This window comes from Bombina bombina, chromosome 3, assembly GCF_027579735.1.
Source record: "Bombina bombina isolate aBomBom1 chromosome 3, aBomBom1.pri, whole genome shotgun sequence".
Classification (NCBI taxonomy): Eukaryota; Metazoa; Chordata; class Amphibia; order Anura; family Bombinatoridae; genus Bombina; species Bombina bombina.
In genome coordinates this window covers 81,784,591-81,856,679 of record NC_069501.1, presented here as the reverse complement: position 1 = coordinate 81,856,679, position 72,089 = coordinate 81,784,591, and the positions used below count along the sequence as shown (strand labels likewise).

At 37.0% G+C, this 72,089-nt stretch overlaps 1 protein-coding gene across 1 annotated transcript; it reads right to left on the bottom strand.

Moving 5' to 3' along the window:
* Nucleotides 1–32,575: 32,575 nt before the first annotated feature.
* Nucleotides 32,576–67,159, bottom strand: LOC128652221 (integumentary mucin C.1-like). Its single transcript, XM_053705156.1, has 7 exons — nucleotides 67,024–67,159; nucleotides 64,959–65,114; nucleotides 55,422–55,577; nucleotides 49,820–49,981; nucleotides 49,155–49,298; nucleotides 35,744–35,881; nucleotides 32,576–32,690 (listed from the first exon to the last, which is right to left on the bottom strand). The coding sequence occupies exons 1-6, from the start codon at nucleotides 67,157–67,159 to the stop codon at nucleotides 35,748–35,750; spliced, it is 888 nt and encodes a 295-aa protein (XP_053561131.1). The 3' UTR covers nucleotides 32,576–32,690; nucleotides 35,744–35,747.
* Between the last annotated feature and the right edge of the window lie 4,930 nt (nucleotides 67,160–72,089).

The following is a 72,089-nucleotide window of genomic DNA, read 5'->3' as shown; positions in this document are numbered from 1 at the left end:
TGTGGAAGTAGCGATACGAGGCCTTTTATGCGACCATATGAAGCAGTTTATTTGTTTTTGTAAGGAAAATAGTAGGCGATCGGGGAGGGGGACTGGGAGGGTTTGTAGGTAGTACAGGATTTTGGGCAAGATAGTCATTTTGATCGCGTTGATTTTACCTAGCCAAGAGAGGGGCTTACATTTCCATGAGTTGAGGGTTGCTTGGGTTGTTGAGTTAAGAGTTTTGTAGTTTAGGGAGACTATGGTTTCTATAGATGGTGAGATAAATACCCCCAAATATTTTATTGCTTTAGGTTGTATACGAAAATGGTAGTTTTGTTGTATTTTTTCTGTTACCTCGGGGCGTAGGTGTAAAGCCATTAGTTCGGATTTTGAGATATTGTTTTTAAAGTTGGAGTGTGATCCGTACGCTTGTAGTGTTCGTAACAGGGGGGGTAGTGATTTTTCAGGGTCTGTTAGCGTTAAAAATATATCATCTGCATAAAGGGTTATTTTATATGTAGTAGATCCAATCTTCATTCCAAGAATGTTGGTATCATGTCTGATGTGGATGGCAAGTACTTCCATCGCCAGTATAAATAAAAGCGGGGAGAGTGGGCAGCCCTGTCTGGTTCCGTTTTTAATGATGAAAGGGGGGTAAATAGAGTCATTTAGTTTAATTTTGGCTTGTGGGTTATTATAAAGTGCAAATATTTTCCCTATAATTTGTTGTGGGAAGCCGAATATGTGCATGGTTTGTTTTAGAAAAGACCAATCTAGCCTGTCAAAGGCTTTTTCTGCATCCATAGCCAAGAATGCCGAGGGGATCTTTTGGATAGCGGCATATTCCATAAGGTTCAATATTTTGTTGGTATTATCCCTTGCCTCTCTAGAAGGTGTGAAGCCTGCTTGGTTGATATGGATGATTGAGGGTAGGATTGAATTCATTCTAGTAGCTATGATTTTTGCGAACAGTTTTATATCAAAATTCAGGAGGGAAATTGGGCGGAAATTCATAGGTGTATCTGGAGGTTTGCCTGGTTTCGGGAGCACAACGACCTGTGCCTCTAACATTGTGGATGGGAAGGGGTTATTGTTTGCTACTTCGTTGAAAATCATAGTAAGGTGGGGTGTCAGTGTGTCCGAGAAGGTTTTATAATATTTAGCCGTAAAGCCATCAGGCCCTGGGCTTTTCCCATTTTTAAGGGACTTGATAGCTGTTTGGACTTCTTGAGGGGTTATTGGGTTGTTGAGTAGATTTTTTTGATCTTCTGTCAGTGTGGGTGTCGGGTATTTTGTGATATATTCGGTGAGTTTGGTGGAATTGTCTACTGTAGGGTTTTCATTTTGAAGATTATATAATGATGTGTAGTATGCATGGAAGGCCTGTAGGATGTCTGGGGTAGTCTGGAGCGGGTTCCCTTTGGGGTTTTGTATTTCATAGATATGGGATTTAAGTCTCTTTTTTTTTAACGCTCTGGCTAAAAGTTTACCTGATCTATTGCTTTCGAAATAAAACAAACTATTAGTTTTCTTGCGTTAAAGCTGGTATTCTATATCTAAGAAGTTATCTAATTTTGTTCGAGTGGTTTGGAGTTCGGTCAGGATACTAGTGTTTTCTGGGGATCTTTTATGTGCGTGTTCTAGCTGTGCATATCTTGTTGCTAGGTCTTGGTAGAGCTTACGATGGGTTTGTGTGTGGTGGGCTTTTATTTTGATCAGTTCTCCACGGAGTACACATTTATGTGCTTCCCAAATTGCGAAGTTATTTGATATCGATTGGGAGTTAATGGTAAAATATTCCTCTATAGACTTAGCATGTTTAGGAACCATGTCTGGGTGATCTAAGAGATTGTCATCCAATTTCCATTGGTACGGGGTAAGAGGGGTATTGGGCCAGGTAAATTTGAGCTGAACAGACGAATGGTCTGACCAGAAGGTTGGTGTTATGTCGCACTTATTTATGTAGGAGAGCCCGCTCTGGTTTGTGAGGATGTAATCTAACCTACTATAGGATTTATTGGGGTGGGAAAAGAAAGTATAGTCTCTTTTCTCTCTGTGTAGAAATCTCCAAGTATCGTAGAGCTTCATGTCTCTCATTCCCTGCCAGATGGTTTTGGAAAGTTTTCTGGGGATTTGTATGTTCACATTGGTACTATCAATTGTGGGCTGTAACGGTACGTTGAAGTCTCCAGACAGGAAGATGGGGCCTTTAGCAAAATCCACTATTTTAGTGAAAATAGTGCGGAAAAAGGGCAGCTGATGGGTGTTGGGGGCGTAAATGTTTATGAGCGTTATAGGTCTTCCATATAGTAGACCTGTCAGGCCCAGATAACGGCCTTCTTTGTCCGCCATCTTTTGGATGATGGTAAATGGGACAGATTTATGTAACAGGATGCTCACCCCGTTTTTCTTATGTGGGCCTGTACTATGAAAGTGTGTGGTGAAGTGCTTCCCAAAGTACTTTGGTATGTGGTGTGATTTAAAATGTGTTTCCTGGAGGAAGAGGATATCTATGCGTCGTTTTGATAGATCGGATAAGGCCTTAGATCTCTTAATTGGCGAGTTGAAGACTTTGACATTTTGGGTCAGAAGGGTCAGTTGAGGTGGGGTATTAGAGGTCATTATTAATTATGTGGAGTTGTATACTGTTGTGATATGGTTGAGTGTTGAGGCATATCTTGGTATAAGGCTCGAGAATAAGACAAATGTTTTTAAGCATTGCAACAAATGATAAAAATGCATTGAACTGGGCACATAACAAGTAACAATATGTCCAACTAGACAAAACATACAAAAAAAACATTTCAAACAGAATAAACAGAAAAAACAGAAAAAAGGCTCTCTGCCTAACATAGGTAATTTCTGAGAGCGCTCGTAGAGGGGAAAACTGTTGGCTGGCCCTTTAGGTGTACATAGAAAAAAGCTGTTATCCCTTGGATTAGAAGTGATCGGAGCCTCTATCGGTTTAGAGAAGTAGAGAAATATTACCTTTGGCCGAGCACATATACTCTTAATGTCGCTTAGCCAAACTTTTCATAGTGTAAAATTGCTTTTAGCATCGGTTATGAGCCTATAAGTGGCAATTTAATCTTTTGGACATAACCTTTTGTTTGACCTGACTGTTATATGCATGAGCTGTACGTCCATTTAAGGGGTACACTGTATAAGTGCCAGAAGTATGATATGCATCTGCTCCTAGCAGCGACAGCCATGCACGTATTTCTGTCTAGTGTTTTTACAGAACGTGAGGGTCAATGATGCCCCCCCACATTTTATTCCGTACATGGCCACCACCGCTCCTCACAGACACACCCCACAGGACCGGCTGGGCCCAACCAAAAACATAAATTCTTTCATCACAACAGGTACTCAGTCAGGCTAAGGCATACTTATCGTGTCCATGGGTTGAGAGAAAAAAGAAAGGAAGTCTCTTTCAAGTTCATTGTGTTGAGTCCTTGTAGGTCTCATGATGTTGCGATGAAGCAGGTGGTGAATCCGGGTTCAGGCGGGAGGACTGTACCTGGCTGGAGTTTTGATTCCGTTTGCCAGTAGCCATCTGATCAGATGTAGACCTGTCTCTATTGTTTCCTGGAGTTGAGGGCCCAGGCTTGTGTTGGGCCATGGAGTCAGATGGAGGGTCTATCCCCAGTCATTTGCAAAAGGTGATTATTTCTTCAGGAGATCTGCATGTCAATCTGGTGTTATTTCTGAGTACCCAGACCTGGGTTGGAAAGCCCCATCTGTATGGAATTTTCTTGTTGCGCAAGAGTGTTGTCAAGGTGGTGAACTCTTTCCTGCGCTGTAGAGTTTGTGAAGCCAGGTCTTGGTAAAATTGGAGAACATTGCCCCTATATCTGATTGGTTGTAGCTTTCTTGATTGGTTCAGGAGCATTTCCTTTTCGAGGAAGTTTTTAAAGCGAATGATGATGTCCCTTGGAGGCGCAGTGTCCGGGGGCTTTGGTCTGAGAGATCTGTGGGCTCGCACCCATTGAATGTCTGTGGTACATGCAGATTCTTTTATTTGTTGAAACAAAGACTGGAGATATACTGGAAAGTCGCGGGGGAGAACACTTTCAGGGACTGCTCTGAGTCTGATGTTTTTCCGGCAACTCCTGTTCTCAAGGTCTTCCAGTTTTTCCTGGAGCGAGGAGATGGTTTCTTGGTGTGCAGCTACCTGGTCCGTGAGGGCTTGGACGTCCTCTTTTATCTCATCTTGGTTGGTTTCCAGAGAATCCACCTGTAGCCCTATGGTGTGGATGTCTTGTTTCATGCCTGTTAGTTCCTCTCTGATGCACATGCGGACAATATCCGCTATGTCTTGCTTGGATGGCAGGCCTTGAAGGATGTTTGAAGTAAGATTAGCATCTTCATCCTGTGGGATAGATAGATTTGAGCATTGACGTTCTGTAGAAAGTCTCTTTTCCTTTGGCTCTGTTACGTCCGAGGTTTGCATATAAGAAGCAATAGTGGCTGTTTTAATTGCTGACAATTTTATGGGTTTATCTTTTTGGAGTCTTCTGGATTTCATTTTGATTGGTCTAGGGGGGAGGTGGACTAATGAAGTCTCTTTAGGAGTGATCTCAGGGTTTTGCTGTTTATCTCAGGTATTCAGTGGTATCACCTAAAAAAGGCACTATGAAGTCGCTCAGGGTGGGATTATGTAATGTTGACTCTGATGTCAAGGTGTTTCCCAGAATTCCCCGTGGGGATATTGGGCACAAGAGTAGCTTTATGGTTCAGCACGCTGCAATTATCCTTATCAGATATAGTAAGGCAGGGATAGCTGTATAGCCAGTGTGCACTGCCGTGTTTTCACTTCTGCAGCACCCACCAATAGTGAAGTATATAATTGCAGTGACAGCACACTGAGAGTGTTATGAGTTATAGGTCTGTAGTGTGTTATAGGAGCTGTAAGAGGGTATTTTGTTGTGCCTTTTATCCCCTTAATTAAAAGTTCATCTCCCCCAGATGCAGTAGGGGTTTCCTTGAATAAACAGGTTCCGCAGTTTGATAGTATGTTTTAACAGTTATATGTATCTTATCTGGCGGCCTGTGTGATATTGCTCAATCTCCCTGACAAACCCAAAATGATTATGCCTATGACCCTTGTCTCCCGGTCTGTGCGATATCCTAGGGACTCAGGGCTAAAATGGTGGCTGGCGTGTTTCGGGGGAGACACTTAATACTGTAGGTCAGGTTCAAGGCTTTTTCTCGCCCTTCTAGATGTCCCCAGATGGGTAGAGATGTATGTTAGTGTTAGGTGGGGTGGGCATATGCTGGACAGATGTTGCCACAGCACCTTTCTTTATTTCCGGACTTGCGGCTTTCGCGGCACTTGCAGTGTTCTGGAAAGTTTCAGTGATGGCGGCCGAGTCACTTCCAGTGCGGTCCGTGTATTCTCAGTGGCGGCTTTGCTGTAGAGGGGATTGAGACGCAATCTTGGGCAGCAGGTATGGTCTTGTAGTCCCCAAAGTCGCCTTTTGTCCTCCGGTCTTGTTAGATTTGCATCTATTAGGCTGTACCACTCCAGGTCGGACACAGCATTGTGTAGATGGCGGCGCTTCTTCTATTTCTCTACCGCATAGCTGTTGGATTTAATTTAGGTGCAGCGGGCTTCTCTAGGATATGCATAATTGTTGTGGCTGCATTTAGCTTAGATAGTGTAATGATAGACTGGGATATTTTTATTTTTAAGGGCTGCCAGCACGGAGCTCCGGAATTACGCTGCTCTCATGGCAGCAGCCGGCTCCGCCCCCCCATTTAGTAAAGGTTTTAGGAAGCTTTCTGTACCGTTTTTTCCTCTCCTCTTCCTCCTTTTTTGATGCATCTTTCTTTGAATCCTCAGGTATCTCAAAAGATTGGTCAAGCGGTAACAGAGAAAATAACTCAATAAATTCTCTCTTCCATATCTTTTCCCTTAACTCAACCGTCAAATGCATACCTAAAGGCCTGATAGAACACAAACAAGACCTAGCCAAAGCCGTATCAGCAATTTTAAGTTCAGGGCCCCCCGACCCTTTATTCTCAACAGTAACCACTTTTGACTGGGGCAATCCAACTGTTTGAACCTGAATTGCTGAACCTTTGCCTTTAGTTCCCTCAACACAACTCCCAACTGACACATTTTGCAATGAAGATCCATTAGAAACCCAAGAATTGGCGACTCCTCCTGGAACTTTAGCACCTTCTAACTTAGCTAACAACTCCCTTAAACCCGCTACAACAGTTACTGATATAGGATCAACATTCACCCCAACTTTTTCAACCCCAACATTCAATTCCACAGCACTAGATCCCCCATTACCTGTTCCAAGATCCTGAGCCGCAGGAGACTGATCCACTTGAGATGCAGCCGTGACCTTCTCCCTACTTTGAAACCCAGAAGCCCTAGGTTCCGTAATAGCCATCCCTTGTTGACTTCTTTCAGCCTGTAAAACAGAAACATGTGACAAACCCCCCGATGGTGCCCAAACACCAATACCCCTACTAGCCGTAGACATACCCAACCTGCTATCAACCAAAACCCCTCTACCCTTCTTAGGAGCTGTAACCTCAGACACTTCCACCCTTGAGTCCCCATACCTCTTGTGCTGTCTACCTCTACATTGTATTCTCCCATTCCCAGACCTGTTTGGACGTTGAACAGAATTAACCGAACTATTAAATGTATTGCTATGACCCCTTCTCAAATTCCCCTGATGGCCAAAATTGTTGGCCTTACTCACCCCTGCTTCTTCTCCCCTCGAATTAGAACGTCCCGCCATCGAAATGCCGTCCTCTATATCAAGCCTGATATTATCCGTACAGGATTCCTGTAGGCCATAAGCTTCCCCACTCAGGCCGTCATTTCCCACCACCAGAAAACCAGGAGGATTCACAGGCCGTGACCCAATCTCATTCCCTTCTGAAAGATAAACATTATTAGAAACAGGCAAATTTTCAACCACATCAACATTCCCACCCCTCAAATTTCTTAACTCACCCCTTAAAATTAAATCTCTAGATGCCCTAACTGCTGGCTTAAACTGGCAAAGAGGACCAACAGTGAGAGGAGAAGAAGGTACAAAATCCTCCTCAGAGGAATCTAAATATAAGGTTAATTCCTCATCACCAGTACAAGCTTCCGCATCAGGCTGATTCTCACTTACTTCAACCCCCTTAACTCTTTCATCTAATACTCGATAAGTCTGCCCCACAAAACTGCTACTAGGCCTCAAAACCTGGGCCGTCCTTGAAACTTTATGTACCTGTGCCTCTACCACCTGAGATAAAACGGACGAGCCTGGAACCCCTGCCTCCCTTCTATCCTCGACACTCTGTCTTTCTAATCCACCTACTGACCTAACACTACAAACTTGCTCGTTACCAACACCCGCTAAGCTAGACCTCAACAAGCCGTCACCTTTATTAACTTGCCTCCTTCCTTTACTAGCCTCTTTCTGGCCTACAATGGCCGTCTTACCCTTAGGCAAAGAATCACCCTCCTTTTCAGACCCTCTCACTTGCTCCGGTACAGAAACACTGCTGCTGGATGGTATAGCAGGATGCCTGTTCTCCGCTTCAACCTGCCGACTCCCAGAACCAGAACCTGTTCTCTTCTTCATGGTCGCCTTTAACCCCGGACTGGGGCTGGATCTCCTGCGGCCACCGGTACTTCCTTCAGAATCCAGATCCAGATGAACCGGAGGCCTAGAACGCCTTACCGGTGTAGGAGAAGCAGCCTCTTTATCCGCACTCTCTCCGGTATCCGGAACCAACAGCGGACGTAACTTTTCTTCGAGCCAGGTAGGGCCCCTTTTAACAGCTTCCTCCTTAAGCTGCTCTAATAGAGCATCAAACTGCGCCATAGCGATAATGAAAAAAACGACAAGCTTTTTTCCACACAGATTTTTCTAACAAGCTGATGACAGATTCTCCCGCTCTTTTCTTAAGTACGCAGTAGCGCGTGCTAACCCCGCCCATTACCCCTTAATACCCAATCAGAACAAACCAGGACTATTCCTCCAACGGTCAGGGCCCCTTCCCGTTACTTCGCACTCCCAGGGGCTCCTAGAACTTTCTAAGTTCATAAGAATTTCTTCATCTTCTTTGATATCACCATCAGTATGTTTTATAAGTTCTTCTCTGTAATCTATAATGATATTCATAAGTGTTTTGGATGTATGTATAAGGGCATCATCCCATATCTTGGAGAATGTAGCATAAGATATAGGAAATGCACATTCTTTGGTCACCTAAATGTATCTATTTTAATAATTTAGTATGTCACTTTTAATACCTAGTTTCTTGTCTACAGCCACTGTATATAACAAGACTGTACGCTCACTACACGGATTTCATCATTTTTTGCTACCTTGAATATGGAAAGCTGGTATTATAATCTATCTAGCTCTCTAATATATATCCCTTTTTTGGAGGCTAACTCCAAGTGACCAATTAAGAAGTGACCATATTCTGGCTGTCTTGTTTTGTTTTGTTTTGTTTTTGTTCATGATTATGCCTCTGTTAAAGAGGTAATGTAAGAATTGGTTTTGTTATAACCAAGAATAGTGTGAATATTGGTCTTAAGTGATTTATGTATAAACTTATATGAAGGAGTAGTGGCTCCTCTAGTGATTTGTATATTTTGTATAATTTGTGTATTTTTTATATTTAGCAGTCTGTGTATCTAATGGTTAACTCCAGATTTAGCATTGAATACCCTGAGTTATTTATGGAATATGCTATCCCCCCGGCTCCACCTTATGATACTGTGGAACCAGAAGTTTGGATATACTCCCACAAGCAGAGAGTTCATTAAGTTTGCCAGGCCAATCTTCTGCTAAAATAGAACCGGAAGTGAGGACATCCTTCCAGAAATTTAGAGCCTCTAGACATTAAGTCATTATTGAAGAATGTCAGACATTTTTACATATATTTTTATTTTGTATTACATGTAGCTACACCATTAATAAATGTAACAAGGACCACTGGATTTCCCCATATCTCTATATTTGTAAAATGTTTTGCGTCGCGGAAACCGGAAGTGATGTCATTTCCGGTTTCACGATATTGAAAAATGGCTAACATTATGAATACATTTACGCAATGGATCTAGTCAATTGTAGTTTCACCAACTTGACAACAATTTTTTGCTTATACTTGTCCCATACAGCTATACCGCTGGATTTCCCCATATCTCTATATTTATAAAGCCCACGGATCGCCGAAACCGGAAGTGAAGTCATATATCCACTTCCGGTTTCGCCACATTAGCAAACGGTCAACAATATTAAGTTATTCCTGCATAGGATATAATCAACCATAACCTACCAATGTAGTAAGTTTGATTACCAAAAAGATACATTGTCTCCTTATATAAGAATATTTGTATATCTCACTCTTATAGAAACAGGAAATAGCATTCAGCCGAAACCGGAAGTGAAACCTATGATCTAGACATGAGATTTTATTATGTCTAAAAAGTCAAATATACATATTACTACCAATATGAATATCTAATTGACACTAGTCACTCTGAGTATTATTATTAAGATAATCCTATAGTCTATAACTTTTTTAGGTATGTATGAAAAACTTTTTATTAAAATTGTACCCATGATGCATCTGAACAGGAAGTGGGTGGCCCAAAGAGTAATTTTGGTGCCCAAACATATTACAGCTTACCCTATATAAGGCCACTTATTGCCACAACCTTTTTTGTCTTGAAAAAGGCCTTTGCATAGGCCGAAACGCGTTGACATTGGTAAGCATATTTTTAATAGGGTTATATCCTTTATGTACATCTACACTAAGTTTTGTTTATTTTTTTCTAGGAATTTTTACTATTTTTTGGTTTCTTTTTTATATTTTTTGGATTTTTATTAATTATATATTTTTGGATTTCCTGGACTCTACTGTTTCATTCTACTAAGAAGACGGAGCACCACAGGACCACACTGGAGGATCTTTTTTCATACTTGCTTTCATATATTTTTATTTTTTCACTTTTCTATATGTTTGTACACAAGGTTAAAATATATATATATACCTCTGATGAAGTAACCCACTGGTTACGAAACGTGTTAGGCTCCGCCCCCCGCCATACGCCAGTGTACTACACAAGAGAGCAAACGGAGCTGCATAAGGACTCAGCTGCTGCACAATTTATCGTAGTGTGGCAGTCTGGAGAATATCCTTTAGTGCTCCTTAGTTTAAACACTGCAGCATAGAGCGAATTAGCTGACCGTGGTATAGTGATCTATATTGTGGATTTTACAACCGGTCTGACTACAGCTCTTTTTTAAGTATAATTGTTGTATGTTAACTGTCTATTGAAGCCCTCAAACGGGCAGTTTATGTAAACTTTTAAAGCACTATTAAATTTTTGGTTATTTAATCACTGTGTTAGTGGTGTTTATATGAAATATATACATATATAAGCATACAGGTCTTTCCCCATATCCCTATATCCCTCTACACGGAGCTGCAATACAGAAAATGACTCCGGCTGCCAGAAGCAGCTTGTGGACATCTGAGGATCCGTGGAGGAACAGAGGATTGAAAAGAGGAAGACTACACTAACACTAAGGCATTATATATACCTCATACTGTGAGGATATACCAGGTGAGCGTGGATATTTCACCTTTTTATTTATCTCTATAGCTTGAACGTATTACACGAAGTGGGCCTTTGTGCGCCTGTCTTGTCCTATACTTTTCATATATATATATATATATATATATATATATATATATATATATATATATATATATATATATATTAAAAGGTGGATACAGCGCCTATATGTCCAATATACTGTTGAGGTATGTGAGGATTAAATGTTGTGACAAAAAGAAAAAATACACTAATAAAAGATACAATGATAAAAGAAAATTAAAAAATAATAAACAATAAATAATAATGTTAAAAAATAAAATAAATTAAATAATAGTCCAGCTAAAAATAGCATATGAAATATATGAACTTAGAAGTAGTGTTCATACGAGTCCTAAAAATGGTATAATTCGTAATGAGTCTCCAGACGTAGTGGTTATACAGTTATAGTTGGTATATAATACCCTTACCAGATATTACCTCAATCGAATGAGGTAAGTATGCCGCACTGGGGGTATATATAGATGATTAGATTTCCCCCTTGTATCCTGCTGTGCCTCTTTGTGGTATTCGTTACCCTCTTGGAGTATGCAGGGATATGTTTCTGATGATGAATTACTCCCTTACACTTCCTGTGGGTTAATGGTTCGCCTCTTGGAGTGCTCTTTCTGTTCTGGTATTAACTTTTCTACAGCGTGAAGATACCCAGGGAGACACAAAAAGAATATATAGTGTAATACCGTTTATTTTCTAGATAAGCATTAAAATACAATTTATATAGCACTCACATTTGACATCCTCAAACAATATGAGGTATGTATATGGCACATATATTTTTAAAAAGGATCCTTCCACAGGTTAGAATGGGATGCGAGATCTCCAGTCTTAATTACAAACTTCTTGAAGAAGTTGCATGCAGCTGTGGTGTATTCCAAGGTGAATAATACAGTACAGTACAAATTGCACACAAAGCGTCGCTAGTAAACTAGCTACAAGGAGGAGCAAGATAGTATAATATAAGAGACAATAAATAAAGCGTAAATTAAAATGTGTTTACACAGAATTAAATTCCCTGACGCGTTTCAAAGGTTAAAATCCTTCTTCTTCAGAGGGTAGAATGAAGTGCTGAGCCATTATCGTTTGTTTTATACGCTTCGGGCGGCGGCACGCCCTCAGCGTATGATTGGTCAAGAAGGCCCGCGTGACGTGACGTTAGTTTCACGTTTGTTTAGGTATATTAAGTATATTACATTGTATAGTGATTGGTTGCTTATCGGTACACGTGATTGAACAGAAGTGTGTACTGATAGGTTGAATACAACCGAGATCTGTGGGATATGTAGTTTTTAAATTACTTCGTATTTTCCCTTATTATTTTCGATCACATTCTTTACAATATATTAATATAATGTGATATACATTCTGCAGGAGTAAGGTCGTATTATGATGTAAGTGTGAGGTAGATGTTCACATAAACACTTATTCACATTTTGTATTTCATAGGTTTTAAGTGTTGTATATATACCTTCAATATTTTTATATGATTATTATTTTATTTTACGGAGCATATATATATTACTTGCTTTTTTAGAAACCCATGTGTTATTCGGTTCTGCTTATTCTGGGGTGTATATTATATGCTCCGTACGTTAGGAATACAGTATGTATACGTGGCATTTCAATATAGCGATTTACCTAAGGTTCTAGAGTTTTATATAGCCCCTTTGGAAGGCTATTATTTGGTTTATAATAGGAATATATCTTTTGTGTGTATTTGAGTCATATTACTATGTATAGGGTACATGCTATATATAGTATCAAGATATCTATGACTTCATACATCATAATTCTAAGGTCCAATATTAGACTAATCTCATTGGCTAGTTAGGATCTATGTATGTATAGTTTCTATTATTTATATCACTCAGGTTATTTGGTCTCAGGGTAGTTTAGTATGTCGTGATATATACGTATCTATATAACATATTATGTTATTATTGGTATACGTTATGAAATAAATAGTACTATAGTGTAGTTATTAGTTCTTAGTCTTGTAAGAGATAGATAGATATGGATAACACTTGTATGTCGTTACAGAGGATACTGCATACTCCGAAATTTTAGAATTATGTGGCTTACTGAATAAGGAAAGCTGCTATATCTATGTCTTTATTGAGGCCTTTGGGGGTCATGGAATCTAGTTTGTGTATCCATTGTGTTTCCCTCCGTCTTAGATGGAGTTCTCTGCTTATACCCTCTGGGGGGTCCCTGATGTGTTCAAGTATGGTGCCTCTTAGACATGCTGGATTAGAATTGTGTATTAGGCGAAAATGGTTTGACACACTATGGCCTAGATTTAGAGTTCGGCGGTAGCCGTCAAAACCAGCGTTAGAGGCTCCTAACGCTGGTTTTGGCCGCCCGCTGGTATTTGGAGTCAGTGATTAAAGGGTCTAACGCTCACTTTACAGCCGCGACTTTTCCATACCGCAGATCCCCCTACGCCATTTGCGTAGCCTATCTTTTCAATGGGATCTTTCTAACGCTGGTATTTAGAGTCGTTTCTGCAGTGAGCGTTAGAGCTCTAACGACAAGATTCCAGCCGCCTGAAAAAAGCAGGAGTTAAGAGCTTTCTGGCTAACGCCGGTTTATAAAGCTGTTAACTACTGTACCCTAAAGTACACTAACACCCATAAACTACCTATGTACCCCTAAACCGAGCTCCCCCCACATCGCCGCCACTCGATTAAAAATTTTAACCCCTAATCTGCCGACCGCCACCTACGTTATACTTATGTACCCCTAATCTGCTGCCCCTAACCCCGCCGACCCCTGTATTACATTTATTAACCCCTAACTTGCCCCCCACAACGTCGCCGCAAGCTACTTAAAATAATTAACCCCTAATCTGCCGACCGCCACCTACGTTATACTTATGTACCCCTAATCTGCTGCCCCTAACCCCGCCGACCCCTGTATTACATTTATTAACCCCTAACTTGCCCCCCACAACGTCGCCGCAAGCTACTTAAAATAATTAACCCCTAATCTTCCGACCGCCACCTACGTTATACTTATGTACCCCTAATCTGCTGCCCCTAACCCCGCCGACCCCTGTATTACATTTATTAACCCCTAACTTGCCCCCCACAACGTCGCCGCAAGCTACTTAAAATAATTAACCCCTAATCTTCCGACCGCAAATCGCCGCCACCTACGTTATCCCTATGTACCCCTAATCTGCTGCCCCTAACATCGCCGACCCCTATGTTATATTTATTAACCCCTAATCTGCCCCCCACAACGTCGCCGACACCTACCTACACTTATTAACCCCTAATCTGCCGAGCGGACCTGAGCGCTACTATAATAAAGTTATTAACCCCTAATCCGCCTCACTAACCCTATCATAAATAGTATTAACCCCTAATCTGCCCTCCCTAACATCGCCGACACCTACCTTCAATTATTAACCCCTAATCTGCCGACCGGAGCTCACCGCTATTCTAATAAATGTATTAACCCCTAAAGCTAAGTCTAACCCTAACACTAACAACCCCCTAAGTTAAATATAATTTTTATCTAACGAAATAAATTAACTCTTATTAAATAAATGATTCCTATTTAAAGCTAAATACTTACCTGTAAAATAAATCCTAATATAGCTACAATATAAATTACATTTATATTATAGCTATTTTAGGATTAATATTTATTTTACAGGTAACTTTGTATTTATTTTAACCAGGTACAATAGCTATTAAATAGTTAAGAACTATTTAATAGCTAAAATAGTTAAAATAATTACAAATTTACCTGTAAAATAAATCCTAACCTAAGATATAATTAAACCTAACACTACCCTATCAATAAAATAATTAAATAAACTACCTACAATTAACCTAACACTACACTATCAATAAATTAATTAAACACAATTGCTACAAATAAATACAATTAAATAAACTATCTAAAGTACAAAAAATAAAAAAGAACTAAGTTACAGAAAATAAAAAAATATTTACAAACATAAGAAAAATATTACAACAATTTTAAACTAATTACACCTACTCTAAGCCCCCTAATAAAATAACAAAGACCCCCAAAATAAAAAATTCCCTACCCTATTCTAAAATACAAAAATTACAAGCTCTTTTACCTTACCAGCCCTGAACAGGGCCCTTTGCGGGGCATGCCCCAAGAAGTTCAGCTCTTTTGCCTGTAAAAAAAAACATACAATACCCCCCCCCCCAACATTACAACCCACCACCCACATACCCCTAATCTAACCCAAACCCCCTTAAATAAACCTAGCACTAATCCCCTGAAGATCTTCCTACCTTGTCTTCACCATCCAGGTATCACCGATCCGTCCTGGCTCCAAGATCTTCATCCAACCCAAGCGGGGGTTGGCGATCCATAATCCGGTGCTCCAAAGTCTTCCTCCTATCCGGCAAGAAGAGGACATCCGGACCGGCAAACATCTTCTCCAAGCGGCATCTTCTATGTTCTTCCATCCGATGACGACCGGCTCCATCTTGAAGACCTCCAGCGCGGATCCATCCTCTTCTTCCGACGACTAGACGACGAATGACGGTTCCTTTAAGGGACGTCATCCAAGATGGCGTCCCTCGAATTCCGATTGGCTGATAGGATTCTATCAGCCAATCGGAATTAAGGTAGGAATATTCTGATTGGCTGATGGAATCAGCCAATCAGAATCAAGTTCAATCCGATTGGCTGATCCAATCAGCCAATCAGATTGAGCTCGCATTCTATTGGCTGATCGGAACAGCCAATAGAATGCGAGCTCAATCTGATTGGCTGATTGAATCCTATCAGCCAATCGGAATTCGAGGGACGCCATCTTGGATGACGTCCCTTAAAGGAACCGTCATTCGTCGTCTAGTCGTCGGAAGAAGAGGATGGATCCGCGCTGGAGGTCTTCAAGATGGAGCCGGTCGTCATCGGATGGAAGAACATAGAAGATGCCGCTTGGAGAAGATGTTTGCCGGTCCGGATGTCCTCTTCTTGCCGGATAGGAGGAAGACTTTGGAGCACCGGATTATGGATCGCCAACCCCCGCTTGGGTTGGATGAAGATCTTGGAGCCAGGACGGATCGGTGATACCTGGATGGTGAAGACAAGGTAGGAAGATCTTCAGGGGATTAGTGTTAGGTTTATTTAAGGGGGTTTGGGTTAGATTAGGGGTATGTGGGTGGTGGGTTGTAATGTTGGGGGGGGGGTATTGTATGTTTTTTTTTACAGGCAAAAGAGCTGAACTTCTTGGGGCATGCCCCGCAAAGGGCAAAGGGCCCTGTTCAGGGCTGGTAAGGTAAAAGAGCTTGTAATTTTTGTATTTTAGAATAGGGTAGGGAATTTTTTATTTTGGGGGTCTTTGTTATTTTATTAGGGGGCTTAGAGTAGGTGTAATTAGTTTAAAATTGTTGTAATATTTTTCTTATGTTTGTAAATATTTTTTTATTTTCTGTAACTTAGTTCTTTTTTATTTTTTGTACTTTAGATAGTTTATTTAATTGTATTTATTTGTAGCAATTGTGTTTAATTAATTTATTGATAGTGTAGTGTTAGGTTAATTGTAGGTAATTGTAGGTAGTTTATTTAATTATTTTATTGATAGGGTAGTGTTAGGTTTAATTATATCTTAGGTTAGGATTTATTTTACAGGTAAATTTGTAATTATTTTAACTATTTTAGCTATTAAATAGTTCTTAACTATTTAATAGCTATTGTACCTGGTTAAAATAAATACAAAGTTACCTGTAAAATAAATATTAATCCTAAAATAGCTATAATATAAATGTAATTTATATTGTAGCTATATTAGGATTTATTTTACAGGTAAGTATTTAGCTTTAAATAGGAATCATTTATTTAATAAGAGTTAATTTATTTCGTTAGATAAAAATTATATTTAACTTAGGGGGGTGTTAGTGTTAGGGTTAGACTTAGCTTTAGGGGTTAATACATTTATTAGAATAGCGGTGAGCTCCGGTCGGCAGATTAGGGGTTAATAATTGAAGGTAGGTGTCGGCGATGTTAGGGAGGGCAGATTAGGGGTTAATACTATTTATGATAGGGTTAGTGAGGCGGATTAGGGGTTAATAACTTTATTATAGTAGCGCTCAGGTCCGCTCGGCAGATTAGGGGTTAATAAGTGTAGGCAGGTGTCGGCGACGTTGTGGGGGGCAGATTAGGGGTTAATAAATGTAACATAGGGGTCGGCGATGTTAGGGCAGCAGATTAGGGGTACATAGGGATAACGTAGGTGGCGGCGGTTTACGGAGCGGCAGATTAGGGGTTAAAAGTGTAATGCAGGGGTCAGCGATAGCGGGGGCGGCAGATTAGGGGTTAATAAGTGTAAGGTTAGGGGTGTTTAGACTCGGGGTACATGTTAGAGTGTTAGGTGCAGACGTAGGAAGTGTTTCCCCATAGGAAACAATGGGGCTGCGTTAGGAGCTGAACGCTGCTTTTTTGCAGGTGTTAGGTTTTTTTTCAGCTCAAACAGTCCCATTGTTTCCTATGGGAGAATCGTGCACGAGCACGTTTTTGAGGCCGGCCGCGTCCGTAAGCAACTCTGGTATCGAGAGTTGCATTTGCGGTAAAAATGCTCTACGCTCCTTTTTTGGAGCCTAACGCAGCATTTGTTTTAACTCTCGATACCAGAGTTAAATTTATGGTGCGGCCAGAAAAAAACCCGCGGAGCGTTAACAGCCCTTTTACCGCCAAACTCCAAATCTAGCCGTATGTTTTTTGAAACTACTTTCTATATTTCTAATGTGTTCCAAAAGTCTGATCTTGTAGGGTCTAATAGTACGCCCAACATATTGAAGCCCACACTTACATTCGATGAGATACACTACATATTCTGTTTTGCAGTTAGTAATTGAATCCAATTCCCAACTTTTATGATTTGAGGATGAAGTGATTTTTTTGGTGGGTTTATTATTATTGTAGTGGTGTTTACAGGCCTCGCAGTTAAGACGGTTGCATTTAAAGAACCCTTTTGTCTTGTTTTGCAGCCAGTTGGTAGTTTTTATAGTTTTGGTTATTGGTTTCAATTTACTTGGGGCTATGATTGATCTAATGTTCTTACCCTTCCTAAATACTAGTTTAGGGTTATTTTTAGTTATTTCATTTAGCAGGGTATCCTTTTTCAATATATGCCAATGTTTATTTAAGATGGTTTTAATGGCATTAGCACCTTCATTATATGTTGTAATCATTAGTGGTATGTCATTTTGTTTTTTGCTGTTTTTATTAGAATTTTTTAGTAGTGTGTTTCTATCCATTTTGTTTACCTTATTAAATGCCTTGTGGATATTATCAGCTTTATATCCTTTGTTTAGTAATTTGTTAGTTAAAATATTTGATTCATGTAAGAAGTCTGTCTGTCTGGAGCAATTTCTTTTTATACGTTGAAATTGTCCATATGGTATGCTCTGTATCCAGGCCGGATGATGGCAACTGGTAGCTGTTAAATAACTGTTGCTATCTGTAGCTTTACTGTATAATTTTGTTTGGATAGAATTTCCTTCATGATAGAATATGAGGTCAAGGAATTCAATTTCTTTTGAATTAGTTTTATCTGTAAATGTTAGATTAAAATCATTAGTGTTGATATAGTTTACAAAATCTTGAATTGTGTTGTTATTATCCTTGTGTTCCCATATTACTATAATGTCATCAATGAACCGGAAATATGTTTTGATGTTATCTTTAAAGGGATTATTATCCCAAATATGTTTGTCCTCCCACATGCCCATATATAGGTTGGCATAGCTAGGGGCGAATTTCGTCCCCATAGCTGTGCCACCTATTTGTAAGAAATGTTCATTATTGAAGGTAAAGTAGTTTTTTTGTAGGATGAACTTTGCAGAATCTTTTATAAATTCAATTTTATTTGTTTCTAGATTGGATAGTTTATTAAGCCAATAGTCTAGTGCTTCTATGCCTTTATTGTGGGGGATATTGGTATATAAGGAGCTGACGTCCAATGTGAGCCAGCAGAAATTGTCTTTCCATTTAATATTTGATAGTTTGCTTATGGTGTCTGGTGTATCTCTAATGTGTGATTGGAGTTTGGGTACCAGTGGTTGGAGAAATGAGTCTATATATTCTGACAATTTGGTCGTGAGTGACCCTATTCCCGAAATGATAGGTCTTCCAGGGGGATTAATGTTTGATTTGTGTATTTTGGGTGTATGATAGAAGGTGGCTACTTTCGGGTAAGTGATAGATAAGAAGAGGAATTCATAATTGTTAATTATGTTTTCATGTTTAGCCGTATCTAGGAGATTCCTATATTCTTGTAAATAACACTCTGTTGGGTCAGTTTTAAGGGGTCTATATGTTTCCTTATCACTAAGTAATCTCATAGCTTCCTTGATGTAATCTGCCCTGTCCTGTATGATAATCCCTCCTCCCTTGTCAGCCTCCCTTATTACTATTTCATTGTCTTCTTTTAGTTGCTTTAAAGTAATCTTTTCTTTCTTAGTGAGATTATCTTTTTTTATTTTGTATGTTTCGCACATTTGTAGTAAGTCTTCTTGAACTAACTTTTCAAATACCGGAATGTAGTTCCCTTTAGACTGTGTAGGGAAAAAGGTAGAGATAGGTTTAAAATTTGAATGAGAAGGAAAATTTACAGTTGCTGTACTAGAGCTAGATACAAGAATTTAATTCTGTGTAAACACATTTTAATTTACGCTTTATTTATTGTCTCTTATATTATACTATCTTGCTCCTCCTTGTAGCTAGTTTACTAGCGACGCTTTGTGTGCAATTTGTACTGTACTGTATTATTCACCTTGGAATACACCACAGCTGCATGCAACTTCTTCAAGAAGTTTGTAATTAAGACTGGAGATCTCGCATCCCATTCTAACCTGTGGAAGGATCCTTTTTAAAAATATATGTGCCATATACATACCTCATATTGTTTGAGGATGTCAAATGTGAGTGCTATATAAATTGTATTTTAATGCTTATCTAGAAAATAAACGGTATTACACTATATATTCTTTTTGTGTCTCCCTGGGTATCTTCACGCTGGAGAAAAGTTAATACCAGAACAGAAAGAGCACTCCAAGAGGCGAACCATTAACCCACAGGAAGTGTAAGGGAGTAATTCATCATCAGAAACATATCCCTGCATACTCCAAGAGGGTAACGAATACCACAAAGAGGCACAGCAGGATACAAGGAGGAAATCTAATCATCTATATATACCCCCAGTGCGGCATACTTACCTCATTCGATTGAGGTAATATCTGGTAAGGGTATTATATACCAACTATAACTGTATAACCACTACGTCTGGAGACTCATTACGAATTATACCATTTTTAGGACTCGTATGAACACTACTTCTAAGTTCATATATTTCATATGCTATTTTTAGCTGGACTATTATTTAATTTATTTTATTTTTTAACATTATTATTTATTGTTTATTATTTTTTAATTTTCTTTTATCATTGTATCTTTTATTAGTGTATTTTTTCTTTTTGTCACAACATTTAATCCTCACATACCTCAACAGTATATTGGACATATAGGCGCTGTATCCACCTTTTAATATATATATTTACTCTTACTGTCTAGGGCCGTTCAACCCTCCCAGTATCTGTCCTATATAGCCGCCACTATCTCCTATTCACTTATTGACCAGCGCCCACTACAGAGTATCACTTGTGTCAACTCAGTTTACTGAGGAGACACATTTTACTTATTCCTTCATATATATATATATATATATATATATATATATATATATATATATATATTGTTTCACCATTTTTATTACATTTTATGGTTCACCATTTTTTATCCACGTTATTTTCCTTCACCTTTGGATAACTTATTGTGTCACCTTATAACTTTGAGAGACTTTTACACTTTGACATTTTCACCTAGTTGGATTCACAATTTTTAAACTTTTGGATTAACCCCCCAATATGGATCCTTAATTGGTACATCCACTCCACATTTGACTTTTTCTTTTCTTTTCTTTTTCTTTGTTGATTTTATTGATCATTTATAGTTGACGCTTTTAACTTAGTGATTTTATGTATAGCGCATAGGATTTTAAACTCTGTATCTTACTTTGATTTATATCTCATTTTATCATTTGCTCATGTAATAAACTACATTATCATATCTATACCACCTCAGAAGTCTCTAATATTGATCACACCACCTCTTGCCTCTATAGGCGCTGTATACACCCCCCCCTTATTTGACTATTTCCTTCCAGACCAGCTAGAAGGTCTCTGTATACCAGCTTGAGGTCAACCTCTGGCGCTCAATTTAAATACATGTTCTAACTAAATTGAATCTTCACCTAGCTTATATCTGAGCTGCCAGGTTAATCAATTATATACACTACCTTATCTTCACTATCTAGACTACTATTATACACATCTTTTGTTTTGTATCTCCAATAAGTCAGCCACCATCCCCTTTTTTAACCTGTAGAGATGGAGTCTTTGAGAAATCTTAGACAAGAAATAAACCTGAACACTACTTATAATGGTGATATGGAGAGCGATGACTGTATAGATGCTCACACCCTATTTAAAGAATTAGAAAAACTGCTTATATCAGAGGTGAAATATAAAGCAGACATTTCCTTCTTAAAGAAGTGTCTCGAATTGGATATTATTCCTAAAGGGTTGGTGGTGACCAAAGAATGTGCATTTCCTATATCTTATGCTACATTCTCCAAGAGATGGGATGATGCCCTTATACATACATCCAAAACACTTATGAATATCATTATAGATTACAGAGAAGAACTTATAAAACATACTGATGGTGATATCAAAGAAGATGAAGAAATTCTTATGAACTTAGAAAGTTTTGGAACTGATATCGCAGAAAGAAAGGTAAACTTATTGAAGATAGTTACCAAGGTGAGAGAGAATGTTATTATGAAAAAAACTAAGAAACTTAAAAGGGAATTGGAGAAAAGGAGCAACAGTCAATCCAATGTTTCAACTCAGGAAGACACCAATTCAGATAATAACACAGATTCTGTGTTCGAGATTCCGAAAGTTGAGGACAAAGACAAAGAACAAGCACAAGACTGGTCCTACACAACACAAAGAAGAAGATATAATTCGACATACAATCCACATAAAAACAAGAATATAAAACGTTATCCGAATATGTCCACCTTTGATAGAGGATATCCCCAAGATGGTCGTAATGAGGACTCAGGACGAAGGTTCTACCACAATCAGAACTATAACAACCACAAATACCATAAGACCACATGGGACAGAAGAGAATATTCAGCTAACCATAAACAGAGAGACTGGAGAAGACCCAACTACAATTATAACTACAGACAGGAGTACTATAATAACAGATATTACAGTACACAGAACAATATTACGAGAGGAAGAACTATGGGTCACCCCCATGGGAATATGAGGCATGAAGAGGGATACTATCATCATCAGGACTATTATCCTCATGAACATTATCAGGGAAATCAAAATAGATGGCAAGAAGAAGAACGATACCATACCTATAATGATGGATATTATGGAAATATTAATCAAGCAGAAAGAGATAGGGGTAAGATACTACACCAACAGGAACAATGGGTGGAGACTCGTAGGAGAACAACCCATAGACGGCATAGCTCTAAAGGTCAAGATACAAACAAGACCACGGAAAGAGGAAAAAGCCCTATACATCAGGAGAAGATAAGAGAACCATTGAATATTGAGGTTCCTCTACAACAGATACCCTCTACATCATCTTTTTTAGGGATCGACCAACCAGTGGCTAAGAACAAAGGGCGAACGTTAGCCGAAAAAAAAGTCTTAGCACAAAGGCAAAAATCCCCCTCAAACCCCCCCAAAAAAGCACAGAGGGAAGAGAGGAGGAATCAAAATGAGGAAGAAAACAAATACCGTATGCTCAGCAAAAGAGGAAGATATTAGCTCCGACACTATTAAAGATGGAATATTTAACCTTAGTTCATATAACCTCACAAAAGAAGAGAGGGAAGTATTAGGATACAGTTTGTCCTTTGCCCCGGCAAGAAGCTTGGACAAATTCTAGTCTTATATCAACATGAAAGAGTTTATAAGAAAATTAACTCTAAAGAGATTTTTTGAGAAATCACAGATGGAAAGACTAATACCTAGAAGCTACACAACAGATACCAGGCAAAATAAATATTTACATACCCCTCATAAGCCGAAGTCAACCTTCTATCCTATCGCCATGAAAGGGAATGCCATAGAGACTTTTGAGACTATGGTTATCAATGATATTAAAAATATCAATTTAAAGAACCTAAAACATGTTAAACAAAACATGTCCAAGAAACAGTTGAACACCATCAGGAAACTTGAAACCAACAGCCTTCTGACCATCAAACCTGCGGGCAAAGGTGGGGGAATCGTGGTACTAAATAGAACTGACTACGAGAAGGAAAATGAGAGGTTACTCAACGATCCAGTGACGTATCTGAAACTCCTCGATAACCCAAGAGGAAGATTCCAAATGGAATTGAAGGAGTTGCTAGGGAATGCGAAGACTCTAGGAATCTTGAATGATAAAGAGTTCAGATACCTAGACGTCAAGCACCCCATCACACCAATAATGTACCATCTACCAAAGATCCACAAGTGACTCAAAGACCCGCCAGGTAGGCCTATCATCTCTGGGATAGGTTCGCCTACAAGCAACCTCTCAGAGTACGTTGATAACCAATTGAAGAAATATGTTAGATGACTTCCTTCCTTCCTGAAGGACTCAACACAAGTTCTAAACATCTTAAATTCAACACCTTGGGAAGAAGGCTATATACTGGTCACGTGTGATGTAACAGCACTCTATACGAGTATCCCGCACGAAGAAGGGTGTGAAGCTGTCAGTTTTTTTCTGGATAATAACCCAGAGATGCCTAGGGAACAAGCAAAATGTATTGTGCACAGTATTCAACACATTTTAACTCACAATTACTTCTGTAACGATGGTAAATATTACCAACAAATCTGTGGTACAGTGATGGGGACCAGTCGCGCCTAGCTATGCGAAACTCTATATGGGCAGATGGGAGAAGATTTTTTGGGAGTCATGCCCAGCTGGCGCGGACCTGGTCCTGTACCACAGACATATAGATGATATTCTGTTTATCTGGAAGGGTACCCTTGAAGATCTTGAATTTACTATGGAAATAAGGAACAATAACATCCTAAATCTGAAATTCACACATGTATGGAGTATGAGAGAGGTTGTGTTTTTAGATTTAAAAATAGAAGTGAAAAATGGTGAGTGGCAAACATCGACTCAATTCAAGGAAGTCGATAGCAACAACTATGTCCACAATCTCAGCTGTCACCACGAAAAGTGGAAAAAGAACATCCCCAAGGGAAAGTTCTTAAGAATCTGAAAAAACTGCTCAAATGATGAGACATGGGAAGAACAAGCACGATTTCTTAAGAATAAATTCATGGAAAGAGGCTATCAGGAAGATCAACTCAACCTCAAGATAGAGGAAATCAGAGGGATTGAGAGACAAAAGCTGTTAACATACAAAGATCGTAATTAGAAGACATTAGGTAAGGATGACGTAATCAACATCCCCATGATCACTGAATATAGCAATAATAAGCATTTAATCGAAAGAATTTTCAAGAAGCACTGGGCTCTATTAAAAGAAGATGATCTGATCGGAAACAAACTTCCCTTGAATCCAAAATTTGTCTATAGGAAAACAAACAACTTAAAGAACCGATTAGCACTGAGCCTACAAAAGGCAAGAAGGGTTGAGACAAATAACGTGTATGGAAAAAGAATTAGAGGATTCTTCCCGTGCCCAAAATGTAAGGCTTGTAAATATGGGAATAAGAGGAATATGTTCCAATCATATCATACTAAGGAACGCTACCAAATCCGGGACCTGATAAGATGTCAGGACAAGGGTATCATATACCTAATTGAATGCAAATGTGGGCTGCAGTATATTGGTCAGACAACAAGGCCCTTAAAAGATAGAATAAGGGAACATATACTGCTGATAGAGAAACTAAATACAGATACCATCCTGTACAAGCATTTCTCGACTGTACATAAAGGAAACATCAAAGATCTGAAATACACAGGGATTCTAAAGGTCAACAAAAACTGGAGAGGTGGCAACTACGAGAAGAAACTCCTCACCACAAAATCTAAATGGATATTTTTTTTAGATTGCCTACATTTGAAAGGACTTAACAACAAGGAAGATCTTACCCATTTATTCTAATACTGACACTCCCTGATAGTTCACCTATTTGACATGACTCATTCTATCAGACTGAGACATACAGTCACATGTAAAGGTTTCAGCTTAACCCTCTTGACACAATTATACAACCCTCTCTGTATCTTATATCTATCCCTCTCTATTTTTTGATCGCCACCAACTATATATTTTTTGATCCCCCATAACTTTCCATGAACTATTTAAGACCACCCTTATATATGCGGGTCTTTTTTGATTATCTACCACTGTCCATGAACTATTTTTGATCACCCATAACTTCTCATGAACTATTTAATATCACCCTTATATATGCGGGTCTTTTGATCACTCATAACTGTCCATGAACCATTTAAGACCACCCTTATATATGCTGGTCACAATGACATGTCGCTCCCCTATCATGTTCTGACACCACCTAATCTTGATTTCCACTACATACCACTCCCTCCTTTGTTAAAGTTTATTAGCAGGGATTGTTTTAGGTTCAGGAGCTATCTTTTAAGTGATTAAATTATGTACCCTATTTTTAGGTTTCCTAATGTAGGGTGCTAGACACTCCTCTATAGGATCATGCTAACGCTATTTTGATCCATCACTTTTAGGCATTATAGATATAGCCTAAATGTATCTATTTTAATAATTTAGTATGTCACTTTTAATACCTAGTTTCTTGTCTACAGCCACTGTATATAACAAGACTCTACGCTCACTACACAGATTTCATCATGTTTTGCTACCTTGAATATGGAAAGCTGGTATTATAATCTATCTAGCTCTCTAATATATATCCCTTTTTTGGAGGCTAACTCCAAGTGACCAATTAAGAAGTGACCATATTCTAACTGAGTTCCCTCTTGGCTGTCTTGTTTTGTTTTGTTTTTGTTCATGATTATGTCTCTGTTTAAGAGGTAATGTGAGTATTGGTTTTGTTATAACCAAGAATAGTGTGAACATTGGTCTTAAGTGATTTATGTATAAACTTATATGAAGGAGTAGTGGCTCCTCTAGTGATTTGTATATTTTGTATAATTTGTGTATTTTATATATTTTGCAGTCTGTGTATCTAATGGTTAGCACTGAATACCCTGAATACCCTGAGTTTTTTATGGAATATGCTATCCCCCCGTCTCCACCTTATGATAATGTGGAACCGGAAGTTTGGATATACTCCCACAAGAAAAGAGTCATTAAGTTTGCCAGGTCAATCTTGTGCTAAAATAGAACCGGAAGTGAGGACATCCTTCCAGAAATTTAGAGCCTCCAGACATTAAGTCATTATTGAAGAATGTCAGACATTTTTACATATATTTTTATTTTTTATTACATGTAGCCACACCATTAATAAATGTAACAAGGACCACTGGATTTCCCCATATCTCTATATTTGTAAAATGTTTTGCGTCGCAGAAAACGGAAGTGACATCATTTCCAGTTTTGCAATATTGAAAAATGGCTAACATTATGAATACATTTACGCAATGGATCTAGTCAATTGTAGTTTCACCAACTTGGCAACAATTTTTTGCTTATACTTGTCCCATACAGCTATACCGCTGGATATAGAAACCGGAAATAGCATTCAGCCGAAACCGAAAGTGAAACTTATGACCTAGACGTGAGATTTTATTATGTCTAAAAAGTCAAATATACATATTACTACCAATATGAATATCTAATTGCCACCATTCACTCTGAGTATTATTATAAAGATAAACCTATAGTCTATAACTTTTTTAGGTATGTATGAATTAAGGTAGGAAAAATCCTATTGGCTGATCCAATCAGCCAAATGGATCAGCCAATAGGATTTTTCCTACCTTAATTACGATTGGCTGATAGAATCCTATAAGCCAATCGGAATTCAAGGGACGCCATCTTGTATGACGTCATTTAAAGGAACCTTCATTCTTCATTAGGACATCGATGGAAGAGGATGGCTCTGTGTCGGCTGGATTGAAGATGGATCCGCTCCGGATGGATGAAGATAGAAGATACCACCTGGATGAAGACTTCTGCCGCTTGGAGGACTTCTTCTGCCCGGATCGGATGAAAACTTCTGCCCCTCTGGAGGTCCACTTGTGCCCGGCTGGGTGAAGACGGCTCAAGGTAGGGAGATCTTCAGGGGGGAAGTGTTAAATTTTTTAATGGGGGATTGGGTGGGTTTTAGAGTAGGGTTGGGTGTGTGGGTGGTGAGTTTTAATGTTGGGGGGGTATTGTATTTTTTTTACAGGTGAAAGAGCTGATTACTTTGGGGCAATGCCCCGCAAAAGGCCCTTTTAAGGGCTATTTGTAATTTAGTGTAGGGTAGGGAATTTTATTATTTTTGGGGGCTTTTTTATTTTATTAGGGGGATTAGAGTAGGTGTAATTAGTTTAAAATTCTTGTAATTCTTTTTTTTCTGTAATTTAGTGTTTGTTTTTTCACGTAATTTAGTTTATTTAATTTAATTGTAATTAATTGTAGGTAGTTTAGGTAATTTATTTAATGATAGTGTAGTGTTAGGTGTAATTGTAACTTAGGTTAGGATTTATTTTACAGGTATATTTGTCTTTATTTTAACTTGGTAGCTATTAAATAGTTAATAACTATTTAATAACTATTGTACCTAGTTAAAATAAATACAAAGTTGCCTGTAAAATAAATATAAACCCTAAGCTAGCTACAATGTAACTATTAGTTATATTGTAGCTATTTTAGGGATTATTTTATAGGTAAGTATTTAGTTTTAAATATGATTAATTTATTTAAGTGTAGTAATTTTATTTAGATTATTTTAAATTATATTTAAATTAGGGGGATTTAGGGTTAGGTTTAGACTTAGGTTTAGGGGTTAATACCTTTAATATAGTAGCGGCAACGTTGGGGTGGCAGATTAGGGGTTAATAAATGTAAGTAGGTATCGGCGATGTTAGGGACAGCAGATTAGGGGTTAATAAAATTAACTAGTGTTTGCGAGGCGGGAGTGCGGCGGTTTAGGGGTTAATATATTTATTAAAGTGGCGGCGATGTCCGATCGGCAGATTAGGGGTTAATATATTTATTTAAGTGTTTGCGATGTGGGGGGGCCTCGGTTTAGGGGTTAATAGGTAGTTTATGGGTGTTAGTGTACTTTTTAGCACTTTAGTTAAGAGTTTTATGTTCCGTCGTTAGCCCATAAAACTCTTAACTACTGTCTTTTAAATGTGATAGAAGTCTTGACTGGAGAGGGTCTACCCCTCACTTCTTCCAAGACTCGTAATTAAAAAAATAGGATACGCAATTGACATAAGGAGATTTGCGGTAAGCTCGAGTCGCGGAAGAAAAGTGAGCGGTACACCTGTACCTGCCAGACTCGTAATACCACCGGGCGTTAAAAAGCAGCGTTGGGACCTCTCAACTCTGCTTTTTAAGGCTAACGCAAGACTCGTAATCTAGGCGATAGACTTTACACCAAAGAAAACAACTTTGTTGCCAGCATGTTTGCTATATGAAGGCAAACCACATGAATGCCGCTTCTTTTTGTTTTCCTTTTTCTCCCAAGCAACTTTTTAAATGGTATCACATTAATCAATGAAAGATTATGTTTTTTCTTTTTTTCAATATGGTCTAGATATTTGCCTTGTCTGCAGGTTAATCCTCCAGCCAATACGAATTGATAATTGTTACGGTTTTCACCTTTCCCCTGACAGACATTTGTCAAAAATATAAATAGATTTTATTTGTTTTGTTTTCTTTACCTTGAATGCCAGAAGGATACATGTATTGTTTAGTGGGTATAGATGTATTCACAAAATGGATTGAGGCTTTTCCATAAAAATCAAATGGTTCTTACAGCTGCAAAGCTTCTTTTTTTAGCTTTTCTCTAGATGGGAATGCCATTTGTAGTAGAAAGTGATAATGGAACTGCATTATCAAGCACTTAATTACTTATTGGGAATTACGTATAAATTGTATATTGCTTATAGACTGCAACCATCAGGAGTGGTAGAAAGGGGTAATAGAACTCTAAAAAAAATTATTAACTAAAGTTTGTAGTGTTAAACTTTCAACATGGGCAAAAACATTTCCTTTATAATGGCGATAAGATCTATCCCACACACTACTACAGGTGTCACGCCATATCAAGCAATGACTGGTAGATTGATGAGAACACCTGGAAGGACTTTTTTTTTCCAACCGATAAACCAAATTTACATGGGGCAATAACACAAACTTGGGTAAAAAAAAAGTACTGCAGCATATGGACAATGTAAATATGTTGGTAGCTCAAAATATTGGAAGGAGTAAAGCTCAAATAAAAACATATTTTCACAAAAAGGTTAGACCTTTTGAACATAATGTAATAGCTTAGTATCGATAAGAGATTTTATGTCTGAAAAGTCACTCATGTGTTCCTAAAATGGCTTGTACCTTTTTTGTATTATGGATAAAGCTAATTCTGCTGTTTTATTAGTTTGAAATAATGAATAAGAAAATAAAAGACTATTTAAAGGATATTATATTAAATAATTTAATAAATATTGGCTAGATTACGCGTTTTGCGTTATGAGTGAAAAAGCAGCGTTATGGGTCATAACGCTGCTTTTTCACTACAGCTGCTATTACGAGTCTTGTTAAAAAAGCTGTACCTCACACCTTTTTGGCCGTAACGCAAATTAACTAACGCTCCTTTCAAAAACGTATTTTTCAATGGGACTCCCATAGCGCCGGTATTACGAGTATTGCCTGGGAGGCCAAAAAGTGAGCGGTACAGCCCATACCGACAAGATTCGTAACGCAATCTAATGTCAGTAGTTATGATTTTTGCGCTACAAAGCTGTAGCATAAAACTCATAACTAAAGTGCTAAAAAGTACACTAACACCCATAAACTACCTATTAACCCCTAAACCGAGGCCCTCCCGCATTGCAAACACTAAAATAAAATTATTAACCCCTAATCTTCCACTCCGGACATGGCCGCCACTATAATAAACATATTAACCCCTAAACCTAACCCTACGTCTAACCCTAACACCCCCTAACTTTAATATAATCAGAATTGATGCAATCAGCCAATAGGATTGAGCTCGCAATCTATTGACGAATTGGAAGAAGCAATAGAATGCGAACTCAATCCTATTGGCTGATTGCTGATAGTTAATTTTATTGTAATGTTAGGTGTTAGTGTAGGGCAGGTTAGGTTTTATTTTACAGGTAAATTTGTATTTATTTTAGCTAGGTAGTTAGTAAATAGTTAATAACTATTTACTAACTAGTCTACCTAGTTAAAATAAATACAAACTTGCCTTTGAAATAAAAATAACACCTAAGCTAGCTACAATGTATCTATTAGTTATATTGTAGCTAGCTTAGGGTTTATTTTATAGGTAAGTATTTTGTTTTAAATAGGAATTATTTAGGTAATAATTGTAATATTTATTTAGATTTTTTTTAATTATATTAAAGTTAGGGGGTGTTAGGGTTAGACCTAGGGTTAGGTTTAGGGGTTAATATGTTTATCATAGTGGCGGCGATGTCAGGAGCGACAGATTAGAGGTTAATAAGTGTAATGTAGGTGGCAGCGATGTCGGGTTCGGCAGATTAGGGATGTTTAGATGTGGTTTTTATGTTAGGGTGTTAGGTGTAAACATAACTTTTTCTTTCCCCATAGGAATCAATGGGGCTGCGTTATGGAGCTTTACGCTGCTTTTTTGCAGGTGTTAGGCTTTTTTTTAGCCAGCTCTCACCATTGATGTCTATGGGGAAATCGTGCACGAGCACGTAAAACCAGCTCTCAGCAGCGCTGGTATTGGTGTGCGCTATGGTGCGGTATGGAGCTTAACGCAACCATATTTCCAGCTTACGCAGGCTTTTTATAAACCTGCAATAGCAGCGCAAGAGAAAAATAAGCGGTGTAATAACCTGCAAATTATTACCGCACCGCTCATAACGCAAAACCTAGTAATCTAGTAAATGAACAGATACTGCATTTGCTTTTTTTTCCTAGAAAGATTCTAAAGAAATATCAGAAAGATGACAACCTGTCTCCAAGTTGGGAAAATGCATGTCCTATTGTTGTTATGGCTGATTATGGAGAGTTTTGGTGGACAATATTATTTTGTATTATCAGAGGAAAGCATGGGTATTTTGGGTTTGACTAAAAGACAACTTAAAGATCAAACTAACATTTTGGAGCTCCTGATTGTTGTATTAAAATCAACAATGTAAATAACTGAAACACATTTTAGAAGATGATGGAGATAATCAACAACATTGAAACAATAGTTATAATCCCGCACGTATTAACATGGCATTAGACAAAGGAACCAGTCTAACGTTACAATGTTAAACAGAATGGGTTAAATGTGACAAAGAAAAATCTATATTTACATTTGTTTTTGGGTTTTTTTGCAAAATATGAAAGTCAAGGACAATGCCAATATTTTAGGGACAAAAGAACTTTACAACATCCGATATGATTTACTTTTAAAATGTTTATTAATTGTTTGATGAATAATTGTTTTGTTTTTGTTAAATTTCTATGTTGATGAAGAGACTAGTTTATAAAGTGATGTACTAACCCCGAGGCTTAGCAAAGGGGTGGACTGTAAGATTTTAATATGTATAAAAATTGTGTCACTATATTTATAGAGAGGTTAGTGTGTCCTTTGGACTATTTTAACACCAGGCATGATGTAATGCTGACCTAGTCAGTAAGCAAGCGTATATAGATATCTGGGAGTGACTAAGTTACAGAAGCTTACAATAACTTACAATACCTTGTTTGGAATGGTTCCAAGATTGTTTGTCAGCAGTTTAAAGGGTATATAACTCAGTATGAGAATAGGGAATGTTAAGGGCCTCTCCAGAAGAAGGGGAAACATCAGGTTATGCTCCATGACTTTAGTCCTCCCACAGATGTACGAAAGGGATAATATAATTCGATTTTACTATTTCTCTTGTTATTTTGTTTTGTCTGTGTTTTAACCTTGTAAGCAATAATAAGTTCATCTTGTTATTTACCTTTCTTTAATAAATGTGTGACTGATTATTATGAAGGAAAGTATTGTTATTTTATATATATATTTCATGTTAGGTTTGAGTACTTGACTAAACATGATCGGGTCCAATCTTGTTACTATCAACTCATAATACACGAGCAAAAAGCTTCCGTCTACCGCAAGTTAATGCACAAGCGATATCGCTAATTTAAGCGCCACTAGTAATCTAGCCCTAAATATGGAACCAGAATAGACAAAACTATCAACTCACAAGTTGTTAATTTTATATATATATATATATATATATATATATATATATATATATATAGATATATAGATATATATATATATATATATGATATCTGATATATATTAACTCACAGAACAAACCCTAAAGGTAATATGGATTAATTCTGAATCTCATAGGTTCTTGACTGCAATGATATAATCAGTTACATCAATGAATATATTACATTTTTTTAAATAAAAGTCTTTGTGGAAATTGTTATTGAAATATTAAGATATCAAGAAATTAGAGAGTTTATGTTATCGCTCAAGACACTGTGATCTGTTTATATCATCACCAGTAGAATCATCAATCATATCTTCAACTGGATCTTTGACATTAATAACCAACAATTGTTGATAAAATCATACACACCCAAAATGAAATGATGATAAATATATCAGGGCTACTGATGTAGCTTCTGTTATCGAAAGTTCACAAAAAAAGTAAACAAGAATATTGACTCCAGGATTTATTGAACTTAAGAATCAAGGGACATCTAAATAGAGTAAAAATCATAACAATGGTTTGTTCCTCGTCACTAGTATCGGTTACTGTATCACACCTTGGACGACTGTAAAGGAAATAGAAAAAATATACATTAATTTTTGTGACTGATAATAACCAACCAGCCCATAAAGTATGATCATTTTGTTTCCACACCTAAACTGTATAAGATAAATACATTCCTATGATTCTATGTACTTTAATTTAATTACAATATAAGCCCCATAATTTCCAATAAATCATATTCCACACATAAACCTTTATTTATTTAATCACACTTAATCAAAATGTAACATTGGCTTTGAATTAACTTTATAAATCTGTATAGTAAATAAAAGCAGATACTGACTGGGTTTCAAAAATAGTAGCTTTGTTTTGCAGTCTAGGCTTTTAAAAGTCTTTTATAGGAGCACTGAAGTAAAAATGTAAACGTTCATGATTCAGATAAAGCATGTCGTTTTAAGAGACTTTTCTAATCTGCTTCCATTATCAAATTATGCACTTTTTTATATGCACACTTTCTGAGGCACCAGCACCTAATGACCAAATGAACAATAAGAATAATTTGTTGCTGGCCGATTGGTTGTCAGTAACAAACAGGAAAGTAAAAAAATGTAATATGATCGTATTTTCCGGTCAAACAGTGGCATTAAATATATCAAAATGGGCCTAGATCAATACAAAAAAACAAAGGCTCTATTTCAGTTTAAACTGATAGCAAAAATGCTAAAAGTTCTCTGGTATTTTGGGCATGTTTTTCCTCTGAAATCTCTGGTAGCAAAAGAGTTTAAATAGAATGTCTGCTCAGAGTGCCAGCGATGTAAATTGGGTCATTGTCGGTGTCATACAAGGCAAGATAATCTGATGTTACACTTGCATACAGAACTTTCCTAAATAAATTGGTAAATATATGGCTAGATTACAAGTTTTGTGTTATGAGGGGTGCGGTACTAACTTGCACGTTATTGTCACCACTCACTTCCCTACAGCGCTGGTATTACAGGTTTTCATAAACCCGGCGTTATTAGGCAACAAATGAGCGTAGAGCAAAATTGAGCTCCATACCGCACTCCAATACCAGCGCTGCTTAATAAGCCAATCAGTTCCAATCAGCCAATAGAATGCAAGCTCAATCCTATTGGCTGATTGGATCAGTCAGTAGGATTGAAGTTCTATCCTATTGGCTGATTGCATCAGCCAGTAGGATTTTTTCAACCTTAATTCCGATTGGCTGATAGAATTCTATCAGCCAATCGGAATCTAAGGGACGCCATCTTGGATGACGTCACTTAAAGGAACCTTCATTCATCGGGAGTCATCATCATAAGAGGATGCTCCGCGCCGTATGTCTTGAAGATGGACCCGCTCCGCGCCAGATGGATGAAGATTGAAGATTCTGTCTGGATGAAGACTTCTGCCCATCTGGAGGACCACTTCTCCCAGCTTGGATGAAGACTTCTCCAGGCTTCATTGAGGACTTCTTGCCGCTTGGATGAAGACTTCTCCCGGCTTCATTGAGGATGGATGTCCGGTCTTCAAAACTGTAAGTGGATCTTCGGGGGTTAGTGTTAGGTTTTTTTAAGGTTTTATTGGGTGGGTTTTAGTTTTAGATTATGGTTTGGGCAGCAATAGAGCTAAATGACCTTTTAAGGGCAATGCCCATCCAAATGCCCTTTTCAGGGCAATGGGGAGCTTAGGTTTTTTTAGTTAGGGTTTTATTTGGGGGGGTTGGTTGTTTGGGTGATGGGTTTTACTGTTGGGGGGTTGTTTGTATTTTCTTTTTTACAGCTAAAAGAGCTGATTTCTTTGGGGCAATGCCCCGCAAAAGGCCCTTTTAAGGGCTATTGGTAGTTTAGTTTAGGCTAGGGGGTTTTTTATTTTAGGGAGGCTTTTTTATTTTGATAGGGCTATTAGATTAGGTGTAATTAGTTTAAATATCTTGTAATTTGTTTTTTATTTTGTGTTATTTAGTGTTTTTTGTTTTTTTTGTAATTTAGGTATTTGTATTTAATTTAGTTAATTGTATTTAATTTAGGTAATTTATTTAATTGTAGTGTAAGGTTAGGTGTTAGTGTAAGACAGTTTAGGTTTCATTTTACAGGTAAATGTGTATTTATTTTAGCTAGGTAGTTAGTAAATAGTTAATAACTATTTAGTAACAATTCTACCTAGTTAAAATAAATACAAACTTACCTGTAAAATAAAAATAAACCCTAAGCTAGATACAATGTAACTATTAGTTATATTGTAGCTAGCTTAGGGTTTATTTTATAGGTAAGTATTTAGTTTTAAATAGGAATTATTTAGTTATAATAGTAGATTTTCTTTAGATTTATTTTAATTATATTTAAGTTAGTGGGATTTAGGGTTAGGGTTAGACTTAGGTTTAGGGGTTAATAACTTTAGTATAGTGGCGGTGACGTTGGGGGCGGCAGATTAGGGGTTAATAACTGTAATGTAGGTTGCGGCGATGTTAGGGGTGGCATATTAGGGGTTAATAATATTTAACTAGTGTTTACAAGGCGGGAGTGCGGCGGTTTAGGGCTTTAATATGTTTATTCTAGTGGTGGCGATGTAAGGAGCGGAAGATTAGGGGTTAATAATTTTATTTTAGTGTTTGCGATGCGGGAGGGACTCGGTTTAGGGGTTAATAGGTAGTTTATGGATGTTAGTGTACTTTTTAACACGTTATTTATGAGTTTTATGCTACAGATTTGTAGTGTAAAACTCATAACTACTGACTTTAGGGATAGGCTGTACCGCTTAGTTTTTGGCCTCCAAAAAAAAGCTTGTAATATCGGCGCTATGGAAGTCCCATTGAAAAAAAACTTTTCGAAAATTGCGTAAGTTAATTTGCGTTATGGCCAAAAAAGTGTGCGGGACAGCTGTACCTACAAGACTCGTAATAGCAACGGTAGTGAAAAAGCAGCGTTATGAGCCTTAACGCTGCTTTTTCACTCATAATGCAAAACTCGTAATCTAGCGCCGATAGTAAAATAAATTAAATTAGCATCATAAATTAAATGATTACTAAAGTACTACTTTTGTGTAAAAAGTAATATTTAAGTAATTATTAATCAAAACTTTCTACATAATAAATTACATAAAGAATAAAGTTACCATTTTATTTGGAACCATAGTAGCACCAGACTGTGCCGCGAACACTGGAATCATAGCAGCAACCTCTAGAATAGCAGTCCTTAGAACTGATATTGGGGTAGCCACAGTCTTTACGGATGTTGTGATGCACATAGCAACCTGTTTAGAAAAAAAAAAAAAAATCTTGCTAATAGATTTCTTAAAATGCACTGTATAAATACTACACAAATATGAAGATGTAGCATGTTACCTGCATGCACTAAAATTATGAAAGTAAAGTGATTACCAACACTGCATGGCTACAATGAAATGAGTCGCAGTCCTTTCTGGCAGCAGTGGTATTAATGGTATTTATCACAAAGTGATATGTTGTTTAGCACAAGCAACAAACTGAGTTTTTGCAAAATAACATAGACATACATAAAAATCACGTGTAGCCTAACACACACACACATACATGCTTAAACATACAAACTGGAAAATGACAGGGAATCTTCATTCTTTTAGAGAGTTTCAAAGTTCATAATTTATTGCACAGTATCAGTGTAAAATATTACAGCACCATAGTCGCATACATCTGATGCATTTCCTGCCCATTACGGCACTTCATCAGGGATGCATACACATATGTTAATATACAAAAGAATAAAGAGAGAGGGAAAAAGAAAATTTAGTAAAGCATTGAAGGTCACTAACATCGGGCCAGGGATCTATGTCTATCTGTATGTTGCATTGCCAACATTTTATTGTAAAAAAAAAAAAAAAAGATATCATACTCAATATTTTCAATCAATTATATATACTTGGATGCTAGAAAGATGTTCAGCTTTCTGCATTGCAATGTGTTGCAGCACTCTTGGTTGCCAAGAGGTTTATGCTATACATTTGATACATTGAGGTAAATTTATTAATGGTCGCGCGGACATCATTCGCTGTAGCATACGCTGTCGACATTTAACATTGCACAAGCATTTCTGGTGAAATGCTTGTGCAATGCCGCACCCCAGCTCACTGGTGGCCAATTGGCTACTAGCAGAAGCCGTCAATCATCCTGATCATATCGGATTGGGATGATTTCAGTCAGCCACCTTAAAGGTGGCGGAGAAGTTAAGGAGCAGCGGTCTTATGACCGCTACTTCTTAACTTCCGTTTCAGGCGGACCTGAAATGATGGGGCTTTGATGCTGCATCAACTGCTTAATAAATTGACCCCATTGGGTGCCTTATAATCCTTCAAACAGTTTATTAAATGCATTAGGGGTGGATCACAATCCTTTAGAAAAAAATGTATCTAATCATTTTCAACAGAAAAACACCAGGAAAGTCTATGGAGATTTTTGTAGATAAATCAGTTGATATATTTTTCTGAAGGATAGTGAGTGAACCCTAAGTTTAAAAAATCTCAGAGGGACCCATTTATTAAAGCCTGGACCGTCAGTAACCTTGTCTGTGGGCATCATGATGAACAAGCCAACATTTAACATTACACAAGCAATGAAGCCACAATTGTCAATTATCCCAAACTGTTCTGATCAGAACAGGGTCGGCTCCAGAACTAATGAAATGGGGGGAATTTTTTTTTCACAAGGGGGCACAAAATTACAAATCATGTATGAGAGTCAAAATAAGAGCAGACCTACATATTCTGCAGGGAAGTGTAGCTTATGGATGGGTTATCCCCCACTATTAACATTTGGAGAATGTGCTAAATCACTAAGTAAAAGAATGAAGTCTAAATCCTATGCAGTGCACTTAAACAGAGCCATTAAACTTGAGACCCCCAGTGCAATAGCTCATTAAAAACAATTCACCCCTAATCACCATCAGTGACGTGCAGTGATGTCAGAGGATGGTGAGGCAGTGGCTAGGATACGCCTTCATTCTTTAGATATCCTTTGTTGAAGAAATAGCAATGCACATGGGTGAGCCAATCACATGAGGTATCTATGTGCAGCCACCAATCAGCAGCTACTGAGCATATTTAGATATGATTTTCAACAAAGGACATCAAAAGAATAAAGAAAATTAGATATTAGATGTAAATTGGAAAGTTATTTAAATTTGCATATGGGTTTCATATGGGTTTCATGTCCCTTTAAATGGTGTCTTGGAAAACTGGTCAACTTAGTAAACATCTGATTTTAGTCTAAAAGGATTGTAACAGAAACTCTTGCCAGATAACACAATGCTTGCTCTGATTATGAGATCTAGAAATCCATGCCCATTAAAATATGTTTAAAACATACATTTTACTTTAATGCTGCAAATTATGCTTATAGATTCTTTCATTACATAAGGGATGAGAGTCAGAGGGGGAGGAAGAGAGACAGAGAGAGAAAGAGACCATGGGGGAGAACAACACATAAGGAGAGAGATGGATAGATAGAGAGAGAGACACACACACACACACATGGGGGGGGGGACCACAGCATTTTAAAGTAATAAAACAGCAGAGCTACAGAGAGTTCAGAAAATTAGTCTATAATTTAGTGTGAAGTACAGAGGCAAGCTGCTAAGTTAGTGGGTGTAAAGTTTGAGTAAACAAAATACAAAAACGACCCTGCTATAAAAGAGTAAACAAACACTAAACCACATTCATTAAATTATCATTTTAACTAACAGAATCTTTCAGTAAAATCTTACTTTAATAAGATGTGGGTGAAACACTGCTCTCTGTGCCTCTTTTCCTGCTCTGTAAGGATTCAGGAAGTGACAGTGGCACATTCCACTGCACTTAGAGGGGAAGAACAGAACTCTCTTTTTCACTTTAGCAAAGCTAGCAGGTTCACAGGACAGCAACAAAATATATGAAAGTTGTTTTTTTGCGTTTTTGTTTTGTTTTATATGATTTAACATCCAGCCCCAACCCTATGTTCCACTTACTAATGCCTCTCACTGGATTGGTTCAGCCCAAATAGGACTGCCTCAAATAAGCAGTTAATGGGCCATGCAATGATCTTAACCACTTGCATCCAGTAGATGGCGCAGCATGTTGTGTAATGGTGGGCAGACCTGATTGTGCCTCTTCATTGCACAACATATAGCTGTGAGAAAAAAAAATGCTGGGGGAAAAAATTTACAAATTTTTTTTTAAAGCCAATAAAAAAAAATATATTTTTGCCCATATGAGAGGTGAAGCACTGCCTCACCTGCCTCTAGTGACTGCACATCACTGATCACCATGATCCAAAACCCTTAAACTCATTCTCAAATCTCACCTCAAAAGTGCCATTTATAGACTTATATTTATATGATACAAACCATATTCTTATCATGGTCTATTGTTTAAGAAAATGAGTAACTCACGATAGGTAAAATAAATAGGGTTAAAGACAAGTCCAAAAAGTCTCTAATTAACTTCCATCTCCAAATAAGAGGTTAAGACACGGAGCTCCTTGCAGATGCGTGATGCGACCTCACAGTTCAGCAGCTAACCCCGCCCCCAGCATGCAGCATTACATAACAATTCATTATTTTATTTATTATTTTTAAAGCGTATGATCATATCAATATTTTTGAGGGGGCACAGCATTCCATTTGGGTGGGCATTGCCCCCCAATGCCCCCCCTTGGATCCTGGATCAGATTCATTTAACTCTGCGAGCTTTGAGATGGTGGAGTGGTTAAGTATCAGCAGTCTTACAATCTTACCTACTTAACTAGCATTTTAGGCCCTCGAGCGCAAGCCTGAAACACTCGGGCACTGTTAAAAGGATCACTATCAACAGAAGCATTTTTGCAAATAGAAGCATAAATCAAAATGCGTGTACAATGGTCCTTTATTATTATTTTATTATTATGATACTTTATTTATTAAGTGCCAACAAATTCTGCAGCACTGTCCATTGGTACAAAATATAAAAGTACAACCATGATACACTCACCTAGATTACCTAGGCCTAGAAATCCTAAGCTAGCTACAATGTAACTATTAGTTATATTGTAGCTAGCTTAGGGTTTATTTTATAGGTAAGTAGTTTTAAATAGGATTAATTTATTTAATTGTAGTAAATTTATTTAGATGTATTTAAATTATATTTAAGTTAGGGGGATGTTAGGGTTAGGGTTAGACTTAGGGTTAATAAATTTATTATAGTGGCGACGACGTTGGCGGCGGCAGATTAGGGGTTAATAAATTTAATATAGTTGCGGCGACATTGGGGGGGCAGATTAGGGGTTAATAAATATAATGTAGGGTTCAGCGATGTTGGGGGCATCAGATTAGGGGTTCATAAGTATAATGTAGGTGGCGGCGGTGTCCGGAGCGGCAGATTAGGGGGTTAATAATATAATGTAGGTGGTGACGATGTCGGGGGCGGCAGATTAGGGGTTAATAAGTGTAAGATTAGGGGTGTTTAGACTCAGGGTTCATGTTAGGGCGTTAGGTGCAGACATACAATTCATTTCCCCATAGAAAACAATGGGCCTGCGTTAGAAGCTGGACGCTGCTTTTTTGCAAGTGTTAGTTTTTTTTTCAGCCAGCAGCGCGGGTATTACAGTGAGATGTGGAGCTAAATTTTGCTCAACGCTCACTTTTCCGAGGCTAACGCCTGCTTGAAGAAAACTTGTAATACCAGCGTTGGCTTAAGTGAGCGGTAAGAAAAAAAGGCTCGTTAGCACCGCACAGGCTTACCGACAAAAACTTGTAATCTAGCCGAATGTTTTTAAGGGACAGACAAAATTGATCAAAAACATATAATACTCTTTATTATAATTCACATTGGGGTCCATTTACCAAGGGCCGGACAGACAGGGGCAGACATCTACATTTATCATTGCACGCTTTGCCTCTTGTGCAACTCCGCCCCTGTGATTGGCTGCGCGTAGGTAAGGGCTGCTTCTTAACTCTCGGCTGCAGACTCACTCATGCAAGTCTGCAGCTGAAGATACTTTTCTTAAACACAGTCAAGTACACAGGGACAGTCAAGTAAAAAAAAAAAACTTTAATGATTTAAATAGGGCATGTCATTTTAAACAACTTTCCAATTTACTTTTATCAGCACATTTGCTTTGTTCTCTTGGAATTCTTAGTTGAAAGCTAAACCTAGGACCTTGAAGGCCGCCTCTAATCTGAAAGCATTTTGACATTTTTTCACCACTAGAGGGTGTTAGTTCATGTGTGTCATTTAGATAACATTGAGCTCATGCACGTGAAGCTCCTAGGAGTGAGCACTGATTGACTAAAATGCAAGTCTGTCAAAAGAACTGAAATAAGGGGGCAGTCTGCAGAGGCTTAGATACAAGGTAATTACAGAGGTAAATAGTATATTGATATAAATATGTTGGTTGTGCAAAACTGGGGAATTTGTAATAAAGGAATTATCTACCTTTTTAAACAACAAAAATTCTGGTGTTGACTGTCCCTTTAAATAAAGCCCATTCTAGGCGGAGCCTGAGGAAGCCAAGAAATGACTGCTTAACTGTGGAGCTCCAGGCAGTACACGGTACATTGAGACTGCAATGAAGATATAGGGACAGCAGAGAAGGTCCCCAGTCCCCACACTGATAACCGGAATATATGAGGAGCAACTTGTGACCAAAAAAAAGCAAGCTGAGAGAGGTTACGCCTGAATAAAGGGAGGATCAGAAGAGGCAGCACAGAAAGGAGAGCGCAAGATAATGGCGGAAACCCACGTGGCGCGACTGAGACCGCGGACTGCCCGATCGCCCGCACTGAGCAATTAACAGAAGAAAGGGGCAGATAGCGGGTAAGACCGGACAAACGATGTCTAAGAGAAGCCATTAGGAGAGGCATGAAAGTGGGTTACAAAGGCTAAAAGGTCACATAGCTGCGCTTAGTTGTGCAACAGAGAGCGACTTCAGCAAGGGCCCTGAGATATCAGCCCCTCTCCGGAGGGCAATAAAAGAGTTAACGCTTACCAAAAAATAAAGCTTAGGCTCAGAGATTTAGTCAGGAGAAGTGAACAACATATTTGAGAGCATCTAGCATAATATAAACTCCTTTGCAGGAGTCAAGGCCCTTTAAGTTTAATATATAGCAAAACGGCATGCTGTGAATGGCCCCTTTTCTCCTTCCTTTTTTTCTCATCAGTCAGTCAGAGTGAGAGTGCAAAAAAACCAAGAGGGGAGTCACTCTTACAGAAGAAAGATATTGACTTCTGCAAATTATACAGAACGATTTAAAGCATATCAAAAAGTCTGACAACAGGGAGATCTCAACATGACATCCAAACGAAGCTCAAAAACTACACTAGGTGGAAAACAGACAACTGCTCCCATTTTTTTCAAAACTAACAGAGGAGACAAATCCCCAGAGCAGCAGTCACCTAGAGCAGATGAAGAGCAGGAATCTTCTGCAGGATACCCAAAAGAAACAGACAGGCTGACGCCACTAACAAAGGCAGACTTAGATAATCTGGTGTCAAAACAGGACATTTCCACAAATTTTGAAAAGCTTCTTGAAAAAATGGAAATGCTGCAGAACACTGTTGCTAGCAGTCTGACAGAACTCAAACAAGAGATGGGAGAACTAGGTAACAGAGTGAACTCCCTTGAGGAGAGTGGGGAGGCCTTAGCAGAAGGGTTAAATGAGATTTCAAATCATACAAGTGCCCACCAACATGATATAGATGACATCTATGACAAATTGGAAGATTTGGAGAATCGGAGTTGCCGTTGTAATATACGGCTGAAGGGAGTTCCAGAGTCGGTGGCCCCGAAAGAGCTAAATTCATATTTGCTATCCTTGTTCCAGGGCATAACGGGCACCGAGGAGGCACACAGATTTCAAATGGAGCGGGCACATAGGGCCCTACGACCCAAACCTAAAGGGGATGACCCTCCACGTGATATCATTATCAAGATGCTTAGATACCAGGAAAAGGAAGAGATCTTGGCGGCAGCACGAAGAAATCCTACATTTAAACATCAAGGAAATGTGGTGCAGTTCTACCAAGACTTATGTACGAGAACTCTGCAAAGAAGGGGTGCACTTAGGCCCCTCACTACGCAACTACGGAAGGCTCAAATACCATATAGATGGGGCTTCCCGTTTGCGCTGCATATTACATGGGAAAACCGAATGTTAATCATCAAAGATCCGCATGAGATGCCTGAAATATGCAGAAAGCTGAAGATGGATTTACCAGCTCAACAACAGCAGCAACAATTATCCACAAGAAAGGAGGAACAGATTAGACCACCTTTTCAGAAAAGGTGGGATAAAGTGCCTGAGAAAAGAAGGAAGACATGAAACACCGGGAAAATGTTCAGAGAGGAAAACAAAGAATTGAAGAAACAATGGTGTTAAAAGAACTTTGGGGCTGATTTGAGCTATTTGGCGGGACTAGGGCCGTCATGGCCTGGAAGAAGAAAAGTTATGAAATCAGAGACATACGTAGATCATTAGACAGATGAGTATGGTTTCTTGTTATCCAAAATGTTTTGTTTCTTGTTTATGTATTTTTTCTATACTGTGTTTGATTTCCCTCTTCTTTTGGTTGTAAAGTGATAAGTATAGACTATATGAAGGACACAACAAAGACTCTAATAATCTCATGATAATGGTCAAAAGACAATTTTGAACAAGTATAAGGGAGACAGGACAAAGTCATAGTGAGGCAGACAAACGGTATAATAGGTGAAGTGTCCTGTTACAAAAATGTCTGGGGTTCCTACATTTAAATATTTATCGCAGTCTTAAATGTTATTAAGAATATATGACGAGTTAATTATATTGCCTGTTAGGTTACTATGAGGCAATGTTTGGTTGAAAATGTGAAATGTACAGTTTATTTGTTCTGTTATTGTTTGTTGCTTAATGTTTTTAACCAGGAGGTGCCATTTAATGTTAGAAAAGGAGGGAATGATATAAAAGAGGAGGAAGATAGGGTTGGGAAAGCAGACTATAGCGAGATGCATGATCTTTACTATATAGCAGACATTGAGCTGAGAAGGGAAGAAATAGAATTAGGAGGAAGCTGGGGAAAGTATATTAATGCCACATAATTTTATTCTCCTCTCACACAACGCGAGAGGCCTTAATACAGATATCAAAAGAAAGACCGCAATGTCTCAATACCTGAAAACAAACGCTAAGATTATATTTCTGCAAGAGACACATTTTGTGAAAGATAATATTCCAGGGTTTTGGTCACATCATTTCCCATTACACTATCATGCCACAGCAGAGTCTAAGAAAAGAGGGGTATCAATTTTGATACATAGATCACTGGATTTTGTGCTGGATAGGGTAACAAGAGATAAGAATGGGAGATACGTAATAGTCCAGGGTACGCTGCAAGGCACGAAAGTCACACTATGTAATGTATACGCCCCCAACGAGTCTCAGAACTTATTCTTTAAGGAATTGTCTACACTACTCACTCATTGGGAAAAAAACAGATTAATTGTAGCCGGGGACTTTAATGTTAATATGGCCTCTTTTAATGGCTCTGAGACTCTGAAAATAACAAATAAACAACATAGACACAATAGCATTGTTAAGTCAGTTCGAAGTTCGTTGGAGGAGCATGGGCTAGTGGATTCATGGGAGGCTTTGGGTAACACAGAGCGGGAGTATACCTACTACTCACCAGCACACAAGACCTACACAATTCTCGACTACATTTATATCAGCCAAATTCTAGCATCAAGTTTAGTGACAACGGGCACGCAGGCATGTGTCTGGTCAGACCACTCACTCATTTTTCTAGAACTTACGGGCCTCATAAATTTTGCTAGACAGCGATCTTGGACATACAACCCAACTTTACTGAAAAACCCTGAAATATTTGGTAGGATTCAAAAGGCACTGAAGGAATATTGGGAACTAAATGTAGGTTCAGTAGATAATCCGCTGACGACATGGGCAGCTCATAAATCAGTGTTAAGAGGGCTGCAAATAAAGGAAAAATCATTGAGAAATAAACAAGCGACAGCACTGGCTAGAGCATTACAAGGGGAGGTGGAACAACTCGAGAGGGAACACCAGCGCACGCTATCAGAGAAAACATATAAAACTTTAGTAGACAAGAGAAAGGAATTAGCTAAATTACTGAATGATGCATCAATTAGAGCTGCTTTGAGGCTGAAGGCCCATTATTTTGTGTATGCTAATAAGCCAGACAGATATCTGGCGAGTAAGTTAAGGGATAATAATACATTTTTTTCCATTCCCAAGTTAGTAACACCAAAAGGGGAGATCACCTCGAACCCACAGGAGATATCAGACAGCTTTGCCCAATATTATGCACACTTATATGATGGGAATAAAGTAAGAACAGGAAACATAGATAACCAAATTTCAAAATTTCTAGATAAGGCAAATTTGAGAACTCTATCGAGTGAGGACTTGGAAAACCTTAACTCAAAAATAACAAATAACGAAGTACTGGGGGTAATTAAAGACTTAAAAATAGGTAAGGCGGCGGGCCCCGATGGGTTAACGGGTGAATATTACAAACTTTTTAAGAAGGAACTGCTACCCCACCTGACCAATCTCTGCAATGGGATTATGGAGGGGTGGGACATACCTAGGGAAATGCTTCAGGCAAAAATTATTGTGATACCAAAGAGCGGGAAGAATACAAAACTTTGTCAAAACTATAGGCCTATATCCCTAATTAATCATGATATTAAAATTTTTGCTAAAATTATGGCAAACAGATTAAAGCGAATTTTACCCTCCCTGGTCCACCAGGACCAGGTGGGGTTTGTACAAGACAGAGCGGCGCCAGATAATGTTAGGAGAACGCTTTCTTTGCTGGACTATGTGAAGGTAAAGGGGGTTCCAGCTCTACTCCTGTCGCTCGACGCAGAGAAAGCGTTCGACAGGGTGGACTGGAATTTCATGTTTAAGGTGTTATCGGCCATGGGTTTCAGTGGAGCTATTATGCAGGCGCTAGGCAGCATTTATTCAAAACCGACGGCAGTGGTGGGGGCGGCAGGATATTTATCACGGCAAATAGACATTCTGAACGGAACAAGGCAGGGATGCCCGTTGTCGCCACTGATATTCGCAATATGTATTGAGCCTTTGGCTGCGTGTATAAGGAACTCGAGAGATATTGCGGGGGTACAGGTAGGGACTTCTGAGTATAAATCTATGCTATTTGCGGATGATGTACTGTTGACAATCACTAGGCCACTGAGTTCGCTGCCACACCTCTATCAAACTTTACATGAATACTCAGAGATCTCTGGCTACAAGATAAATTCTGATAAATGTGCGGCACTAGCAGTTAATTTACCTTCCCATACTAAAAAAATGATCGAGCTGAATTTTGAATTCGCCTGGGCTAAGAGCTCTATCACTTATCTAGGAATAAAGATAGGTGAAAATGTATCAGATTTGTATAACTTAAATTATATCCCGGTTTATAAAGCTATTAGAGCGGATCTAAGGAAATGGAGAAAAGGTAACTTCTCATGGTATGGGAGATTAATGTCTATTAAAATGAATGTCCTACCCAGATTAATGTACTTGTTCAGAGCGGTTCCGATCAGTATCCCCTTACCGGAATTGGAGACATTACAAACGGATCTCTTGAAATATTTGAGAGGAGCAGGGAGACCTAGAATAGCATCACAATTACTACAATTGCACAGACAAGCAGGAGGAGTGGGGGTCCCAGACTTAGTGGAATATTATCAGGCTGCGAGGCTGGCACAGACGGTTGTATTAAGCAAACAAGATAGTGGGTTGGTATGGCCACAAATAGAATCAGAGATAGCAAGTAGTTCGAGAGCAGCGGACATTATCTGGGATTCAGAGGTAATAATTAAACGGGAGACCTATAGGTCGCCAATAACAATAGAGGCATTCAAGTTGTGGAATAGGACCGCGAAGAGACTGCGATTATGCAACCCAGAATCAACGGCGAGACCTGTCAGGTTTCTACTGCCACAAAATATAAGAAAAATAGTAGACAAATGGGCGAATAAAGGATTATACAGGGTGGCTGACTTCTTGCTGGGGTCCACGGTGCTCACGTTCAACCAAATTAGAGATCAAATAGAACCGGAACGGTTGCATTGGTTTGTGTATTTACAGGTTAGGTCAGCAATAGTCACATACACGTTACACAAACAGGACCAACGCCCTACAGAACTTGAGAAAATGGTAATGAAGGCAGATAGAGGGAAAAAGCTGATATCTCGAATCTACGTCCTTATTCAAAAAGCTAAACACGGGTCCAAATTAGAAGTGACTGAGAGATGGGAAAGGGACACATTAGAAACTTGGGAGACAGAGGACTGGAACGAGTTGTCGTTGAACTCCTACAGGGGTCTGATTAGTGCAGACATGAGAGAAAATTGTATTAAAGTAATGTACAGATGGTACCTGACACCAGTAAGGACGGCCCATTATTCTATAACGCACAACGACAACTGCTATAGAGGATGTCAAGAAAGGGGCACATTTAAACATATGTGGTGGGAATGTCAGGAAGTCCAAACACTATGGGGTAGACTCTCAGAATTGATAAGCACACTGTTGGAGGAGAGAGTGACCCTTACAATGTCACAAGCGTTACTGCATGAAAAGGTGATACCCTTTAACACAACAATTAACAAACTCATCAAAATTCTTTGCACATGTCTGAGAATCTGTATAGCCCTTCACTGGAAAGTAGGGGTACCCTCATGGCAAGAGGTAGTGGGGAAAATTACAGAGACGTACACTTTGTCAGAACTAGCCGCTTGGTCACAGGGACAGCCAGAGCAGTTTAATAAGATTTGGTTTTACTGGGTATTGAGGTCGGAGCACCATCAGAGACAGGCAGAAATAAGTTAGCAGCAGAGTTGTTAAGAATAGGAGAAGTCTATTTAGGTCGGATAGTAGAAACTAACCCAGGATGAATCCAGTACGGAAGAAGTTGAAGATAGGTACATACTGAGATATAATTTGAAGGTATTTAGCTTTTAGTACAGAAAACATGGCACCTCTTGGAGGGGGGGAGGGGGTGGGTAATAGTTGGGGAAGGGGATTACAGGGTTAGGCATCTCTTGAATGCAATATGAGTACAAGATGTTATGGTTTCCGAAAAGGCTAAAGCACATATTAGTGTATAATATCAGGAGGTAACATCATATGTAAACTTTAATGTGTTTGATGTGGAATGCTAACCCTCAGAAGACACTTGTACAATTATGAAACTGTAAATGATGCTGTTTATGTTTACCTATATTATAATTAATAAAAATTATTTCAACATAAATAAAGCCCATTCTGTAATGCAGTGTCAGGTAATACTTTATTAACCATATATCATCATAAAAAGTAATCTTTATGACAAAATGAAGTAGAAAGACAGAGCAAGTTTTTAAAGCTTCAACAATCATTCCTATTGGTTTTAATTCAGGGGCAATCTTATCACATCAGTTATCTATAAAAAGCCTCACATACTTTAGGTTTGATCACAATCCTTTAGAAAAACGTATTTAATGTTTTGTAACAGAAAATCCCCATTAAAATCTATGTGGATATTTATATATAGATAATAATCCATCCTTTAGCTTAGACGTTATTTTAAAAGTATGTTAAATTCGCTAATATTGCTTTACATCAGGGGATAAGTGCATGTTAGTCAAAGGATTGAAAACGCATTAGTTCTATAAACAAACTCACATTTTTCCTGCTTTAATCAACCAGTCTTTTATTTTTCATTTGCCAAACAAGTAGTGCAGCCAATAGGAACTGCACCGCCGGCGCTATGAATAAATAGTTCCTATTGGCTGCACTGCTCGCTTATCAAATAAAGGGAAAAAAAGACTTTAAAGAGAGGTGGAGTGATAAAAGCAGAGGGGAAATGTGAGTTTGTTTATAGAACAAATGCATTTTCTATCGTTGGACTTGCAAGCACTATCTTCTGAAGCTTAAAGGGACATTGAACCCAAATGTTTTCTTTCATGATTCAGATAGAGCATGAAATTTTAAGCAACTTTCTAATTTACTCATATTATAAATTTTTCTTTGTTCTCTTGCGATCTTTATTTAAAAAGCAGGAATGTGATGCATAGGAGCCGTGAGGACCTGGGTTATGCTTGCTTATTGGTGGGTAGATGTCAGCCTCCAATAAGCAAGCATTATCCATGGTGCTGAACCTAAAATCGGGTGGCTGCTAAGATTTACATTCATGCTTTTAAAATAAAGATAGCAAGAGAATGAAGAAAAATTGATAATAGGAGTAAATTAGAAAGTTGCTTAAAATGATCTTTCTGAATCACGAAAGAAAAAATATGGGTTTAGAATACCTTTAACCTTTTTAAATATGCAAAGCAATTAGTGGTTTAACGATCACTTGAACTTTTATTATCCTATAAATTATTTTGTAAAAAAATCTACAAAAACAAATCAGAGCAAATTTTAAGATTACAATATTTCTGAAAACGGAATATTTATAAGAATTTTTTGTAGGGCAAATAATTGTAAATGTTTTCCAACATTTGTTGTAACTTATAGATAATTACCTGAAGGTTTTGGGTAGAAGCACCACTTAACCCCTTTAATGCTTGAATTAAAACAGCACCCACGGGAGTAGCATTCATTGGCACTAATTCCTATATAACCACAGTCTGTTCTGTCCTGGGGATCAACTGAGCACTGGGCTGACTCTGGTAAACAAAACAGCATACAGAAGTATTAGGTTTATACTTTCAACATTACCATAACTATTTAGGCAGTAAATAAAAAAATAAGGTCCAGATCTAAGGTGAACTGCAAACCCATATGTTCTTGTATTTAAGTTAAATTATAAACCTGTTATAGTGCAAATAAACTAAATCCAGCTTCACATATTAAATACCACTGAGCCTAACAGAAGCTTTTGTGAAATGATGTACACATTAATAATTAGCATGAGCAGTCATTGGGGCCTATGTATCAAAGGTCTTGCGGACCTGATCCGACAGTGTGGATCAGGTCGGCATACCTCGCTGAATGCGGAGAGCAATACGACATATAGGATAGCTGCTGGTGATTTTAACAAAACATTTTTTTAAGATATAATTAGTTATTCCCAGAATTATATAATTTAATATTATATATATATTTTTTAAATATTCTTTCAATCTCCTTTCATTGTTAACTGGACTGCTATATATACAATACATAAAGTTTGTTCCATGCAATATACCTTGTGATTCAGAAAAGAAGCACCAATTAACTCCACGAATGCTGGAATCAAAACAGCAGTTCCTCTTATGACATTCTGCTGCACTTATTCCTGGATATCCGCAATCCCTTCTCTTATACGGATCCACACCACAGTCCTGAGGGCCACTTGGTGCCGGTGGAACTTTATAAAACATAATTGTCAGACATCAAATAAGGTCTCTATCAGTGACTTTCTGATACAAAAGGGACCTAAAAAATTATTGTTAGAGAGGTGAGGACAATGAATGGTAGACAAAAAAATACTAGAAATACAAAAGTCTAGATGAAAGAAAAAAGGGTGAAAGGGAAATATGTGAGGGAGGAAGAAAGAGTTGATAGAATATCCAACATTAAAGGGACATTACACACTAAATAAATGTTAGTTAAAATGATCCATTCAAAGAAAAGATTAGTCTGAGAATAACATGTAGATGTATTTTTTAAAGTTTCATTAGCTGTTTGAATATTGAAAAAATAAGTGTAAAATGTTAGTGTATATAAAGCAATGGGAGCTGCCATGTTGTAACTTAGGTTGCCTTTTCTGTTGTGGTCAATTAGACAGTTATAAATAGGTCACTAGAGTGTGCAGCCAATGGCTGTGTGGAATATAAAAGTGTTCTGCACTTATATTTCTTACAGGAACTGAAAAGCTCACAATTTCAGAATGGAATTACAGGAAAAGGGGACAAAATAAATAATGAAAGTATATTGCTGAGGTTTTTAATGTATGATTTATCATTTTATATTACCATCTCAAAGTGTTTAATGTCCCTTTAATTAAAAGAGCTAAAAAGTGTTCAAAGAATGTTTGTTTGGTTGTAAACTCTTGATCTCTCCTCCTAAATAACCTTACCAGATGTTTTTCATTTTTTATACTAATTCCTCTACTTGTTGTTTTTTTGTTTTGTTTATTTAGATGTTGAAATAAAAAGATGTTGGGTTCTCTTCTATGCACTAATTATTACCTAAGGACTTGATCACAATCCTTTTTATAAAACATACTAAATTATTTATTTACAAAACTCTTCAGAGAGATAATTATTTGTGGGAAATTATTAGATAAGTTTATCTAAATATTGTGATTTACCCCTAAATTAAACACACTGGTAAAACTGCTAAATTTGAGAACTTAGGGGTTGATCACAATCCTTTAGAAATGCCTCTTATTATTGGCTCACCAGTAATGCATTGTTGCTCTTGAATTGACGTTAATCCTGGGGTTGATCACAATCCTTTAGTAAAAGTTATCTAAGGATTTGCTACAGAAATTCACCCTTAAAGTCTATGGGAGAGTTAGTAGATAAATTATAAGATACATTTATCTAAGGCATTGTGATCAACTCCTATGGGCATTTTGTAGATAAATAATTTAATAAGTTTTTCTAAAGGATACAACACACTCCATATATGTTTATGTATATATATATATATATATATATATATATATATATATATATATATATATATATATATATATATATGTATATATATATATATATATATATATATATGCATATATATACATATAAATATATGTGTGTGTGTATTTATATATATTTATATATATATATATATATATATAGAGAGAGAGAGAGAGAGAGAGAGAGAGAGAGATAAAAGTATATATTTTAACTTAAAGTAATAGCATAAGTAATAGCATCAATCAGTTTTTTTCCCTTGCTCTAATTAAAAACATTGCAGTGCGGCCCTTTTTTTTTTTTCAAAATATGGACACCAATGCACTGCATTACACATGACAATAAATTAGCACTATTGATTAATGCACTCTGTCAGTCATAGAATTAAAGATAATAAAATATGGGAGAATATTTAGCCATCCTAAGGAGGGGTGAATGTTTTGAAGCCTTTATTTAAATAATAAATATTGGCCATATTAATTTATCCTTTCATGAACATTGGTTATTTGTAAAAAAAAATATTAGTCGCTCATATATTACATGTAGTATTTAAATATTAAATGTAAAGTTTGAATATAAATATTCAAATGTTGATTCTCATTGACTTTTTAAACAAGTCTGTGGGAATAAACATTCTAAAGTGATATTTAATCTAACAATTGTATCAAAACATTCAAAATTCAACAATGTCAATTTGCATATTTGTTGCTCCGCATAGCTAGTAACAAACTGATATTTGTCCATCCCTAATGCAAACAAGCTCTTTCCTAGATTTTTGCATGTAGTATACTTACGAAAATTATCCTCCTCGCTGCTGTGGCTGTGGCTGTTGCTGCCACTTTTGCTGCCGCTGTTGCTGCCGCTGTTGCTGCCTTTTTTAGCTAAACTTTGGTGTCCCAGAAGAATAACTGCTACTAGTATAAAGGGTATCTTAGATGCCATTGTTTCTTTGTTTTTCTGCTCTTCAGAAAGTTTCAGGTTTTATGCTAAGACTCTGAAAATTCACTTATATATAGTCACGGATCTGTTTAACTATCCCTGGGAACATTTACTGAGGGTGGGTATTTTCAGTGGATATTGTCACATTGTACAAATAATTTTATTGTATAAGATATATTGTATAGATTTTTGACTCAATTATTGACTGGGAAAGATAGCAGTCTATTTGTATAATGACACATCTGCATCAAAACCTTATGGTAGTTTAATAAAAATGTGTAGTTTCTTCTTAAATAGACACCTTTATCACTACACGCAATGCAATAAAAATGGTTCATATCAGTAGATAATGTTAATTGTACTAATACAAGCAATCAATTGGCATTTGAACTTTCTAGCAATTTATGTTATTTACTATTCATAAAAAAATGCTTTTATGTTAAAAAATAATCACCAGGGACTGAGACCCATAGGGGAAATTTCCAGCCTTTGTGTGTTGTGTTTTTGTGCATTTGTGCCATTATATTAGATAACGGTACTACAGACTTGAGTTAACATCACAAAAGTGTTTTCTAAAAGTGCACACATTAACCCCTTCCTGAACGGCTTATTTGTCTACATCGGAACAAAGTTACGATGTAAACAAATAAGTAAAAAATGGAAATCATTTCAATAATGGGATCGGGTCTGGGGGGATTGCCTATGGCGCTAGGCACGCCCTCAAGCCTGTGATCCTATTTACTAAGCCCCTATGGCTTCAGGACAGCCAAACAGCTATAACGTTCCATGCCCAGCGCAGTTAAGACGGCATGGAACGTCCTAACAGTGGGAAGGGGTTAAGCAAAATAACTTCAGAAAAATGTCTTCAACCACAAAATTACCTATCTAGGAACCAACTTTAAAGTGGTCTGTCATTTTTCATAGAAAAATTATTTCAATTCCATTCTTGTTATGTTATTCATTACATATTATTAAGACCATAATAGCAAGGAAAAAATGTTAATTAAAGGGACATAATGTACATTATTTTTCTTTCATGATTCACATAGAGCAGGCAATTTTAAACAACATTACCATTTACTCCTATAATCTAATTTGCTCTGTTCTCTTTGTATATTTTGTTGTAAAGCATACCTAGGTAGACTCAAGAACAACAATGTATTAATAGGAACTTGCTGGTGTTTGGTAGTTGCATATATATATGTGCTTGTCATTGGCTCATCCAATGTGTTCAGTTAGCTCCCTTTAGTGCATTGCTGATCCTTAAAGGGACACTAAACCCAAACATTTTCTTTCATGATTCAAGTAGAGAATACAATTTTAAACAACATTCCAATGTATTACTATTATCTAATTTGTTTTATTCTTTAGATATCCTTTGTTGAAGAAATAGCAATGCACATGGATGAGCCAATCACACAAGGCATCTATGTGCAGCAACCAATCAGCAGCTAGATATGCTTTTCAGCAAAGTTTATAAAGAGAATTAAGCAAATTAGATAATAGAAGTAAATTAGATAGTTGTTTAAAATGGCTCGCCAGGAACAGCAGTTATGAAGCAGCGGTCACAAAGACCGCTGTTCGATAACCTGTCCGCCTGCTCTGAGCAGGCGGACAGGCATCGCCGGAAATCAACCCGATCGAGTACGATCGGGTTGATTGACACCTCCCTGCTGGCGGCCCATTGGCCGTGAGTCTGCAGGGGGCGGCGTTGCACCAGCAGCTCTTGTGAGCTGCTGGTGCAATGCTGAATACGGAGAGCGTATTGCTCTCCGCATTCAGCGAGGTCTGGCGGACCTGATCCGCACTGTCGGACCAGGTCCGCCAGACTTTGTTAAATAGAGGCCTTAATGTGAGCAGCTTAATGTAAAAAGAGCTCAATGTACCAAAATTCACCTAAACATCAATCAATTGCCTTGAAACTTGTCAAGAACTCCGTTTTTCACTTTCCAAGCCTATCCTAGAAGTTTAATGGATTTTGGATTCCCACAAGGCAAATGAGTGACATTAAGCTTGTTTTTTGGGGAGCTTAATGTGGCTTAACGTACAAAATTGAACTTAGATGTTAACCAATTTCCCCCAAACTTACCACAATACATTAATCTATCTATTCAAACATATTCTGAAAATGTCAGGACATTTGATAAAACAAACCAAAATTTATTGACATTTAACTATTTTTTTACAATCCTAAAACATTTAATGTGTGCAGCTTAAAGTGTCAGTAAACCTTAAAAATAATGTTATATAATTCTGCACATAGTTTTATGAATGTGTGATCTGTATGCATCGCTAATTGTTTTTTGTTTGTTCATTCTTGCTATTAATAAATAGATAAAGTTTGTATTTTTTTACCCACTGCGTGAGCACATTAGTACGTTTTTTTCATCAGATCAAAATGATAGCTGAAGTCTAATGTTTAAGTTTGAGTTGCTTTATAAGAATTGTTTGTGGAATGTTAAATTTTAAAGATTTTTTTTCTAATTTCCTATCAATAACTAAGTAATATGAGCTATTAAAAAATATATTCAAATTTTTTTTTTTTTAATTTCTCCTTAATTTCCATTTAAATTTTGAATTTGCTGTTTAGCATTTACAATTAACTTCATCATAAAGCACACTACTGAGTTGTCTATGGACTCTTCACTTAAAGAACTAGCTGGTCACATGATCCAGCTATATAAGCCACTCCCCTTTTCCCACATCTGCATGTTGCTGGAACATGTATTTTCAGATCCTTTGTATGATGTATATTTGTGATCAACAATTTCAATGTTTTGTCTTAAAATCTATTTTTAAAGTAGAAAAAATAGGCAATCGGTTGCTCAGATCTAAGGAAGATTTAAGGCCATGAAGTAAAAACCTGCCCAAATTCCCATTAAATACAGAACCTGACCACTTCTGCTTCCATAAGGTATAAAAATATGAAAGTGACAAAATTACCTGAGAAGTAATTTCCATTGATTCTACCTGAAACAGTTTATAGCTAGAGTCTGAAAAGGATAAACTTTTTGAACTGAAGGAAGAAATGTAGGATAGCTGCTGGTTCCTGATTTTAACAAAACATTTTTATACGAAATAATTAGTTATTCCCAGAATTATATAATTTAATATTATATATATATATTTTTTAAATAATCTTTCAATCTCCTTTTGTTGTTAACTGGACTGCTATATATACATTACATACAGTATATACATAAAGTTTGTTTCCATGCAATATACCTTGTGATTTAGAAAAGAAGCACCAATTAACTCCAGGGATGCTGGAATCAAAGCAGCAGTTCCTCGTATGACATTCTGCGGCACTTATTCCTGAATATCCGCAATTCCTTCTCTTATGCGGATCCACACTACAGTCCTGAGGGCCACTTGGTGGAACTTTATAAAACATAATTGTCAGACATCAAATAAGGTCTCTATCAGTGACTTTCTGATACCAAAGGGACCTCAAAAATTATTGTTAGAGAGGTGAGGACAATAAATGGTGGACAAAAAATACTAGAAATACAAAAGTCTAGATGAAAGAAAAAAGGCTGAAAGGGAAATATGTGAGGGAGGAAGAAATAGTTGATAGAATATCCAACATTAAAGGGACATTACACACTAAATAAATGCTAGATAAAATGATCCATTCAAAGAAAAGATTAGTCTGAGAATAACATGTAGATGTATTTTTTAAAGTTTCATTAACTGTTTAAATATTGAAAAAATAAGTGTAAAATGTTAGTGTATATAAAGCAATGGGAGCTGCCATGTTGTAACTTAGGTTGCCTTCTCTGTTGTGGTCAATTAGAGACAGTTATAAATAGGTCACTAGAGTGTACAGCCAATGGCTGTGTGGAATATAAAAGTGTTCTGCACTTATATTTCTTACAGGAACTGAAAAGCTCACAATTTCAGAATGGAATTACAGGAAAAGGGGACAAAATAAATAATGAAAGTATATTGCTGAGTTTTTTAATGTATGATTTATCATTTTATAGTACCATCTCAAAGTGTCTAATGTCCCTTTAATTAAAAGAGCTAAAAAGTGTTCAAAGTATGTTTGTTTGGTTGTAAACTCTTGATCTCTCCTCCTAAATAACCTTACCAGATGTTTTTCATTTTTTATACTAATTCCTCTACTTGTTGTTTTTTTGTTTTGTTTATTTAGATGTTGAAATAAAAAACATAATTTATGTAAGAACTTACCTGATAAATTCATTTCTTTCATATTAGCAAGAGTCCATGAGCTAGTGACGTATGGGATATACATTCCTACCAGGAGGGGCAAAGTTTCCCAAACCTCAAAATGCCTATAAATACACCCCTCACCACACCCACAAATCAGTTTAATGAATAGCCAAGAAGTGGGGTGATAAGAAAAAGTGCGAAAGCATAAAAAATAAGGAATTGGAATAATTGTGCTTTATACAAAATCATACCACCACAAAAAAGGGCGGGCCTCATGGACTCTTGCTAATATGAAAGAAATGAATTTATCAGGTAAGTTCTTACATAAATTATGTTTTCTTTCATGTAATTAGCAAGAGTCCATGAGCTAGTGACGTATTTGATAATGACTACCCAAGATGTGGATCTTTCCACGCAAGAGTCACTAGAGAGGGAGGGATAAAATAAAGACAGCCAATTCCTGCTGAAAATAATCCACACCCAAATTAAAGTTTAATGAAAACATAAGCAGAAGATTCAAACTGAAACCGCTGCCTGAAGTACTTTTCTACCAAAAACTGCTTCAGAAGAAGAAAACACATCAAATGGTAGAATTTAGTAAAAGTATGCAAAGAGGACCAAGTTGCTGCTTTGCAAATCTGATCAACTGAAGCTTCATTCCTAAACGCCCAGGAAGTAGAAACTGACCTAGTAGAATGAGCTGTAATCCTTTGAGGCGGAGTTTTACCCGACTCAACATAGGCATGATGAATTAACGATTTCAACCAAGATGCCAAAGAAATGGCAGAAGCTTTCTGGCCTTTTCTAGAACCGAAAAAGATGACAAATAGACTAGAAGTCTTTCGGAAAGACTTAGTAGCTTCAACATAATATTTCAAAGCTCTAACAACATCCAAAGAATGCAACGATCTCTCCTTAGAATTCTTAGGATTAGGACACAATGAAGGAACCACAATTTCTCTACTAATGTTGTTGGAATTCACAACCTTAGGTAAAAATTCAAAAGAAGTTCGCAACATCGCCTTATCCTGATGAAAAATCAGAAAAGGAGACTCACAAGAAAGAGCAGATAATTCCGAGACTCTTCTGGCAGAAGAGATGGCCAAAAGGAACAAAACTTTCCAAGAAAGTAATTTAATGTCCAATGAATGCATAGGTTCAAAAGGAGGAGCTTGAAGAGCCCCCAGAACCAAATTCAAACTCCAAGGAGGAGAAATTGACTTAATGACAGGTTTTATACGAACCAAAGCTTGTACAAAACAATGAATATCAGGAAGATTAGCAATCTTTCTGTGAAAAAGAACAGAAAGAGCAGAGATTTGTCCTTTCAAGGAAATTGCGGACAAACCTTTATCTAAACCATCCTGAAGAAACTGTAAAATTCTCGGAATTCTAAAAGAATGCCAAGAAAAATGATGAGAAAGACACCAAGAAATATAAGTCTTCCAGACTCTATAATATATCTCTCTAGATACAGATTTACGAGCCTGTAACATAGTATTAATCACAGAGTCAGAGAAACCTCTTTGACCAAGAATCAAGAGTCAATCTCCATACCATTAAATTTAAGGATTTGAGATCCTGATGGAAAAAAGGACCTTGCGACAGAAGGTCTGGTCTTAACGGAAGAGTCCACGGTTGGCAAGAGGCCATCCGGACAAGATCCGCATACCAAAACCTGTGAGGCCATGCCGGAGCTACCAGCAGAACAAACGAGCATTCCTTCAGAATCTTGGAGATTACTCTTGGAAGAAGAACTAGAGGCGGAAAGATATAGGCAGGATGATACTTCCAAGGAAGTGATAATGCATCCACTGCCTCCGCAGTGCTGAAATCAATTTTAGACGTCTCTTGTCTTTCAAAGACAGAGTCATGGACACTGAATCTATCTGGAAACCCAAAAAGGTTACCCTTGTCTGAGGAATCAATGAACTTTTTAGTGAATTGATCCTCCAACCATGATCTTGAAGAAACAACACAAGTTGATTCGTATGAGATTCTGCTAAATGTAAAGACTGAGCAAGTACCAAGATATCGTCCAAATAAGGAAATACCACAATACCCTGTTCTCTGATTACAGACAGAAGGGCACCGAGAACCTTTGTAAAAATTCTTGGAGCTGTAGCTAGGCCAAACGGCAGAGCCACAAACTGGTAATGCTTGTCCAGGAAAGAGAATCTCAGGAACTGATAGTGAGCTGGATGAATCGGAATATGCAGATATGCATCCTGTAAATCTATTGTAGACATATAATGCCCTTGCTGAACAAAAGGCAAGATAGTCCTTACAGTTACCATTTTGAATGTTCGTATCCTTACATAACGATTCAATATTTTTAGATCCAGAACTGGTCTGAAGGAATTCTCCTTCTTTGGTACAATGAAGAGATTCGAATAAAACCCCAGCCCCTGTTCCAGAACTGGAACTGGCATAATTACTCCAGCCAACTCTAGATCTGAAACACATTTCAGAAATGCTTGAGCTTTCACTGGGTTTACTGGGACACGGGAAAGAAAAAATCTCTTTGCAGGAGGTCTTATCTTGAAACCAATTCTGTACCCTTCTGAAACAATGTTCTGAATCCAAAGATTGTGAACAGAATTGATCCAAATTTCTTTGAAAAAACATAACCTGCCCCCTACCAGCTGAGCTGGAATGAGGGCCGCACCTTCATGTGGACTTAGAAGCTGGCTTTGCTTTTCTAGAAGGCTTGGATTTATTCCAGACTGGAGATGGTTTCCAAACTGAAACTGCTCCTGAGGATGAAGGATCAGGCTTTTGTTCTTTGTTGAAACGAAAGGAACGAAAACGATTATTAGCCCTGTTTTTACCCTTAGATTTTTTATCCTGTGGTAAAAAAGTTCCTTTCCCACCAGTAACAGTTGAGATAATAGAATCCAACTGAGAACCAAATAATTTATTACCCTGGAAAGAAAGGGAAAGTAGAGTCGATTAAGAAGACATATCAGCATTCCAAGTTTTAAGCCATAAAGCTCTTCTAGCTAAAATAGCTAGAGACATAAACCTGACATCAAATCTGATAATATCAAAAATGGCATCACAGATAAAATTATTAGCATGTTGAAGAAGAATAATAATATTATGAGAATCATGATCTGTTACTTGTTGCGCTAAAGTTTTCAACCAAAAAGTTGAAGCTGCAGCAACATCAGCCAATGATATAGCAGGTCTAAGAAGATTACCTGAACACAGATAAGCTTTTCTTAGAAAGGATTCAATTTTCCTATCTAAAGGATCCTTAAACGAAGTACCATCTGCCGTAGGAATAGTAGTACGTTTAGCAAGGGTAGAAATAGCCCCATCAACTTTAGGGATTTTGTCCCAAAATTCTAATCTGTCAGATGGCACAGGATATAATTGCTTAAAACGTTTAGAAGGAGTAAATGAATTACCCAAATTATTCTATTCTCTGGAAATTACTTCAGAAATAGCACCAGGAACAGGAAAAACTTCTGGAATAACCACAGGAGATTTAAAGACCTTATCTAAACGTTTAGATTTAGTATCAAGAGGACCAGAATCCTCAATTTCTAAAGCAATTAATACTTCTTTAAGTAAAGAACGAATAAATTCCATTTTAAATAAATATGAAGATTTATCAGCATCAACCTCTGAGACAGAATCCTCTGAACCAGAAGAGTCATTAGAATCAGAATGATGATGTTCATTTAAAAATTCATCTGTATAAAGAGAAGTTTTAAAAGATTTTTTATGTTTACTAGAAGGAGGAATAACAGACATAGCCTTCTTGATGGATTCAGAAACAAAATCTCTTATGTTATCAGGAACACTCTGAACATTACATGTTGATGGAACTGCAACAGGTAATGGTACATTACTAAAGGAAATATTATCTGCATTAACAAGTTTGTCATGACAATTAATACAAACAACAGCTGGAGGAACAGCTACCAAAAGTTTACAGCAGATACACTTAGCTTTGGTAGTTCCAGCACCAGACAGCGATTTTCCTGAAGTATCTTCTGACTCAGATGCAACGTGAGATATCTTGCAATATGTAAGAGAAAAAACAACATATAAAGCAAAATTGATCAAATTCCTTAAATGACAGTTTCAGGAATGGGAAAAAATGCCAAAGAACAAGCTTCTAGCAACCAGAAGCAATGAAAAATGAGACTTAAATAAATGTGGAGACAAAAGCGACGCCCATATTTTTTTAGCGCCAAATAAGACGCCCACATTATTTGGCGCCTAAATGCTTTTGGCGCCAAAGATGACGCCACATCCGGAACGCCGACATCTTTGGCGCAAAAGAACGTCAAAAAATGACGCAACTTCCGGCGACACGTATGACGCCGGAAACAGAAAAGTTTTTTTGCGCCAAAAAAGTCCGCGCCAAGAATGACGCAATAAAATGAAGCATTTTCAGCCCCCGCGAGCCTAACAGCCCACAGGGAAAAAGTCAAATTTTTAAGGTAAGAAAAATGATTGATTCAAATGCATTATCCCAAATATGAAACTGACTGTCTGAAAATAAGGAATGTTGAACATCCTGAGTCAAGGCAAATAAATGTTTGAATACATATATTTAGAACTTTAATAAAAAAGTGCCCAACCATAGCTTAGAGTGTCACAGAAAATAAGACTTACTTACCCCAGGACACTCATCTACATGTTTGTAGAAAGCCAAACCAGTACTGAAACGAAAATCAGCAGAGGTAATGGTATATATATAAGAGTATATCGTCGATCTGAAAAGGGAGGTAAGACCGATAACAGAGAACCTATGAAATAGACCCCGTAGAAGGAGATCATTGAATTCAAACAGGCAATACTCTCCTCACATCCCTCTGACATTCACTGCACGCTGAGAGGAAAACCGGGCTCCAACCTGCTGCAGAGCGCATATCAACGTAGAATCTAGCACAAACTTACTTCACCACCTCCATAGGAGGCAAAGTTTGTAAAACTGATTTGTGGGTGTGGTGAGGGGTGTATTTATAGGCATTTTGAGGTTTGGGAAACTTTGCCCCTCCTGGTAGGAATGTATATCCCATACGTCACTAGCTCATGGACTCTTGCTAATTACATGAAAGAAAGATGTTGGGTTCTATTCTATGCACTAATTATTACCTAAGGACTTGATCACAATCCTTTTTATAAAACGTACTAAATTATTTATTTACAAAACTCTTCAGAGAGATAATTATTTGTGGGAAATTATTAGATAAGTTTATCTAAATATTGTGATTTACCCCTAAGTTAAACACACTGGTAAAACTGCTAAATTTGAGAACTTAGGGGTTGATCACAATCCTTTAGAAATGCCTCTTATTATTGGCTCACCAGTAATGCATTGTTGCTCTTGAATTGACGTTAATCCTGGGGTTGATCACAATCCTTTAGTAAAAGTTATCTAAGGATTTGCTACAGAAATTCACCCTTAAAGTCTATGGGGAGTTAGTAGATAAATTATAAGATACATTTATCTAAGGCATTGTGATCAACTCCTATGGGCATTTTGTAGATAAATAATTTAATAAGTTTTTCTAAAGGATGCAACACACCCACACTCAATTATTGACAGGGAAAGATAGCAGTCTATTTGTATAATGACACATCTGCATCAAAACCTTATGGTAGTTTAATAAAAATGTGTAGTTTCTTCTTAAATAGACACCTTTATCACTACACGCAATGCAATAAAAATGGTTCATATCAGTAGATAATGTTAATTGTACTAATACAAGCAATCAATTGGCATTTGAACTTTCTAGCAATTTATGTTATTTACTATTCATAAAAAAATGCATTTATGTTAAAAAATTATCGCCAGTGACTGAGACCCATAGGGGAAATTTCCAGCCTTTGTGTGTGTTGTGTTTTTGTGCATGTGTGCCATTATATTAGATAACGGTACTACAGACTTGAGTTAACATCACAAAAGTGTTTTCTAAAAGTGCGCACATTAACCCCTTCCTGAACGGCTTATTTGTCTACATCAGAACAAAGTTACGATGTAAACAAATAACTAAAAAATGGAAATCATTTCAATAATGGGTTCGGGTCTGGGGGGATTGCCTATGGCGCTAGGCACGCCCTCAAGCCTGTGATCCTATTTACTAAGTCCCTATGGCTTCAGGACAGCCAAACAGCTATAACGTTCCATGCCCAGCGCAGTTAAGACGGCATGGAACGTCCTAACAGTGGGAAGGGGTTAAGCAAAATAACTTCAGAAAAATGTCTTCAACCACAAAATTACCTATCTAGGAACCAACTTTAAAGTGGTCTGTCATTTTTCATAGAAAAATTATTTCAATTCCATTCTTGTTATGTTATTCATTACATATTATTAAGACCATAATAGCAAGGAAAAAATGTTAATTAAAGGGACATAATGTACATTATTTTTCTTTCATGATTCACATAGAGCAGGCAATTTTAAACAACTTTATCATTTACTCCTATAATCTAATTTGCTCTGTTCTCTTTGTATATTTTGTTGTAAAGCATACCTAGGTAGACTCAAGAACAACAATGTATTAATAAGAACTTGGTGTTTGGTAGTTGCATATATATATGTACTTGTCATTGGCTCATCCAATGTGTTCAGTTAGCTCCCTTTAGTGCATTGCTGATCCTTAAAGGGACACTAAACACAAACATTTTCTTTCATGATTCAAGTAGAGAATACAATTTTAAACAACATTCCAATGTATTACTATTATCTAATTTGTTTTATTCTTTAGATATCCTTTGTTGAAGAAATAGCAATGCACATGGATGAGCCTATCACACAAGGCATCTATGTGCAGCAACCAATCAGCAGCTAGATATGCTTTTCAGCAAAGTTTATAAAGAGAATGAAGCAAATTAGATAATAGAAGTAAATTAGATAGTTGTTTAAAATGGCTCGCCAGGAACAGCAGTTATGAAGCAGCGGTCACAAAGACCGCTGTTCGATAACCTGTCAGCCTGCTCTGAGCAGGCGGACAGGCATTGCCGGAAATCAACCCGATCGAGTACGATCGGGTTGATTGACACCTCCCTGCTGGCGGCCCATTGGCCGTGAGTCTGCAGGGGGCGGCGTTGCACCAGCAGCTCTTGTGAGCTGCTGGTGCAATGCTGAATACGGAGAGCGTATTGCTCTCCGCATTCAGCGAGGTCTGGCGGACCTGATCCGCACTGTCGGACCAGGTCCGCCAGACTTTGTTAAATAGAGGCCTTAATGTGAGCAGCTTAATGTAAAAAGAGCTTAATGTACCAAAATTCACCTAAACATCAATCAATTGCCTTGAAACTTGGCAAGAACTCCGTTTTTCACTTTCCAAGCCTATCCTAGAAGTTTAATGGATTTTGGATTCCCACAAGGCAAATGAGTGACATTAAGCTTGTTTTTTGGGGAGCTTAATGTGGCTTAACGTACAAAATTGAACTTAGATGTTAACCAATTTCCCCCAAACTTACCACAATACATTAATCTATGTATTCAAACATATTCTAAAAATGTCAGGACATTTGATAAAACAAACCAAAATTTATTGACATTTAACTATTTTTTTACAATCCTAAAACATTTAATGTGTGCAGCTTAAAGTGTCAGTAAACCTTAAAAATAATGTTATATAATTCTGCACATAGTTTTATGAATGTGTGATGTGTATGCATCGCTAATTGTTTTTTGTTTGTTCATTCTTGCTATTAATAAATAGATAAAGTTTGTATTTTTTTTACCCACTGCGTGAGCACATTAGTACATTTTTTTCATCAGATCAAAATGATAGCTGAAGTCTAATGTTTAAGTTTGAGTTGCTTTATAAGAATTGTTTGTGGAATGTTAAATTTTAAAGATTTTTTTTCTAATTTCATATCAATAACTAAGTAATATGAGCTATTAAAAAATATATTCAAATTTTTTTTTTTTTTAATTTCTCCTTAATTTCCATTTAAATTTTGAATTTGCTGTTTAGCATTTACAATTAACTTCATCATAAAGCACACTACTGAGTTGTCTATGGACTCTTCACTTAAAGAACTAGCTGGTCACATGATCCAGCTATATAAGCCACTCCCCTTTTCCCACATCTGCATGTTGCTGGAACATGTATTTTCAGATCCTTTGTATGATGTATATTTGTGATCAACAATTTCAATGTTTTGTCTTAAAATCTATTTTTAAAGTAGAAAAATTAGGCAATCAGTTGCTCAGATCTAAGGAAGATTTAAGGCCATGAAGTAAAAACCTGCCCAAATTCCCATTAAATACAGAACCTGACCACTTCTGCTTCCATAAGGTATAAAAATATGAAAGTGACAAAATTACCCGAGAGGTAATTTCCATTGATACTACCTGAAACAGTTTATAGCTAGAGTCTGAAAAGAATAAACTTTTTGAACTGAAGGAAGAAATGTAGGATAGCTGCTGGTTCCTGATTTTAACAAAACATTTGTATACGAAATAATTAGTTATTCCCAGAATTATATAATTTAATATTATATATATATATATTTTAAATAGTCTTTCAATCTCCTTTTGTTGTTAACTGGACTGCTATATATACATTACATACAGTATATACATAAAGTTTGTTCCATGCAATATACCTTGTGATTCAGAAAAGAAGCACCAATTAACTCCAGGGATGCTGGAATCAAAGCAGCAGTTCCTCGTATGACATTCTGCGGCACTTATTCCTGAATATCCGCAATTCCTTCTCTTATGCGGATCCACACTACAGTCCTGAGGGCCACTTGGTGGAACTTTATAAAACATAATTGTCAGACATCAAATAAGGTCTCTATCAGTGACTTTCTGATACCAAAGGGACCTCAAAAATATTGTTAGAGAGGTGAGGACAATAAATGGTAGACAAAAAAATACTAGAAATACAAAAGTCTAGATGAAAGAAAAAAGGGTGAAAGGGAAATATGTGAGGGAGGAAGAAAGAGTTGATAGAATATGCAACATTAAAGGGACATTACACACTAAATAAATGCTAGATAAAATGATGCACTCAAAGAAAAGATTAGTCTGAGAATAACATGTAGATGTATTTTTTAAAGTTTCATTAACTGTTTAAATATTGAAAAAATAAGTGTAAAATGTTAGTGTATATAAAGCAATGGGAGCTGCCATGTTGTAACTTAGGTGGCCTTCTCTGTTGTGGTCAATTAGAGACAGTTATAAATAGGTCACTAGAGTGTACAGCCAATGGCTGTGTGGAATATAAAAGTGTTCTGCACATATTTCTTACAGGAACTGAAAAGCTCACAATTTCAGAATGGAATTACAGGAAAAGGGGACAAAATAAATAATGAAAGTATATTGCTGAGGTTTTTAATGTATGATTTATCATTTTATAGTACCATCTCAAAGTGTCTAATGTCCCTTTAATTAAAAGAGCTAAAAAGTGTTCAAAGTATGTTTGTTTGGTTGTAAACTCTTGATCTCTCCTCCTAAATAACCTTACCAGATGTTTTTCATTTTTTATACTAATTCCTCTACTTGTTGTTTTTTTGTTTTGTAATTGTTTATTTAGATGTTGAAATAAAAAGATGTTGGGTTCTATTCTATGCACTAATTATTACCTAAGGACTTGATCACAATCCTTTTTATAAAACGTACTAAATTATTTATTTACAAAACTCTTCAGAGAGATAATTATTTGTGGGAAATTATTAGATAAGTTTATCTAAATATTGTGATTTACCCCTAAGTTAAACACACTGGTAAAACTGCTAAATTTGAGAACTTAGGGGTTGATCACAATCCTTTAGAAATGCCTCTTATTATTGGCTCACCAGTAATGCATTGTTGCTCTTGAATTGACGTTAATACTGGGGTTGATCACAATCCTTTAGTAAAACTTATCTAAGGATTTGCTACAGAAATTCACCCTTAAAGTCTATGGGGAGTTAGTAGATAAATTATAAGATACATTTATCTAAGGCATTGTGATCAACTCCTATGGGCATTTTGTAGATAAATAATTTAATACGTTTTTCTAAAGGATGCAACACACTCCATATATGTTTGTGTGTGTGTATATATATATATATATATATATATATGCATATATATACATATAAATAAATATACATATAAATAAATATACATATAAATATATGTGTGTGTGTGTATTTATATAAAAACATTGCAGTGCGGCCCTTTTTTTTTTTCAAAATATGGACACCAATGCACTGCATTACACATGACAATAAATTAGCACTATTGATTAATGCACTCTGTCAGTCATAGAATTAAAGATAATAAAACATGGGAGAATATTTAGCCATCCTAAGGAGGGGTGAATGTTTTGAAGCCTTTATTTAAATAATAAATATTGGCCATATTAATTTACCCTTTCATGAACATTGGTTGTTTGTAAAAAAAATATTAGTCGCTCATATATTACATGTAGTATTTAAATATTAAATGTAAAGTTTGAATATAAATATTCAAATGTTGATTCTCGTTGACTTTTTAAACAAGTCTGTGGGAATAAACATTCTAAAGTGATATTTAATCTAACAATTGTATCAAAACATTCAAAATTCAACAATGTCAATTTGCATATTTGTTGCTCCACATAGCTAGTAACAAACTGATATTTGTCCATCCATAATGCAAACAAGCTTTTTCCTAGATTTTTGCATGTAGTATACTTACGAAAATTATCCTCCTCGCTGCTGTGGCTGTGGCTGTTGCTGCCACTTTTGCTGCCGCTGTTGCTGCCTTTTTTAGCTAAACTTTGGTGTCCCAGAAGAATAACTGCTACTAGTATAAAGGGTATCTTAGATGCCATTGTTTCTTTAAGTTTTTCTGCTCTTCAGAAAGTTTCAGGTTTTATGCTAAGACTCTGAAAATTCACTTATATATAGTCACGGATCTGTTTAACTATCCCTGGGAACATTTACTGAGGGTGGGTATTTTCAGTGGATATTATCACATTGTACAAATAATTTTATTGTATAAGATATATTGTATAGATTTTTGACTCAATTATTGACTGGGAAAGATAGCAGTCTATTTGTATAATGACACATCTGCATCAAAACCTTATGGTAGTTTAATAAAAATGTGTAGTTTCTTCTTAAATAGACACCTTTATCACTACACGCAATGCAATAAAAATGGTTCATATCAGTAGATAATGTTAATTGTACTAATACAAGCAATCAATTGGCATTTGAACTTTCTAGCAATTTATGTTATTTACTATTCATAAAAAAATGCTTTTATGTTAAAAAATAATCACCAGGGACTGAGACCCATAGGGGAAATTTCCAGCCTTTGTGTGTTGTGTTTTTGTGCATGTGTGCCATTATATTAGATAACGGTACTATAGACTTGAGTTAACATCACAAAAGTGTTTTCTAAAAGTGCGCACATTAACCCCTTCCTGAACGGCTTATTTGTCTACATCGGAACAAAGTTACGATGTAAACAAATAACTAAAAAATGGAAATCATTTCAATAATGGGATCGGGTCTGGGGGGATTGCCTATGGCGCTAGGCACGCCCTCAAGCCTGTGATCCTATTTACTAAGCCCCTATGGCTTCAGGACAACCAAACAGCTATAACGTTCCATGCCCAGCGCAGTTAAGACGGCATGGAACGTCCTAACAGTGGGAAAGGGTTAAGCAAAATAACTTCAGAAAAATGTCTTCAACCACAAAATTACCTATCTAGGAACCAACTTTAAAGTGGTCTGTCATTTTTCATAGAAAAATTATTTCAATTCCATTCTTGTTATGTTATTCATTACATATTATGAAGACCATAATAGCAAGGAAAAAATGTTAATTAAAGGGACATAATGTACATTATTTTTCTTTCATGATTCACAAAGAGCAGGCAATTTTAAACAACTTTACCATTTACTCCTATAATCTAATTTGCTCTGTTCTCTTTGTATATTTTGTTGTAAAGCATACCTAGGTAGACTCAAGAACAACAATGTATTAATAGGAACTTGCTGGTGTTTGGTAGTTGCATATATATATATATATATATATATATATATATATGTACTTGTCATTGGCTCATCCAATGTGTTCAGTTAGCTCCCTTTAGTGCATTGCTGATCCTTAAAGGGACACTAAGCCCAAACATTTTCTTTCATGATTCAAGTAGAGAATACATTTTTAAACAACATTCCAATGTATTACTATTATCTAATTTGTTTTATTCTTTAGATATCCTTTGTTGAAGAAATAGCAATGCACATGGATGAGCCAATCACACAAGGCATCTATGTGCAGCAACCAATCAGCAGCTACTGAGCGTACCTAGATATGCTTTTCAGCAAAGTTTATAAAGAGAATGAAGCAAATTAGATAATAGAAGTAAATTAGATAGTTGTTTAAAATGCCATGATCTTGGGACAACCTAAAACATTTAATGTGAAAATGGCTTAATGAAGATTAATAAGTAAAAAAGTGGCCAAATGTTAATCAATTGCTGCATAATTTTGCACAAGATTTCCACTATCCAAGCCTATCCTAGAAGTTTCATGGATTTTGGTTTCCCACAAGGCAAATGAGTGACATTAAGCTTTTTTTTGGGGGCGCTTAATGTGGCTTAACGTACAAAATTGAACTTAGATGTTAACCAATTCCCCCAAACTTACCACAATATATTAATCTATCTATTCAAACATATTCTGAAAATGTCAGGACATTTGATAAAACATACCAAAAGTTATTTACATTTAACTATTTTTTTACAATCCTAAAACATTTAATGTGAGCAGCTTAATGTAAAAAGAGCTTAATGTACCAAAATTCACCTAAACATCAATCAATTGCCTTGAAACTTGGCAAGATCTCAGTTTTTTCACTTTCCAAACCTATCCTAGAAGTTTCATGGATTTTGGTTTTCCACAAGGCAAATGAGTGACATTAAGCTTGTTTTTTGGGGGAGCTTAATGTGGCTTAACGTAAAAAATTGAACTTAGATGTTAACCAATTTCCGCCAAACTTCTCACAATACATTAATCTATCTATTCAAACATATTCTAAAATGTAAGGACATTTGATAAAACATACCAAAAGTTATTGACAATTAACTATTTTTTTACAATCCTAAAACATTTAATGTGTGCAGCTTAAAGTGTCAGTAAACCTTAAAATAATGTTATATAATTCTGCACATAGTGCAGAATTATATAACATTATATTAGCGCAAACATAATAAAACATAATTTCCCCTTTGCATTTTTTTAAAAAACCTGCTGTTTTACAGACCCGCAATCTGTGATCTTCTGAGCGGGTCTGTTTTTTTTCAAACAGCGCATCGGGCCAGCTGTATAGTCACAGCCCGGCCCGACCGCGCCCTAGCACTTAGTGCAGCTCGCTCCTGCTGTCAGACCCGCTCAGAAGATCACAGAGAGCGGGTCTGTAAAACAGCAGGTTTTTTAAAAGTGCAAAGGGGAAATGATGTTTTATTATGTTTGTGCTAATATAATGTTATATAATTCTGCACTATGTGCAGAATTATATAACATTATTTTTAAGGTTTACTGTCCCTTTAATGTAAAAAGAGTTTAATTGCCTCTATTTAACAAAATCTGGCGGACCTGATCCGACAGTGCGGATCAGGTCCGACAGACCTCGCTGAATACGGCGAGCAATACGCTCTCCATATTCAGCATTGCACTAGCAGCTCACAAGAGCTGCTGGTGCAACGCCGCCCCCTGCAGACTCACGGTCAATGGGCCGCCAGCAGGGAGGTGTCAATCAACCCGATCGTACTCGATCGGGTTGAATTCCGGCGATGTCTGTCCGCCTGCTTAGAGCAGGTGGACAGGGTTATGGAGCAGCAGTCTTTGTGACCGCTGCCTCATAACTGCTGTTTCTGGCGAGTCTGCAGGCTTGCCAGAAACATGGGGCATCAAGCTGAATTCGGAGCTTGATAGATAGGCCCCAATGTATCAAAATTCACCTAAACATCAATCAATTGCCTTGAAACTTGGCAATATTTCAGTTTTTCCCTTTCCAAACCTATCCTAGAAGTTTCATGGTATTTGGTTTCCCACAAGGCAAATGAGTGACATTAAGCTTGTTTTTTGGGAGCTTAATGTGGCTTAACGTACAAAATTTAACTTAGATGTTAACCAATTTCCCCAAACTTCTCACAATACATTAATCTATCTATTAAAACATATTCTGAACATTTCAGGAAATTGGATAAAACAAACCAAAAGTTATTCGCATTTAACAATTTTTTTACGATCCTAAAACATTTAATTTGAGCAGCTTAATGTAAAAAGAGCCTAATGTACCAAAATTCACCAAAACTTCAATCAATTGCCTTGAAACTTGGCACAAACTCAGTTTTTCACTTTCCAAACCTATCCTAGAAGTTTCATAGATTTTGGATTCCCACAAGGCAAATGAGTGACATTAAGCTTGCATTTTGGGGAGCTTAATGTGGCTTAATGTACAAAATTTAACTTAGATGTTAACCAATTTCACCAAAACGTTCCACAATACATTAATCTATCTATTCAAACATATTCTAAGATTCTCAGGACATTTGATAAAACATACCAAAAGTTATTTACATTTAACAGTTTTCTTACAATCGTAAAACATATGGGGGCTTATTTATCAAAGCGTCAATCTCGCTGCATTCGCAGGCGTCAATATGCTCGCCAGACATTGCTGCCACAGATCCACATACAATGCCCTTATTTATAAAAAAACACGTCAAAAACATGTGCGTCAAGTACGGTGCAATGAGCATCGGACTGTTGTTAACTAACAGTCATCGGTGTTGCGGTTATTCAGGTTTTTCCCAACTTTATTTATACCATTTCATTACTGTCCATGAACAAGCACATTTCTCTAAAGCTAATCTTTTATTTCTCATCTGTTAATGTCCAAGAAATAGCTTGATTTATACCTCAACAAATAATATCTCATAGAAAGTTATTTTTATTTGTTATATGATACTTTCACATAAATTAATTTGTATTTGTATTTCTAGAAGTCATGATATGCTTTTATCTCATGTTATTTTTTTTATAAATGATTATTAATGCTAGAATTTGTACATATATCTTTGCACATACTTGTGTGTGTGTGTGTGTGTATATATATATATATATATATATATATATATATATATATATATATATATATGTGTGTGTGTGTGTGTGTGTTATGTCAGAAATCTTTTGCAAACATATTTACATGTCCCTAAATTCCTTTTTTTGGTCTAAACAATGTTGTCTTTCATGTCTCTGTGTTTATTTATACCAATATATGTATATAGTGTATATGTAATATTATTCTGAGCAGGAATAATTGTGAATATAACATGTCATCAGGGTATCATATGTATTTATTTACAATCAATGGATATTTTAAGAGCTGGGCCAGTTTTCTCTCTGTACCTGTGTAACCCCTCCGGATTGCAATCTAGTTTTAAAAACCACCCCTACACAGGTGTTATAAAATCAGCTGGCATATAAGATGACATTTCCTAATGAAAATTAAATTCAAGAGATGGAAGAAATACACTAAAAATAGCATGACAGTAAAGAGGTGATTTTAATTTCTGCTGTATCTGAATCATGACAGTTTAATGTTAGGTGGGCTATCCCTTTGAGCTATCAGTTTAAGATTATATTGAATCAAACACCATTCAAATTTTAAAATCATTGTCTAAAATATTACATTGTGTGTCCTAATGTCAGCATAAGTGTTTATCTTTAATACTAATACAC

Bases quoted from the DNA above. Each gene is read 5' to 3' on its own strand.
- LOC128652221 (XM_053705156.1), bottom strand. From the start codon at position 67,159: ATGGCATCTAAGATACCCTTTATACTAGTAGCAGTTATTCTTCTGGGA. The intron at 49,982-55,421 runs GTATATTGCATG...TGTTTTATAAAG, and splicing joins CTTCTTTTCTAAATCACAAG to TTCCACCGGCACCAAGTGGC. The intron at 49,299-49,819 runs GTATATTGCATG...TTTGTTTACCAG, and splicing joins CTTCTTTTCTGAATCACAAG to AGTCAGCCCAGTGCTCAGTT.